This window comes from Argopecten irradians, unplaced genomic scaffold (assembly GCF_041381155.1).
Source record: "Argopecten irradians isolate NY unplaced genomic scaffold, Ai_NY scaffold_0377, whole genome shotgun sequence".
Lineage (NCBI taxonomy): Eukaryota > Metazoa > Mollusca > Bivalvia > Pectinida > Pectinidae > Argopecten > Argopecten irradians.
In genome coordinates, this window is record NW_027187844.1 from 1 (window position 1) to 60,474 (window position 60,474).

The 60,474-nt window shown below is 35.3% G+C and overlaps 2 protein-coding genes, 3 long non-coding RNA genes and 1 pseudogene across 7 annotated transcripts; 3 read left to right on the plus strand and 3 right to left on the minus strand.

The window, feature by feature from the left end:
- Window positions 1-16,144: 16,144 nt before the first annotated feature.
- LOC138312579 (uncharacterized) lies at window positions 16,145-20,047 on the minus strand. Its single transcript, XR_011206983.1, has 2 exons — window positions 18,112-20,047; window positions 16,145-17,867 (listed from the first exon to the last, which is right to left on the minus strand). It is a non-coding gene; the product is annotated as an uncharacterized lncRNA (long non-coding RNA).
- A 2,516-nt stretch (window positions 20,048-22,563) lies between these two features.
- LOC138312582 (uncharacterized) lies at window positions 22,564-26,108 on the minus strand. 2 transcript variants are annotated; one of them, XR_011206984.1, is made up of 2 exons: window positions 25,942-26,108; window positions 22,564-22,702 (listed from the first exon to the last, which is right to left on the minus strand). It is a non-coding gene; the product is annotated as an uncharacterized lncRNA (long non-coding RNA). The 2 variants fall into 2 exon arrangements; XR_011206985.1 differs by lacking the exon at window positions 25,942-26,108 and adding an exon at window positions 23,693-24,239.
- Window positions 26,109-26,400: 292 nt separating this feature from the next.
- Window positions 26,401-29,298, plus strand: LOC138312576 (uncharacterized). The gene is made up of 3 exons (XR_011206982.1): window positions 26,401-26,517; window positions 28,229-28,293; window positions 28,976-29,298. It is a non-coding gene; the product is annotated as an uncharacterized lncRNA (long non-coding RNA).
- A 2,133-nt stretch (window positions 29,299-31,431) lies between these two features.
- On the plus strand, window positions 31,432-34,200 carry LOC138312578 (uncharacterized). The gene has a single exon (XM_069253391.1). The coding sequence runs from the start codon at window positions 32,142-32,144 to the stop codon at window positions 33,288-33,290; it is 1,149 nt and encodes a 382-aa protein (XP_069109492.1). The 5' UTR covers window positions 31,432-32,141; the 3' UTR covers window positions 33,291-34,200.
- Window positions 34,201-36,238: 2,038 nt separating this feature from the next.
- On the plus strand, window positions 36,239-48,346 carry LOC138312577 (uncharacterized). 2 transcript variants are annotated; one of them, XM_069253389.1, is made up of 9 exons: window positions 36,239-37,459; window positions 39,356-39,418; window positions 40,766-40,822; window positions 41,687-41,737; window positions 41,914-41,994; window positions 42,872-43,062; window positions 43,913-44,128; window positions 46,650-46,888; window positions 47,109-48,346. In XM_069253389.1, the coding sequence occupies exons 1-9, from the start codon at window positions 37,340-37,342 to the stop codon at window positions 47,387-47,389; spliced, it is 1,299 nt and encodes a 432-aa protein (XP_069109490.1). In that variant the 5' UTR covers window positions 36,239-37,339; the 3' UTR covers window positions 47,390-48,346. The 2 variants fall into 2 exon arrangements, with proteins under 2 accessions (XP_069109490.1, XP_069109491.1); XM_069253390.1 differs by lacking the exons at window positions 46,650-46,888; window positions 47,109-48,346 and adding an exon at window positions 45,514-45,738.
- Window positions 48,347-48,381: 35 nt separating this feature from the next.
- On the minus strand, window positions 48,382-56,029 carry LOC138312580 (uncharacterized; annotated as a pseudogene).
- Between the last annotated feature and the right edge of the window lie 4,445 nt (window positions 56,030-60,474).

The window sequence follows — 60,474 nt, forward strand, 5'->3', positions numbered from 1 at the left end:
AATCTTTACACAGTATTGAACGTTGCAGACGATGGTCACAAGATTATTTCTTAAATTAAGGTCACCAATATTATGGAGGTCACTTATAAGTTCATAATGTCAGTGCAGCATATTTAATATATCTGTTTTATCTAGTCACACATCAAATTAAATAGTAATTATGTATGCTTTGGTAAACATTAAGATTTGGGAAAATTGATAAACATGGTTATTTTTACAAATTTTTTTGTAAAATATCGTATTTATGTAAGGAAAAGTGATAGTGGGTGTCAAATTTAGTGTCCATTTTTTACACACAGCTATAAAAGAATGTAGGTGATTTCTTCCTATTTAAGACCTTGTTGGTGGTGTCCAATTAAGATCTAAGGGCATGGTTGCAAGTAACAATTCCCTGATTTAAATTATTGAGTATGCAATAAAACATCTTGTAACAAGTTGTTTATCAAGTAGGGTCTAATGTCATGGTGATGTCTTTATGACTTTATGAAAATCAAGAAATCAGGTCAGTGTGAAATCTTAAAATAGTTTATAAATTAAAAACCAAAAAACGATTAAATTTAAGTAAATAAATTCTTTAAGGTCACATGGTAGGTTGGTAAGGTTGGTCATGCTCAAATGCCAATCAATCGGAAAGTTGAAAAATGCAGATGATCATATAAGTCAAACCTACAAGTGTCATGAACCGTCAGAAAATTAGTGAGCTTACAGATTAAAATTGTTTAAATTAGTCTAATTAAGTCAAAGTATTTATTAGTAAAACACTGGTAATGCGCAAATCATTACTTCAATTGTGATAAAGATAGTCTTGTGTGCTTTACCTGTAATTTTTTTTCGGGATAATGTTAATCAAAGTTTGACATTTTTACAAACTTGAAATAAAATTAGTAAGCAAATGTGTAATGTAGGACTGCATGTAAAGTATAGTAACATTTTGTAACTTGTCAAAGATCAAAAACAGTACTTTAAATCATCGATGTGAGACATCTTTAGCTTTTATTTCAGTTTTAATGGAAATAAATGTCAACTTTTTTTCTCAAGACTAGACAGTGTAGGCATAATCCGGGACAGGTAAAGGTCAACGTCAGTGAAACATTAAAGGTGAAGGTCATTTTAGGACACTTATGTAAGGATCTGAAATTTGGTAGTATAAAAAAACATTAGGACTTAAGGTAAGGTATCGTAATTTAGGACTATAAGTATAACAAGGGTTGGTTCGGTCATAAAGCCTCGAATTATACATGGCAAAGTCATAACTTTTTTTGGTAAAGATAACAGTTAGGTCGTTTCAGTTGTGTCTTTTAAAATGGTCTTGCTGTGGCAATCAAGTTTCATGTGATTTTATCAAAGTGAATAAAATTCAAAGTAAAGTCAGACATGTAAATCTGTATTTGGACAATACCATGTATAAATTTTTGAGATAAAAATTAATGATCCCTTATAAATTTTAAGAAATTTTAGTAACAAAATCCAAAGATTAGAAAAATTCAGTGTCATACTTGTTGAATTATCAAAGTGTCACCGAAAATTAAAATGTCAATATGCACACATAGGGCCGTAAAAAAGGTCCAAAGTGGAATTTAAACAGGAAGTTTTTACTTGTTGTAAACAAAATGTGAGAAATAGAACAAGAATTAATTAAATCAAATCGTTAAATTTGGTCCAAGTGAATCCTGTTGAATGCCAATTTCCTGTTCCGATCGGTAGTCAAAATCAAATATACAGTTAACTAGGACCTTTGTAATATAAAGGGACAAAGTGTAAACTTTCAAGCGTAATTGGCATGGTGTAACAATAAAAGTTGTTGACGGAATCGGACTGAGGACAAGGGACTATGGAAAGCCTTAAGTAAAAGCAAACATGAATGCAAGTGTTGAAAAAGTTGCACTGATAAGCAGATTAGTTGATTAGGTCTCTCCTGTAAAACTGTCAGACTAATTAAGGTTTTTAATTTAGTCACCTTGAATTTAAGATTTTGGTAAAGGTTAAAGTAAGTGATTATTGTCAAACCCAAATCATGGAGGATGTATCAAAAGTCTACGAACACATGTTAAAGGTATTCGTCATTAGGGGACTTTAAGGTAAAAATGAAAAAAACAATGTTGTACCAGTACGTGTGGTCATTAAGTTTATCAGTTGTAATCTGTCATAAGTTAAAAAATGAAAGAAGGTCAGTGTATAAAGAAAAAAGTATTTAGTGGTATCTCGTTTTGTGTACTAAACTTAAAAGGGTTTAAGTGTAAGAAAGTTTAAAATGACACAAAAGTAAAATAGATACTGTATCAGGTTCATTTTTGTAACATAGAATTGAAAGAAGTTCAAGTAATTATAATGTAAAACCTCAAGGTACATTCACTGACGGTAAGGTAATGTCAATGTGTAATCCCTAGAGTCCATATATCATAGTTTGTTTATTTAAGATGTAAAGTATCATTAGGGAAAACATGATGAAACTGATGCCATAAAACATAACTGATCCAATAAGGCTGTAAAATTTAAAAGTGATTTCATGAATAAAACCTTTTGGTAAGTAAATTAGAAAAATACACTCTATGATTTAACAAGGGACCAAAGGTCAAATGTAGGAATCATGCAGTTCATAATTAGTCAAAGTAGGAGTCAGCATAAGGTTTTTCAAACAATTTAGGGACAGTACAAGGTAAAGGTCGTTTAAGATTTTAAGCCTGAATTAGGGACCTTGTCAATACAGTTTGAATGAAGGTCAAAAGGCCATTCAAGGTGAATGTCAAAGTGTACAGTAAGGTTAAGGTCAAAGAAATAAGACAAGTCAAGTATCAAGGTCCCCTAGGCCTAATTAATAGACTATCAAAAGTGTAAAGATTTTGCAGTAAAGGTAAAGTAACCAAGTATGAACAGGTATGAAGGTAAGGTCAACATTATGAAGTAAAAAATTGTCATCTTAAGTCAGACTGTAAGGTAAATAAAGGCCCAAATCATGTTTGGACCTGTAAAGGTATTAAGGAAAGTTCAATCGGGACCATATTAATTCAATGTCTGTAGTGATAATTAGGTAAGGAAAATATAAACAATCGGATTTTAAGATTAAAAAGGTGTAAAGTAAACAGTCAAATGTAAAAAGTCATATTAGTAAAGTCAAAGACAGTAATAAAGGTCAAAGTGTAACAGACATAAGGTCTAAATCTGGTATACACAGTTTAGGAGACTCAAATCACGTTAAGGTCAAAATGAATAAAAATAAGGTAAAGATGTCTTTAAAGTTAATTAATGTAATGGATCAAAGGTACAAGTTACAAAAATATCAGGGACAGTATACAGGGTAAAGTCAAAGTGCAAATTTTTCTAAGTTAACCGATGACATTTCCATAAGGTAAATAAGTTTGACTATGACGATTTATAAGTAAAAACAAATATAGTATGAGTTGACAAGAATTCTAGAAATTAAAAGTCAAAGTTTTTGGTGGTATATTTCCTAAAGAAGTAATAAGGCAAAGTGTAGGGACTAGAAGGTAAAGAAAAAGCCAGGGTAAATATTTACAGGTAAAGTATGTGTAGTATAAAGTAAAGGTCAAATTGTACATGTAATAAAGGTAGTCAAGTAAGGTCAAATCAAAGTGTAGCTGACTACAATCAAAAAAGAGTCATAATGTAGGTACAAGTAAAGGTCAAGCTGGTACTTACAATCTTATGTACAATAAGAAAGTAAGGTATAAACCAGTATGTGGTGGTATAAGTGTAGGAAAGTAAGGTAAGCTTATCAAAGTGTAGGGAAAGGTACGTCAAAGTAGGTAAAGTGTAATGCCTTAAAAGTGTAAAGTGTAAGGTGAAAGTCAAAGTGTAGGGGACAGTAAGGTTAGGTCAAATGTAGAAATTTTAATGTAAAGGTCAAATAATGTCAGGAAAGTGTAAGGTAAAGGTAAAGTGTAGGGCACTGAAAAGTAAAGGTCAAAGTGTAGGAAAGACTGGTAAATGTCAAAAGTAGGAAAGCGTCAAGTAAAGGTCAAAGTGTAGGTGACAATCAATCATATTGTAATCATCTTATCAAACATCATATGAAATTGAATCCTACTTTTAACATGATGTTAGTTTCAAGACCAATCAGATAAGCTTTGAAAAAACTTTCTATTTCTACATTACTGCTCATAAAAGCTTATAAATAATCACCTTTTGAACAACTGAACTTGATTATTAATAAGACCTGACCTATATCCTTCTAGAAGCAAACTTCCTTAAAATACATAAGAAATGACACATTAATATCAATCATTTCATATTTTGATTACTAATTTTTTAAAAGAAAAAACTCCTGAAACAAGATATTTCATTTTCATTTAGAATAGAAGTGTCTTTTGTATAACACTTTGACTTGAATATGATATTGGATAACAGATATCCTAAATCTAAGATTGTGTGTTCACTTATCGCTAGATAATTTTTTACTCTCATTACAGGATGTTATGGTGATCGTGAAAATTTGGTGATCATGATGACATGCTGACCAGACCTTCTTCAATGACAAAGGCACTGCAACCAGAGACATCAGTAGAGGTAACTGATGTTGAAGGTACTTTATAATATGGTAAATTTGAGATATGTTTGTTTGTTGGTCACTGCCAGGTTAATATCTTACTCAGGCCAGATGCATTAATTTATTGATAGTTATTTATACTAGTTTTTTGAACTATTGTCACTCAAAGACACCTAGTTAAAGGCCCACTACCTTACCAAAATGGCTTTTGATTTTAAAATGGAAATGTAAAATGAGATTGATACTTTTGTAGACTTGCACAATACTACACATATCACCACCTTCTGAACAATTTGATTAAAATAAATAAAAATATTAAGTTTAATAATGCGGGTCGTTTATGTTTCCCGCCGTCATCCTAAATACGGCGCGGTAGTTGACTATCACTGCGCCGGACGGGCAAAACAGCGAAATGACTCTCTACTGTTATCATATATTACGGAGGAAATCTTGCATATGTTTGGTATTGTAAGCTCATCTAAGGCCATCGGCATATATTTTATGGATGTTATTAATTGTTTCTATAAGAGAGCGTTTATGTTGTTACTCAGGAAGCTAGTGGGCCTTTAATAAATTATTGGATTTTTTGGAAATTTTGCTATGTTTCGACCATATACACAAGAGATTTTTAAATCATAATTTCTTTATGAGGTGTTTTGTTAATGTTTGGATTCATTGTTTGCAGTATTTATTTTCAGTGGTCGTCTTTAAAAATATACCAGTTATAATTAATTAGATAATCATATTTTCAGAATTAGAGAATGGTTGCTTTTTTAGGACCAAAGATTTTCTCTTGGCAACTTGCCTAATATATTGATTGATTTTAGTTTAAATTCGGTTTAATCCGGAACTAATCTTATTTTGTCCTTGTACCAGGCGCAAATTTGATTTAGTTCTGATGACATGCGGTTGTGCGTAGATAGTGAAGTGATTATTTCCTTGGTGTTATAATAAATAGGACAAAAGTAGGATACAATATCCTTGCTGGGATTGATATATAGCTGGGAGTCCTGGTCCTGTCACTCCTCCATTTGTGGCTCGTGCTTTATTTGGGAATCTCGTATTATGGATTGTTTAACTCTGCCAATATTGTGATGGGTATCCATATTTACATTCATTGAACATCTGATGTATTGTGTATTACTAGGAAGGTATTTATATATATTCATTGGTTTCATTTATTTTACTCAACCTTGTAAAGCATTAGACTTTTACATTTGTTTGAGATTGCTCTAATTGATGGGTCATATAATGATTGGCTTTGGTACTCTACTATATGTATAAAGGGGGAAACCAAATTTACATGTATTGGTTAGGTTGGTAATAAACTTGAGGATTTCCTGAATCACATATGTTTCTTGTTGAGTAAAATGTATTCTTCGGACATTGTGTATGTAATTTAACATAATTCTTATAAGGAGTAGATGTGATAACTGTTAATGTTTAATTCTCATTTCTTTTTTTCATTTTTATTTGTATTTTTTTTCAGTTTCATTACTTTGGTGGATGTAACATCGGGAAAGTCACTTGACACACTAGCCGATGTTATTAGATCACATCCGCACAGACAGCCGATGTTATAGGCCATATTTTCTGAGAAAAGCCTAAGTGTGAAGCTTCAAGATAGGTATGGATTATATCTTCAACTCATTTGAATGACAAAAAACATTGGAAAGTCATGCATTACAGAACACTGAGATCGCAATCTGGTAAAACTTGTTATGCCTGAATGTATATATTTCATACCATGGAATTTCCGATTAATTTGGGAAAGGGCTTGCATGATTATAATAGGCATAGCCCTAGACCGGATGTCCAAATCCATACTGATGTACAATTTGTGTATGTAAAAACTAATAAAATCTTCTTGAAATTGAAATAGCATGTTGTCAAACCACTAGGTAAACAAAGCTTTATCTGTACCTATTAATCATGGAATATCAGAAATAGTGTCTTGCTTTCATCAAAAAGAATTTTGCTATATTAGTGAAACTTATTATTTTTATTTTGAAGTTTTAACTCAAAATATTTCAGACAACAGGAAGGATAGCGATAGTAGATGCTCGGGGGGGGTGGGAAAGATTACATCACCATTTAGTTTACTGAGCTACATTCTGGGTCCTGCCCATTTGGTAAATAACTTAAATTGTTATTGAATGTATATATAGTTGAAAATAATTTTGTTACTTAAAATCCCCGTGCAACTCCAAATGGGTTAGCGTCTATACTGGAAATCATTTTACTTCCACTGGATGTATGTCTTTCCACTGCTAGATGTTCTGTTATTATCTGCAAAATTTAGATGTCCTGACAACCTCCATGAACATGTACCCAAACTCTTGAATGAAGGCTTTCACAGTACATGTTGCGGGGTACCATGTGTATGATATGCAAGAACACTTTTGTTTTTCCAAATAAATTGATTGCCTAATGTTACCGGTCAATATACAACAGGTTTTGTAATATACTGTGAAATCATTAAATTTTTGTAGGGGGTTTGAAATTTTAACTATTGTATACCAATGTCATGGTACGTTTATGCTTTCATGCAATTGTAGGAGGATAAGTTACTTACCTCACTACAGTTAAAGTCACATTCAGATAGATGCCTGACAAAGTTCAAAGGATGAAAAGCACTTTCTTCAAAACATAAGGAACTGTTTTCAAAATTCCCCGGTAGGACTTTTATCTTCATGTACCAATAGTATAACATTATTTAGTATATTCTTGAATCCAATCTCATTTGACCACAATAATGTGTTTATGATGAAAACAGCCTGTAAAAATAATGGTTGTTGTACGCGAATCTCTGCATTGTGATTGGAATTATGCTTGGGCGATCAAACGTTACAGGATGTCAATGGCGACTGTGTACTTTTATGGTAAATGTGTGAGGTTTTCTCCACGAATTTTCAGTGAGCCAACAAATAGTAAAAATTTAGAATCAAAATATAATAATTGAGCCCAACAAAATAAAGAATTTCACAAGTAGACAATACATCTTAGACTAATTGAATCATATCTTGATCAATCCAGGGTAGTCAAATAATGTAACACATGCATATGGAGTGCTTATTAATTGTCACACGTCACATGGTATAATAAAATCATTGTTTAATAATTAACATTGGTTACCTTTGGAAACTATATATCTACATATACCACTAAATACAATTCATCAATATATAAATGAGGCGAAAATGCTCGTGATTTATATATAAAATATAAAAAGGGTTTTGTGTGCTTATTCAAGTCACTATTGGTTAAAAAAATTTTGAAATTAAAACTTTTTCTTTTTGTCCACCAATGGGTTATTCTCTATGTATATTTTCTTTATTTATTTATTTCTAGCATGCAAATTTGACGTTCTCCTGAAGAAACATTACAAGATTCCCAAGACTGACCCACTTACTCTTTTATGCTGAATTTGAAAATTTTGTTTCAGGAGCCGTCTCAACAGGGTGATCAAATGGCGGCGGTCAATTTAAGAAGGATTGTGGCTCAAGGATGTTCCGGAAGGATTCCATTGACGAATAGGAAAATCAGCAACATTTTGGTCTTTTCTTCTCAAAATATATAGATTTATAATTTATGTAACGTTATAAAACCGCAAATACAAATATAAATTACTGCACACATAGTCACTTCATTCACCCAGGACAGACAATCACATTTGGTAAATTTCAGTAAATTAATATCACATTAACAAATTTACTTAAAAAATCAAAGACAGTAGGTTAAAAAAGTAGTAATTAACCGAAGCGTAAATACTAATATTTCTGTAGAAATTTGTTTGTTTACAATGGAGAAGCCCTGAGTGGATAATGTTACTGTTATTTTGAACAAGATATCATGATAGAATAGCTACAGAGCATTGAAAGAAAGAAATTTTTTACATTAGTATTTAGGTTTATTTTCTTTGTCAACTGAACATGTCTCAGCTACGATGGCCAACAGCGGCCGGCAAAAAAAAACTCCTACAAAACGTTTTTCGTACTTTAAATAGTCATTGATATTTAAGTACAACTTTTATTTTCTAAAAATATATTTTTTTGTCATGAAAAATAATTATGTACAAAAAATATTTTCTAAAAATTTTTTTTCGTGATGGAATTTTTATCACCTTTATGTAAAAAAAAAAAAATACCAGTGGTCTGATGCTAACCCTGTATTTAAATGGAATCTTCCTATTTCAGGTGGTACAATTAATCTTTCAGATAAGGAATTCAACAATGAATGTTCCATTTGGCTTGCTTAAAACATAGCATGACTGTGTTTAGACAATTTTAAAAAAATTTACAGACAAAGCAAAGTGGATGACAATTCGAATTTATCTATATTCCTTTTAAAGAAATCATTAAAGTCTATGACATCTTCAAAATGTAAGTTGTTTTAAAACATGTCGGTGGTCATAATCATATTCTGTTGGTTTCCTGAAAAAATTATTATCACTCACCTTATTTTTATCAAATATCTTTTTTTATAACAAAATAATTATATTATCTCATAGACTCAAGTTTTGTATATTGTATTTTAAGATTTGGACTATTAACAACAAAATGGGCCAACTAATTGGTTTAGCCACGACAATACAATATATATAATCGTAAAATCAATTATAAGGTGGTTGTACACCCGAAATATTTGTTTTTATTTCATCAAATACAAAATAATCATTTTTTGACAACTATATGTGGTTTTTTTCAATATTTAGATATTTAAACATCATTAATTTTCTTTTCCATTCGATGTGTGGTATAAGTGCATATACAGTCTTTCAATTTATCAAATAATAGGTACATATAAACCTTTTTTAGTTATTATATTTATTTAGTCTGAGTATAAATTCCCATGATATAGTTATACATGTATTCCAAGTTGACCATTTTGGGTAACATGTTCTATTTAGTATTGCAATTGCACATTACCTATCTGTCTTTTCCTAAGTGACGGTGGACGAGGGGTGTATTCACACCTTATTTAATCATTCTTCAGTCCATGCATAACTTAATTTGTACAATTATTATTATTATGTTGTTGAATAAACTATAATTAAACTTATTATCAAAGTCTTTGTATGTTTTTGTATAAGTATTACTGCACTACATTTACATAAACAGAGTAAGCTCCCTTGCGGGAAGGTATTTCTTGTTATGTCATTATTTAAGTATAACAGAACGCTTGCAAACATATTATGATATCACAACCAATACCTACCCACAAGTCAGATAACTCTGTAATATGCAAATAGAGAATGCAACGGTTATAACAAACCTTTGGGGACCACCTGATTCACTTCGTTATACACATAGATTGTTATACACATATTACAGATAACTAAAAGGAACCTTGAAACGAAAATTACTATAACATGGAAACATAGACACATGAATTCACTGTAAGCAAGTTCATTATTAACGTTTTTACACTGAATAGCTAACCTTTATGCATCCAAACTTCTTGAGGTTATATTCAGGAACAAAGATAGATCAAATTTTTACAGTCCTTCTGCGGTGTCTAAACTCATTTTAACTTCAGAATTTACGTGGCTTATTATTGTAACGTCCTATTAAAACCAGAGTCTTGTAAGGATATGCAAGGTTTGATTGGTGGAGGTAGGCCCGGAGTTAGTAAAAACTAGATAAAACACACCCGTCCTCAGTAGTACGTTGTGTTGGTTAAACTCACACCTTACCTATAGACTCAAATACTGACAGTAATCATTTGGATGACAAGTCAGTTTTAGTGACAAGATCGTTGTGGGTGGTATATAACACTTTTTTAAGATCAAAAATACTGACGTTTGTTAATGTAGGGTATTTATGTCGATGTTGGTTGTATTCAACAGCTTATTATGATCAAAAAATCAAACGTTATCCACTGTTGGTGGACAAGTCGATGTGATGGTATTCATACCCTTATTTATATTACATACAGTCATTATCAGGTGAGAAAAAAGACGATATTGTTAGGTAGTTATTACATACACAATTATTAAGATCTAAAAACAAGTCGTGTTGTAATTGTGGTGACATGTCGATGTGGTGGTTAATACACAACCCTTAGTATTACCAAAATACTGGACGTTTTCCATGTGGGTGGACAGTCGATCTAATGGTCTATGACTTTCCTGTCATTGTGAAGAAAATAAGTAGATGTTATTGGTGTATGGTCACCACCTTTTTCCAATCATATTGGGTAAGGACGTCATATCCTGGGTAATATAGTCGTAGTGGAAATACAGCTCATTATCAACCTTGTTGGTGACAATTAGATGTGGTGTGGTATGTACATTTACGTATTAAGAATCAATATCAAATAATGACTTTGCCTTGTGGGGTGAACCAGTCGATGTGGTAGTGAACATTCACCTTTTTCACGTATCGCAAAATACTGAAGTTAATTATGTCTCAGGTGGACAAAGTCGATGTGGTAGTATAGATACCCTTATTAAGACTCAATTACAGAAGTCTGTCATGTGGTGACAAGTCGATGTGGTGTGGTATACACAGCCTTATTAAGAACAGAATACTGACGTTATCATGTGGTGACAAGTCGATGTGGTGGTATACACACCTTATTAAGATCAAATACAGACATTATCATGTGGTGACAAGTCGATGTGGTGGTATACATACCTTAATTAAGATCAAATACTGACGTTATCATGTGGTGACCAGTCGATGTTGGTGGTATACCACACCTTATAAGATCAATACTGACGTTATCATGTGGTGAACAAGTCGATGTGGTGGTATACACACCTTATTAAGATCAAATACAGACGTTAATCATGTGGTGAACAAGTCGATGTGGTGGCATACACACTTTATTAAGATCCAAATACAGAGTAGTTTGTCATGTGGTTTGAACATGTATCTATATGTGGTGTATACATTTCAAAATACAGACGTTATCATTGTGGTGACAAGTCGATGTGGTGGTATACACACCTTATTAAGATCAAATACTGACGTTATCATGTGGTGACAAGTCCGATGTGGTGGTATACACACCTTATTAAGATCAAATACAGGACGTTATCATGTGGTGACAAGTCGATGTGGTGGTATAACACACCTTATTAAGATCAAATACAGACGTTATCATGTGGTGACAAGTCGATGTGGTGGTATACACACCTTATTAAGATCAAATACAGACGTTATCATGTGTGACAAGTCGATGTGGTGGTATACACACCTTATTTAGATCAAATACTGACGTTATCATGTGGTGACAAGTCGATGTGGTGGTATACACACCTTATTAACATCAAATACAGACGTTATCATGTGGTGACAAGTCGATGTGGTGGTATACACACCTTATTAAGATCAAATACAGACGTTATCATGTGGTGACAAGTCGATGTGGTGGTATACACACCTTATTAAGATCAAATACAGACGTTATCATGTGGTGACAAGTCGATGTGGTGGTATACACACCTTATTAAGATCAAATACAGACGTTATCATGTGGTGACAAGTCGATGTGGTGGTATACACACCTTATTAAGATCAAATACAGACGTTATCATGTGGTGACAAGTCGATGTGGTGTGGTATACACACCTTATAAGATCAAATACAGACGTTATCATGTGGTGACAAGTCGATGTGGTGGTATACACACCTTATTAAGATCAAATACAGACGTTATCATGTGGTGACAAGTCGATGTGGTGGTATACATACACACCTTATTAAGTATCAAATACAGACGTTATCATGTGGTGACAAGTCGATGTGGTGGTATACACACTTATTAAGATCAAATACAGACGTTATCATGTGGTGACAAGTCGATGTGGTGGTATACACACCTTATTAAGATCAAATACAGACGTTTTCATGTGGTGACAAGTCGATGTGGTGGTATACATACCTTATTAAGATCAAAAACAGACGTTGTCATGTTGTGACAAGTCGATGTGGTGGTATACACACCTTATTAAGATCAAATACAGACGTTATCATGTGGTGACAAGTCGATGTGGTGGTATACACACCTTATTAAGATCAAATACAGACGTTATCATGTGGTGACAAGTCGATGTGGTGGTATACACACCTTATTAAGATCAAATACAGACGTTATCATGTGGTGACAAGTCGATGTGGTGGTATACACACCTTATTAAGATCAAATACAGACGTTATCATGTGGTGACAAGTCGATGTGGTGGTATACACACCTTATTAAGATCAAATACAGACGTTATCATGTGGTGACAAGTCGATGTGGTGGTATACACACCTTATTAAGATCAAATACAGACGTTATCATGTGGTGACAAGTCGATGTGGTGGTATACACACCTTATTAAGATCAAATACAGACGTTATCATGTGGTGACAAGTCGATGTGGTGGTATACACACCTTATTAAGATCAAATACTGACGTTATATCATGTGGTGACAAGTCGATGTGGTGGTATACACACCTTATTAAGATCAAATACAGACATTATCTTGTGGTGACAAGTCGATGTGGTGGTATACACACCTTATTAACATCAAATACAGACGTTATCATGTGGTGACAAGTCGATGTGGTGGTATACACACCTTATTAAGATCAAATACTGACGTTATCATGTGGTGACAAGTCGATGTGGTGGTATACACACCTTATTAAGATCAAATACAGACGTTATCATGTGGTGACAAGTCGATGTGGTGGTATACACACCTTATTAAGATCAAATACAGACGTTATCATGTGGTGACAAGTCGATGTGGTGGTATACATATCAAATACAGACGTTATCATGTGGTGACAAGTCGTTGTGTTGGTATACACGCCTTATAGACATCAAATACAGACGTTATCATGTGGTGACAAGCCAACGTGGTGGCATACACACTTTATTAAGATCAAATACAGGTGTTGTCATGTGGTGACAAGTCGATGTGGTGGTATACACACCTTATTAAGATCAAATACAGACGTTTGTCATGTGGTGACAAGTCGATGTGGTGGTATACACACCTTATTAGATCAAATACAGACGTTATCATGTGGTGACAAGTCGATGTGTGGTATACAGATCGAGTGGTGGTATACATTTCAAATACAGACGTTATCATGTGGTGACAAGTCGATGTGGTGGTATACACACCTTATAGACATCAAATACAGACGTTATCATGTGGTGACAAGTCGATGTGGTGGTATACACACCTTATAGACACATCAAATACAGACGTTATCATGTGGTGACAAGTCGATGTGGTGGTATACACACCTTATTAAGATCAAATACAGACGTTATCATGTGGTGACAAGTCGATGTGGTGGTATACACACCTTATTAAGATCAAATACAGACGTTATCATGTGGTGACAAGTCGATGTGGTGGTATAGATACCCTTATTTAGATCGAATGACATTCAGGTGGACAAGTCGATGTGGTGGTATACACACCTTATAATACAATAGCGTTATATCATGTGGTGACAACTCGATGTGGTGGTATACACACCTTAGTAAGATCAAATACAGACGTTTATCATGTGGTGACAAGTCGATGTGGTGGTATACATACCTTATTAAGATCAAATACAGACGTTATCATGTGGTGACAAGTCGATGTGGTGGTATACATACCTTATTAAGATCAAATACAGACGTTATCATGTGGTGACAAGTCGATGTGGTGGTATACACACCTTATTAAGATCAAATACAGACGTTATCATGTGGTGACAAGTCGATGTGGTGGTATACACCTTATTAAGATCAAATACAGACGTTATCATGTGGTGACAAGTCGATGTGGTGGTATACACACCTTATTAAGATCAAATACTGACGTTATCATGTGATGACAAGTCGATGTGTGGTATACACGCCTTATTAGATCAAATACAGACGTTATCATGCGGGGACAAGTCGTGCGTGGTATACACACCAAATACAGACGTTTATGTGATGCATCAGATATGATGTGTTAGTGTTATAGTACCCAGATATGTATGGTGCTAGTGTTTTCAGTACCAGATATGTATGGTTCTAGTGTTATAGTATACAGATATGTATGGTGTTAGTGTCATAGTACCCAGATATGTATGGTGTTAGTGTTATAGTACCCAGATAGTATGTGGTTTTAACAGTGTATAGTATACCCAGATATGTATGGTGCTAGTGTTATATACCCAGATATGTATGGTTTTTGTATTTCAGTACCAGATATGTATGGTGCTTGTGTTATAGTACCAGATATGTGTGGTGCTAGTGTTATAGTACCCAGATATGTGTGGTGCTAGTGTTATAGTACCCAGATATGTATGGTGCTAGTGTCATAGTACCCAGATATGTGTGGTGCTAGTGTTATAGAACCCAGATATGTGTGGTGCTAGTGTTATAGTACCCAGATATGTGTGGTGCTAGTGTGTCATAGTACCCAGATATGTGTGGTGTTAGTGTCATAGAACCTAGATATGTATTGTGTTAGTGTTATAGTATCCAGATATGTGTGGTGCTAGTGTTATAGTACCCAGATATGTGTGGTGCTAGTGTTATAGTACCCAGATATGTGTGGTGCTAGTGTCATAGAACCTAGATATGTATGGTGCTTGTGTTATAGTATCCAGATATGTATATCATTAGACTTCTGGTTCTCAGATATGGTTGGTACAGTACCTGTGTTCTCCTTATTAAATGTTTAATGTATTGCCAATATTAGATTTATGAAGTGTCACAGTTGTCTTAGCCTTTTAGTCAAGTGTTGCAGTAAATATTTATAGGAATTAGAGGTTTATAAATAAAGTTTTATGTTGGATGGCAATTTTATTTCTTTTATATCAGTTTTGTGAATATAGCATATATTGACATGAAAACTCACTATCATTCACCATCTTTTTCATTGTCAGTTGTTTTTATTTATCCAATTGCAATCTTATCTTGATAATACAAAATTCTAATACCTTGTTACACATTTATGCTGAATCACTATGGCAAAAACACACACCACAATATACATACACAACCAACACATACACCCTCATACACACAGACATACATGTACACATATAGACATATCATACAAATATAGACAGAAAGACAAGCACGCACAGCGGTAGATAAACATAGAAACAAAAAGATAGACAGAAATTTGTATAGATATGGAGGAGAAAAAATACACATGTAAGTTTTCTGTGATATTTCAAAAGCTTCGATTTCTGACTAGGTCTGGCACAAAGGTGTACTTGTAAAATTACAATCATATGGCCATGGTATTTCAGGAAATTTCTTGTTATGGTTGGAAAATCATCTTAGTAATCGAAAACAAAAAGTATTTATCAATAATTCATTTTCTGAAATAGGTAGGATTAATGCTGGAGTCCCTCAAGGCTCAATACTCAGTCCTCTTCTTTTTGTTATCTTTCTGAACGATATTACTGATGAGCTTTTAATTGAATGTTCTACATGTCTTTTTGTGGACAATACAGCTATTAAAATTCTCATCTTCATGCAGAGAAATTGAATATGCTCTTACCAGTAAAAGCGATTAGAAAAGATAAATAGGTAGGAAAAAGCATTGATGAAGATTTAGATTTGATTTTTTGATGACATTATCAACATTTGAGTTGACATGCCACACTATACAGTACAGATAACTTGAAAACAGTTTAAAACAACTATATCATTTATTTGTATTTGTGAATAAATTCCATAACATTTAACATCTTGCAAGATTTCACATGATTCTAGGATAAATTGAAGTTAATTGATAAGAAGCACTATGTGTTTAACAAAAACAACAGGCCCATGGGTCATCTGACTGTTGGCACATTATACAACACCTCAAAGAATAAAGCAGTAGCAAACAATTAAGGCAATACAAAGACATCTTTTTATAGGAAAAGTTCAGGTTCTGATATATTTTATTAATTAGACCATGAATTAAAGTCCCTTGATCCCCACCATTCTACAAGTTTAATATCCAGTCTCTAGGACTCTTAGTTATTTACAAGAATTCGTTTAAAGATTTTAGCCTATTAGACCCCTATGACCTTAAATGAAGGTCAAGTTAAATCATTTGAAAAAACTTGATTTTAGCCTTTTTGACCCCTGTTACTTTGAATGAAGGTTAAAGTCATTCATTTGAATAAACTTTGTAGCCTTTCATCCCAGCACGTCACAGGCCCAAAATCAGGTTCCTAGGTCTCATAGTTATTCAAAAGAAGTCATTTAAAGATTTTAGCCTACTTGGGTCAGATGACTTAAAAATAGGAACTACTTCATATCAATTTCACAAATGTCATCTGATCACACATATTACTCTTCTTTGTAAAATAAATACAACAACTATTATATATAAGTTACAAATGTCCACAGAATACCTATAACAATAAACTTTCAATAGAAATAACAACTGAATTATATGGAATGCATTTTATGCCAAGCTGGTCTCCATAATTAATATTTATTCTATAAAATTAATTGAAAATAAATACTACTTCAATAAAAATAAGTATTGTAGTCATATTCATGAATGACATTTTATGTTAAATATAACTTGAACTCTATAAATTCATGTTTTATGAAAAACTTCAAACTGATTCTGTCACCTTAAAGTCATAAAGATGTTGACTTAATAAAAATACAATAGCAACTATTTTCAAATGATTAACAAACATCTCAACTAAACATTTCATCTTCTTAAATAAACATAGCTGACTAGCTGCAAATGACACCAAATATTCATATATCTTTTTTCATTCTGAAAAAAATATCAACTGTTTCTTAAACTATTAAAATGACAAACACAACTTAATAAATACATACCAACTGTTCATGATCAAGTCATATACATGTAAGAACACATCACATATCATTTCATATGAACAAATCATAGTACAAGTTAAATTCAAGCACTAATTATTCTCTCAATTCCATTTGGAAATCTGAAGATTAGTGATACATATTATATTTCCTTGTTGCTGTGTTTGTCAGCTTCAGGATCTCCTGGATAGGTTAAAAGGTACAGCAAAGTCATCAGTGTGATGAGATTACACATTTTCCCCATACTGGCCCATTACCAGGAACCAATCTAGGAAGTTCAGAATTCAAGTGTAATCAGTCAGTTCATCCTCTAGTTTGGTTCATTGATTGATTAATGAGGCTTAACCACCTTAATGTCCTTGTTACAGTTATAACGGAGCCCAGGACACTCTCTAGTTTGGGAAAGTCCTCCTGGGAACTTCCTGGCAATGGCCATCACATCTATTGGTGTGTCATCTGATCTTGTAGCAGGGTTAAGGTAACTCAACTTGCCGACGACTGTACCCTCAAATGGAAATTTCTTGATCATCTTGTCGACAACAGTGCAATAGAATTTCCTGACAGACCTTTAGAATAAAAAGAAAACAATTACCTGGTAGTGTCAAGCTTTTCTTTGGTAGGTTATCACAAATGTAATTATTATTGATAATAAATTATAACAAACTTCTATCATTGTATTATCCTCCTAGAAATGCATTTAATTCATATTATTGCAGAATTTGAAATGTCCTTGATTAATCATTTAAAAATGTTTTACAAGTTATTTATAATACATATTCATGATTTATACACTTATATTGTTTAACTTACCCAAAAATTTTTATTGATCAAGGATGGGGAAATGCTGTCTTCATTGTCGACTACATATGCCTCAGGCACAATGGTCCAATGTCCAAAAATTGTTGTGTAAAATAATTAAGAATTATCAATGATTAAAACATAAGGGTGTGACATTCATATAAAAATATAGACTTTATATTAACAAGAACTACAATCATACAAATGATCATATACAAATTGAAATATTCTGTCATACTTCTTTTTCTTCAAAATAATTGCTACTTTTCATATATATTAGAATTATAGTAATACACGAAAAGTTGTGTTAAACCATTTGAGTGGCTCTAGGATGAAAGCCAGAAACAAGTAGTACATTCTCATCTTGGGAGATGATAGTTGAGCATCAATTAACCTCTTGATTCGGCCAGACTTCGTCACCACATCATGAGAATTGAAGTACCTGTAGCTCTGGAGGGCTGGCCAGTGATCTAGCAGGCACTTCACTTCACACACTTCTCAAGGCTCAACCAATGGGTAGAACAATGTTCAGTATCTTGGTTGGCTCTACACCCCAAAACTTTGTAAATTCTTTGTACTTCTCTTTCCTGCTTGAGCTTAAAATTTATAATTTGACATATTTCTCTGTTAAATAATTGAATGATTAAGGATCCTTCTGGCCAGCCCTAATAAATTGTTCATGTCCCCTTTATCTACCCATACCTGTCAGTGTGTGATAGGTAGGTAGATAATTTATTCTTTTTATGATAAGACATCAAATACCTCATATTATTAGTTTTCTTTCTAAAACTGAAGTTGTAATAGTATAGAATTTTGATCAATTACCTCAAGCAGTATGTATAATTTATATGAACCTGTAATAGAAATGGAAGTAGGTGTCCACCAACAGATCGTCAATGGGCATAGGCAGGGTCTTGACAGCTGCTAGAATGCACAGGTTGGCCAGGTGGCAGTTACATCCAACATAAAAAACATGTGGTTGTTTTTGTTTGATGTGGGTCATCACAAAGTTGTTCGTAACGGAGCAGTTGTTTGAGGCAAAGGAAACAACGTTCTTCCAACAAATATCATGATCTCTGCAAAAAAAAAAAAAAAAAAAAAAATCAAAATCACACTAGTCTTAACTAAATATGTACTAGCCAGTTAAGCTCAGCAATATTTATTGAATCTATAGGAAATTTATCATTTGAAATGAAAAATAACATATCTGGATATAAGTTTCTAATTTTTGATAATTCACCGTAATTTCCTGCGAATTGGCCATGGGGTATACAATTTTTTTTTTTTACATCAGAAGATGCCTAATGCGACTATCTGCCAATATGGGCTATCTGTGAATGCTATTACCAAATTTGAAAAATATGCGGGCTTTATGTTGGAAATAGCTCAAGTTACCCTCTTACTATTCTAGAATATTATCTCATTAGCTTTTATTTCTTGCATTTAAAACCTATTTCCAAAGAAAAAATATGCTATTGATAGCTTAATTTACATATCTTCGAATAAACCTATACCCCTTTTCTATATACCGCTGGTGCTAAACCTGTAGTGTCCATATACCTCTGGTGCTAAACCTGTAGTGTCTATATACCTCTGGTGCTAAACCTATAGTGTCTATATACCTCTGGTGCTAAACCTGTATATATAATGTTCTGGTGTTAGACCTGATGTGTAAGTATACATCTGGTGCTAAAGCTGTAGTGTCTATATAACATATACCTCTGGTGCTATACCTGTAGTGTCTATATTCCTCTGGTGCAAAACCTATAGTGTCTATATACCTCTGGTGCTAAACCTGTATATATAATGTTCTGGTGTTAGACCTGATGTGTAAGTATACATCTGGTGCTAGAGCTGTAGTGTCTATATAACATATACCTGTGGTGCTAGACCTGTGATGTCTATATACCCTTGTTTTAGACCTGTAGTGTCTGTATTTACCATGGTGTTTGACCTGTAGTGTCTATATACCGGTTAAGCCTGGTGCTAGATCTGCAGTGTCTTATTACTATATACCTGTGTGGTGCTATACCCTGGTGTTGATAGTGTCTATATACCCTGGTTTAGACCTGTAGTGTCTTATCTGGTGTTGACTGTAGTGTCTATATACCCTGGTGTTAGAGCTGTAGTGTCTATATATAACCCTGGTGCTAGACCTGTAGTGTCTATATAACCCTGGTGTTAGAGCTGTAGTGTCTATATAACCCTGGTGTTAGACCTGTAGTGTCTATATACCCTGGTGTTAGACCTGTAGTGTCTATATAACCCTGGTGTTAGATCTGTAGTGTCTATATAACCCTGGTGTTAGACCTGTAGTGTCTATATAACCCTGGTGTTAGAGCTGTAGTGTCTATATACCCTGGTGTTAGACCTGTAGTGTCTATATACCCTGGTGTTAGACCTGTAGTGTCTATATACCCTGGTGTTAGAGCTGTAGTGTCTATATACCCTGGTGTTAGAGCTGTAGTGTCTATATACCCTGGTGTTAGAGCTGTAGTGTCTATATAACCCTGGTGTTAGACCTGTAGTGTCTATATAACCCTGGTGTTAGACCTGTAGTGTCTATATAACCCTGGTGTTAGACCTGTAGTGTCTATATAACCCTGGTGTTAGACCTGTAGTGTCTATATAACCCTGGTGTTAGACCTGTAGTGTGTCTATATAACCCTGGTGTTAGACCTGTAGTGTCTATATACCCTGGTGAGACCTGTAGTGTCTATATAACCCTGGTGTTAGACTGTAGTGTTATATACCCTGGTGTTAGACCTGTAGTGTCTATATAACCCTGGTGTTAGAGCTGTAGTGTCTATATAACCCTGGTGTTAGACCTGTAGTGTCTATATAAAACCTGGTGTTAGACCTGTAGTGTCTATATAACCCTGGTGTTAGAGCTGTAGTGTCTATATAACCCTGGTGTTAGGGCTGTAGTGTCTATATAACCCTGGTGTTAGGGCTGTAGTGTCTATATAACCCTGGTGTTAGACCTGTAGTGTCTATATACCCTGGTGTTAGACCTGTAGTGTCTATATACCCTGGTGTTAGGGCTGTAGTGTCTATATAACCCTGGTGTTAGGGCTGTAGTGTCTATATAACCCTGGTGTTAGACCTGTAGTGTCTATATACCCTGGTGTTAGACCTGTAGTGTCTATATAACCCTGGTGTTAGACCTGTAGTGTCTATATACCCTGGTGTTAGGGCTGTAGTGTCTATATAACCCTGGTGTTAGAGCTGTAGTGTCTATATACCCTGGTGTTAGACCTGTAGTGTCTATATACCCTGGTGTTAGGGCTGTAGTGTCTATATAACCCTGGTGTTAGACCTGTAGTGTCTATATAACCCTGGTGTTAGGGCTGTAGTGTCTATATAACCCTGGTGTTAGACCTGTAGTGTCTATATAACCCTGGTGTTAGACCTGTAGTAGTACCCTGGTGTTAGGGCTGTAGTGTCTATATAACCCTGGTGTTAGACCTGTAGTGTCTATATAACCCTGGTGTTAGACCTGTAGTTTCTATATAACCCTGGTGTTAGACCTGTAGTTTCTATATAACCCTGGTGCTAGAGCTGTAGTGTCTATATATCCCTGGTGCTAGAGTTGTTGTGTCTATATACCCTGGTGTTAGGGCTGTAGTGTCTATATACCCTGGTTTTAGAGTTGTGGTGTCTATATACCCTGGTGTTAGGGCTGTAGTGTCTATATATCCTGGTGTTTGGACTGTAGTGTCTATATAACCCTGGTGCTAGAGCTGTAGTGTCTATATAACCCTGGTGTTAGAGCTGTAGTGTCTATATAACCCTGGTGTTAGGACTGTAGTGTCTATATAACCCTGGTGTTAGGACTGTAGTGTCTATATAACCCTGGTGTTAGGACTGTAGTGTCTATATAACCCTGACCCTAGAGCTGTTGTGTCTATATAACCCTGGTGCTAGAGCTGTAGTGTCTATATAACCCTGGTGCTAGAGCTGTAGTGTCTATATAACCCTGGTTTTAGGACTGTAGTGTCTATATAACCCTGGTGCTAGAGCTGTTGTGTCTATATAACCCTGGTGTTAGGACTGTAGTGTCTATATAACCCTGGTGTTAGAGCTGTAGTGTCTATATAACCCTGGTGTTAGGACTGTAGTGTCTATATAACCCTGGTGTTAGGACTGTAGTGTCTATATAACCCTGGTGTTAGAGCTGTAGTGTCTATATAACCCTGGTGTTAGGACTGTAGTGTCTATATAACCCTGACCCTAGAGCTGTTGTGTCTATATAACCCTGGTGCTAGAGCTGTAGTGTCTATATAACCCTGATGTTAGACCCGTAGTGTCTATATACCCTGGTGTTAGGGCTGTAGTGTCTATATAACCCTGGTGTAATGTGTATATACCCCTGGTTCTGGATTTAGTGTCGACATAAACATGGTGTTATACATATAGTGGTCTTAAAATGCCTTTGAAGGCAAAGACTTTGAAAAGGGAGGGAGGAATGCAGTGGGAATGGACTGGGTTGATCCGCGTTGACCAGGTAGTTCAGCGGTGGAGCATTATTCGGCTAGTGTTTGAGGGTCCTGGGTTTGAATCCCTGTCTGGCTGCTACATTTGCTCCTCTCCTGTACTGCATCTGGAAAAATATGGATCAGATGACGTTATAAATATAGCCACTGAAGTGTGTATTACTTAACTGTTTCAGGTATAAATGACAAAAAAGTTAAAAAGTGATTGGATGAGTTCTACAAAAAAATCTTTGCTCCACTAGCACATGACAGGGTAAAGCGGTAATGATTTAAAGGGTGGTACTGCATATTGTTTCATAAAGCTACATATATGTCTTAGAAAGAAGGAATTCATACCATGCTCATGATCAGTTGCTCATGGAGCCATTTTGTTACTTGTTATCTCATGATCAATATGAATGCATCAAATAATGTACATGTAATATTTATCTGTAACTACACGTGTCACCGAGATTTTCTATCGGTATATAAGCTTACAATGGTGCAGTGTAAGCTTACATCTAGCTACAAGCCTTCTGTGATCTAGAATACCATAATGACAGCTTCACGTAGTTGAAGATGTTATTTTATGAAAGTGAATAATGCTGAATATATATTTTGCCTACATTATATCTTCAATGTAGTTCTCTTGATTATTTGTACACATAATCTTTATAATTTACGTTGCATTTTTATGCCTACCTTTAACACAGTTTCACCCATATTGGATCCATGTAATAGTAGTACAGGTACCGATCTTCGGACCAGTCTAAGCACGAGTGCTATTGCACTTGAGCAAGAATCAGATGAATTGAATGACATTGTAAAGATGAGGGTTTAGTGGGTTTCTTTTGGTGAACTGATGCCAACATGCAATGAGCAAATAGTTGACCTGTACATCTATTATTTCCGGATTTCCGGATCTCGGAAAGGGATCTAAACTGTCCCTATAAAATATTAAACTTACACTAATTTATACACAATTGAATGTATCCAAAGTGATTAAACACACACACACACTTACAGAACTCTTATTGCATCTGATTCTTGCGCAAGAGCAGTAGGGCTGGTGCTTAGACTGATGTGAAGATTGGTACATGTACTTTATATTTTTATACCTCGATAAATTGCCATGACCTAGTCTTTCATTCAAGGTCCAAGGGGTCAAATAAGGCTAAACTCTCTAACTGACATCTTGTAACAGTCCTAGAGATCTGATATTGTGCCTGTAGCATGCTGGAATAAAAAGGCTAAAACCTTTAAATAACTGAGAGCCCTAGAGACTTGCTAATGGGCATGTAGCATGATTGGATAAAGAGCTACCAAGTACATGTATGTTCAAATGAATGACCTTGATCTTTATTCAAAGGTCACAGGGGTCAAATAAACTATTATCTTAAATGTACTTCTACAATTTTATACTATATGTTGTATTGCTGTGATGGACATCTTTGATTACTGATCAACTTAAAAAAAGAAAAACACTCGGTAGGAACCATATCAGGATAATTTCAAGTAAGTTTCAGCTAAATTGCACTGGTAGAACTTTAAAAGTTCAAAATAGGATTTCAATATGGCAACTGTGTCAGCCATCTTAGACTTTTGATAGACCCCAAAAATAAGAACGCTTGGTCGAGACCATGTCAGGATCATTTCTTGCAAGTTTCAGCTAAATCGCACTAACTTGAGAAGAAATTAAAAATGTGAAAAGTTTACCCACAGCATATGAGGACGAACGAAATATGCATTTTGTGTCCGATGACCTAATTAACAAATAACCAAGGTAACACTTTTATCTGTAAAATGTCATTTTCCAATTGGAAATATGGGTCACATTTCAAATGTGCAATTTAAAAAAAAATATCATTAAAAAATCTTCTTCGAGATCCAGAAGGCCCAGAGACCTAATATTAGGTCTGTAGCATGCTGACATAAATGACTACTAAGTTTGTTTATATGAATGACCTTGACTTTCATTCAAGGTCACATGGGCCAAAATCCTAAAACTTCCAATGACTTTTTGTGAAGTTCTAGAATGCCTAGGAACCGAATATTAAGCCAGTGAGTAGCATGCTGACAAAATTAGCTACCATGTTTGTTAATATGAAGGACCTTGACCTTTATTTGAGGTCACATGGGCTAAAAAACTTGAAACCTTCCAATGACTTCTTGTTAAGTTCTAGAAAGTCTAGGAACTTAATATTAGGCCTGTAGCATGTTGCAATAAATGACTACCATGTTTTTTGATATGAATGACATTGACCATCATTCAAGGTCAAATGGGTTAAAAACTCATAAAATCTTCAAATGACTTCTGATGAAGTTCTAGAAAGCCTAGGAACCTAATATTAATCCAATAGCATGCTGACATAATTGGCTACCATGTTTATTAATATGAACGACCTTGACCTTTATTCGAGGTCACATGGGCCAAAAAACCTGAAACCTCCCAATGACTTCTTGTGAAGTTCTAGAAAGCCTAGGAACCTAATATCAAGCCTAGGCCTGTAGCATGTTGACATAAATGACTACCATGTTTGTTGATATGAATGTCATTGACCATCATTCAAGGTCAAATGGGTTAAAAACTCATAAAATCTTCAAATGACTTCTTATGAAGTTCTAGAAAGCCTAGGAACCTAATATTAAGCCAGTAGCATGCTGACATAATTGGCTACCGTGTTTGTTAATATGAACGGCCTTGACCTTTATTCGAGGTCACATGGGCCAAAAAACCTGAAACCTTCAAATGACTTTTTGTGAAGTTCTAGAATGCCTAGGAACCAAATATTAGGCCTGTAGCATGTTGCAATAAATACATGTAACTACCATGTTTTTTGATATGAATGACATTGACCATCATTCAAGGTCAAATGGGTTAAAAACTCATAATATCTTCAAATGACTCCTTATAAAGTTCTAGAAGGCCTAGAGACCTTATATTAGGCATATTGCATGCTGACATCAATAATTATCAAGCTTGTTAAAATGATTGACCTTGAACTATATCCGGGATCACAGGGGCCAAAATTCCTAAAATCTTTGAACTACTTCTTGTCAAGATCTGAAAGGCCTACTGTAGGTAGATACTTGAAACTGGACCGGTAGCATGTTGAAATAATTCTTTCTGTTTTTTATTAATCTGGTCAATATATTGGTCGATAATAGATCTAACTTAAGTATGCTTTAGTCACACGTTAAGTGGTTCATCGAAGTATCCCATTTTGTAGTGTAAAACTTCACATTCCTTCTCAAGGTTCATATGCTAATGCTAAAATAATCATCCTTTATTTATGATTTAAATGATCATTTACCGTACAGTATAAATTCTATTAAACAGACTAAAACATATTCTGTAGACGCTTACCTTTATCTTCGACAGCTTTTTCCCACAATTCATCCCATATGCAGACGCATCAGCATTTTTATCTTCTAACGCAAAAGATTCCACACTCTTACATAGTACATGGGGTTACTATTTAAGAGGACCATGTCAACAGTCAATAGTTGACTATTTAGTATGGAGCATGCGTTGGAAAATAAGGCGCATGCTTTAAATAGCGAGGCCTCATTTGGGGTATACACGTGTTTCGCCAGTAATATCGGATCTGTAAGATAGATTGTCTAAGACATAGATAAGATATTAAATACAGATTCACCTTAATTCATGCTATTTCCTCGCCAGTTTGGATCACAAGTGAACCCAACAGTTCTTGCAAAAATAATATCACGAATAAAACATGACATTGTAATAGCCAGAGAAACTGATGATTTTTCTTATATTGATCGTTTAGTCATTCATTAAAATCAAGTATTTGACATTCACAGATAACTCCGTCTGAAATTTTAAAAATGACGGACGAAGATTTCGTCGCCCTTGGTCTCACAAGCATTGGGGATAGAGTGCGTCTCAGGGAAAGGTGTCGAGACACTTTATCAAAAGGTTTGTATAAATAATGAAAAGGCAAATTATCAATCGCTGTTTGTTTCAGCTGTTACTGTACAGGTTTAAATGTTGGTGCTGATGTAGGCTATTGTTTTTAGTGCGAGTGTACTCGTACTATTATTTTCCTTGTCGTGTGTAGAGTCTGTGTACATCCGCTATGCGCAGATTCCAACTGCGCACGCGATACCGGAAGTCAGTGTCTAATAGCGTTTAATAGATTTCGCCATGATTTAGTTCAAAAACATATATTAAGATATACTTGTCAGCGATAATCTAATGACTATACTCAGTGCTAAACGCATTTATTCTGTGTAAACTTCAAGCGGCGTATCATACAAACTCTTGCATCGGTCACGATATTCTAAGCATCTGATCGACTTTGGAAACTTCCGGAACATTACAATGCAATTCAAGTTGAAACGGATAATTTATAGTACCGGCCACATATTTAATTTATTTCACATTATCCTAGGTCCTAGGTGTACGTTGCACTATCGCTTAATAAGCTCTGTGGCAATAGACCGCACTTGCTTCTTATTAATATTTATAAAATTACACAGCTTTGCGTTAGAGAAACAGAATAAAAAACACATTATGAAATATCAGTCTGAATGTCTGAGCTCTAGATCTTATGTACACCAGAAAGTCACCACGTGCACAGAGACTGGACGGTGTTCTAGCGGACAACTATTTTGAACAGCGAAACAAGTTTATCGTATCAATATCAAAATTATAATAAACACACTTTTATGTAACAAAGAACTTCAAAGTAATTTCACATTTAAAGTTCTGATGAAGTAAAGGACAGAATTTATTACAATGCACAAAGGGCGTAAACCATCTCCTTGCAATAATCCCAAGGATAAAGTGCTACGTATACGTACACCTGTTGCAGAGGATGATTTCATAGCGGAAATTAAGGTTAGGAAGTATTTAGCGAGCACTGAATGTCTAACAGACATATTTCTAGTTTTCAATTTGCCATGACAATAAAATCAAGGCACCACGGAACGGACTGCTGATTTTCAGAATTTATATATTGAATATATTTTCAATCACTCTTGATACAAAGGTGTCATATACAGATCAAAATTAAGATATTTACAGATTTGGATAAAATTTATGTAGTAACTATAGGTTTTGTCCACAAGGAAGACACCAATGCTATTGTCGGGCTACCTACCAATTTATTCATATAAATACCAATTATTTATTTAGTTAATTTCCTATGCGTCTGCAATTAGTTCATCTAAATATCCATGATGCCGCTTGGCCGTCCAAACCCCAAGTGACCAGTACCCCAAATAAACTACCAAACATTCACTCACGACGTAGACAATAGACCAATACCATATAAGGATACAAATATGATTGGCATACAAGTTACGTCACATTCACATAACTCATCGCTCTCACTCACACGTGCCTTTTCCGCGCGCGCGCCAACGATCTTGTCGCATTGCGTATCTACGACCCGCGAATATCGCTATACGGACCACACGCGAACGCGTACTAAAGTATAACATATAGAAAATAAAAATAGTAAAATTACACTACTACATTTATCCGAATGATGGCATTTTTAGTTACGCTTTATGTTGAAAACCTGTATATGGCATGCGAACAGAATCAATTCAAAACTTAATTTCGTTTTACTTGTTAAATACCACAATTGCTTCCAATAAGATTTTGTTGAATCAAATTTCAGAAACAGACTCTCCCATAGTAAAACGGTTCAAGGAGTTTCAAAGCAAGAGGGGAAAGAGACAAACGGTTGGTAAATTGCATCGTTTTCAATGCTCAATTTTAGCTCATTCCTTTGAATGTTGTGCGTTCAGAAACCACTTTACAATATCGTCTGTATGTTTCCATTAGAACCTCCTTAAATTACTATAATATATATATATATATATAGAAAAAACAAAACTTAAACAAATCTACCATCGATCTCTACCGTTTTCCCAGCTGCCGCTTCAGGAGATGTTATATATATATATATAGGTGTTCTTCAGGAAATGTTTATATATATATAATAATATATGTAATAATATCTGGTTTAGGTGCCAGAGATTTGCATATAATACACTGTACATTTATAATACATCTCAGCACAAAATTCCAGTTTCTATACCAAAGAAAATTATGAAAAAGTTTGAGATTTTCAAAACTCATGAAGAAATTTATCAAATTAAAACTGAAGCCTTTTCTATAATTTCATGCCACGGTGTCTTTTGAGCATATAAATACCACCCAATGATTAGAGTAATAACACAGATCATTTAATATATATTATTACCTTAATGTATATTATTACACAAATGCAATGTGTAATATGATTGAAACTAACTGTTGTTTCGTTATATTTTTAAAACGAAAGTAATTATAAGGTCTTGCTTACAAATTTATTCACTTCAAAGAAATAGTTACCTTCTTGGGTTATTTTATTTCTTTTTAGGGACTGATGTCGACAAAAAGAGGCAAAAAAGATACTAGACGTATACAATTCGGCTGGAAACATTTCCACAAAAAAATATATAAATTAGTGCAAGGAAATAGGGGAGGAGGGAAACTTGAGATAGATGTGACCAGATCTGCTACTTTAGCCGATGTGACCGATATGGCCGCACGAAGATATTTTCCTGGTGGACATAATGCATCATCAAATCTTTCCCTAAATCATTTAGAATACTTCCTTGCGACGTTCACAGGTAAAAGAGTAGAAGAAGGTATGAAGTCAGGTGAACATTCTTTCGGAGCGTTCATTGACGACCTAAAAACGAACCCTATACGTCTTTACCTGCATTCAAAAGAAAAGGTTTGTACAATTTTATTTACCAGTTACAATTCTTGCAAAAATGTGTCAAATGGATTGTATCAGTTGCAACGCACGAATTGAAAGAATCAAAGTCATGTTGCATGATATGTACAATTTTCTATGGAATATCAAAAGAGATTTACATATTAGTACCTTAATCTAACAGAGTTTTACATATTAGTACCTTAATCTAACAGAGTTTTACATATTAGTACCTTAATCTAACAGAGTTTTACATATTAGTACCTTAATCTAACAGAGTTTTACATATTAGTACCTTAATCTAACAGAGTTTTACATATTAGTACCTTAATCCAACAGATATTTACATATTAGTACCTTAATCTAACAGAGTTTTACATATTAGTACCTTAATCTAACAGAGTTTTACATATTAGTACCTTAATCTAACAGAGTTTTACATATTAGTACCTTAATCTAACAGAGATTTACATATTAGTACCTTAATCTAACAGAGTTTTGCATATTACTACCTTAATCCAACAGATATTTACATATTAGTACCTTAATCTAACAGAGTTTTACATATTTTTACCTTAATCTAACAGAAATTTACATATTAGTACCTTAATCTAACAGAGTTTTACATATTAGTACCTTAATCCAACAGATATTTACATATTAGTACCTTAATCTAACAGAGTTTTACATATTAGTACCTTAATCTAACAGAGTTTTACATATTAGTACCTTAATCTAACAGAGTTTTACATATTAGTACCTTAATCTAACAGAGTTTTACATATAAGTACCTTAATCTAACAGAGATTTACATATTTTTACCTTAATCTAACAGATATTTACATATTAGTACCTTAATCTAACAGAGTTTTGCATATTACTACCTTAATCTAACAGAGTTTTGCATATTACTACCTTAATCCAACAGATATTTACATATTAGTACCTTAATCTAACAGATATTTACATATTAGTACCTTAATCTAACAGAGTTTTGCATATTACTACCTTAATCCAACAGATATTTACATATTAGTACCTTAATCCAACAGATATTTACATATTAGTACCTTAATCTAACAGAGATTTACATATTAGTACCTTAATCTAACAGAGATTTACATATTAGTGCCTTAATCCAACAGATATTTATACATATTAGTACCTTAATCTAACAGAGTTTTACATATTTTTACCTTAATCTAACAGATATTTACATATTAGTACCTTAATCTAACAGAGTTTTGCATATTACTACCTTAATCCAACAGATATTTACATATTAGTACCTTAATCTAACAGATATTTACATATTAGTACCTTAATCTAACAGAGTTTTGCATATTACTACCTTAATCCAACAGATATTTACATATTAGTACCTTAATCCAACAGATATTTACATATTAGTACCTTAATCTAACAGAGATTTACATATTAGTACCTTAATCTAACAGAGATTTACATATTAGTGCCTTAATCCAACAGATATTTACATATTAGTACCTTAATCTAACAGAGTTTTACATATTTTTACCTTAATCTAACAGATATTTACATATTAGTACCTTAATCTAACAGAGTTTTGCATATTACTACCTTAATCCAACAGATATTTACATATTAGTACCTTAATCTAACAGAGTTTTACATATTTTTACCTTAATCTAACAGAGATTTACATATTAGTACCTTAATCTAACAGAGTTTTACATATTAGTACCTTAATCTAACAGAGATTTACATATTAGTACCTTAATCTAACAGAGAGTTTTACATTTATTAGTACCTTAATCTAACAGAGTTTTACATATTAGTACCTTAATCTAACAGAGTTTTACATATTAGTACCTTAATCCAACAGATATTTACATATTAGTACCTTAATCTAACAGAGTTTTACATATTTTTACCTTAATCTAACAGAGATTTACATATTAGTACCTTAATCTAACAGAGTTTTACATATTAGTACCTTAATAGCACTTATGGCAATAAACCATATAGTGCGGTTATCGGAGGGCACCTGCTGATTTGGTAGCGTGTTACCTAAACACAAATTATGTCAGAATTGCTGGAGAGTTATCCCCCCTTTTTAATTTGAAGACATTTTGGTACAAGGACAGCTTTGAAAGAGGCTAAGTTTATGTGAAAAAATAATTGGGTTTGAACACTCAATTTCTTCAAGTTTTCGATGCATTTCTTTTGTTTGATACCTGATGTATGTTTTTGATCTGATTTCGGATTATTTTCTCAAACATATTCCGTTAGATGGGAATGGATTTATTTCCCTGTCACTGACTTCATATTCCGGCATGGCGCCGGCATTGTCGATAGTTTGGCCAAGTTAAAGTATATTTAAAAGTAAAGGCATTAATTGTTTTTTTGTTTTTTTTTTTGTTTTTGTGATACATAATGAATGCATCGAAATACTTTCATTATTTTGAATTCGTTTCATTATAGAATCTATCTTATGATATTCGACTCGGAATATTTTTGACGAGGCCGAACTTGGGTCGAGTTCTACTTTCTTGTCGATATCGCATATAAACATAGGCTAGCATTAATTTTGTATATAATGTGATCGGCTCACTTTAGACATTGAACATATAATTTTAATCGTTAATCTTGCACCTCTTTGGAGACGATTGCGATCGTATTGATTCACTTTACTCACTCGGGGCGAGATTCCCTGTTGGGACGAGTTTACCTAAGCGGTCATGACCTATATATTTCGGTCAAGTCGACGTCCCAATGTGAACCGTTTTCTGTACACGTACAGGAACGTTACGGTAAAATTTAACATTACTTGTAAATTTGTAATATGAGAGATTTTTTTTTTTTTGATTTCACAATTACGAAGCAAAAACAGTATTTTAGTACTTGTACAACATTATTACCTTATAATTATGGAAAATATTTTAAAGGTGTTCTACTCACACGTTTCGTTTTTTTCTTTATGCATGAATGCATACTTAGTAAGCCGTCCACTCCTATAGCTATCATGTATACTAGAGCGAAGAGACGAAAGAGGGCAGGAGGAGCAACAGTGCCTGTAGAAGCTGAGTCGGCGATGCCTAACCATAGGACAAATCCTGTAGAAGCTGAGTCGGCGATGCCTAACCATAGGACAAATACAGGACCTGCAGCCGGGAGTGGAACCGACCAATCTAGATCTACGCCACCTGAGCTACCGGTAGCAGCCCCACCTCCTGTATTACAAGACCAGGGTATGTCCTTTGGTGTAATGCCAACCCCTATTGCAAGCGTGAATAATATTTTAGGCTTGCATGTATCCGCTTCAGTGAAACTAAAGATTACTAATGGAGAGTATGTTGAACTCTCACAATTGTTGTCCAACTCAATGGGAGATTCACATCAGGCTCATAGAATATCTCTTGTTGATGGGGAGCTTCTTATCAAACCAAAAAACCAATACCCTAAGATTTCGGACATCAGTAAATGGACAGATGCATTTATTATATATATCAGCATCTATACAGCAGTACATCCAGAACAGTTGCATGGCTTGTTAAAATATATGCAGGTTGTTCGCCTGGGGGCTCTGAGATGTGGTGGCATGGACTGGATAAAATATGACGAGCAATACAGGTTAAGGAAAGCTCTCAATCCCCAAGGGGCATGGGGCATAATTGACAATGAATTATACCTGTTATATATGCAGCCACAGCGGGTCTCCCTATCTCAGACACAAACTCAAAATTCGAACACCTTAAAATGTTTTGACTTCAATTATAAAGGAAATTGTACACGCCCTAACTGCAGCTACACTCATAAATGTAACAAGTGTAGTGGGGGGCATGCTAGTATGAATTGTTTCAAAGGGAATTCCAACAACCCATACTCTTTTCGAAAAACAAACAATACAAAACACCAAAGACAGGGAAACAAGCAAGGATTGCAAACAGGTGTGGACATTGGGAAAGACACCAATAAAAATCACCACTCTTAGTCACTGGGTGGCTAAGTACCCACAGGCAGCAGTAGGGACACAGCTTCTCGAGGGTTTTATAAACGGTTTTAGAATTCAATATCTAGGCCCTAGGATCCCTAGAGAATCCAGAAATTTGAAATCAGCCTCCTTATATCCAACACAAACTTACCAGAAAATAATGCAGGAAGTTGAATTAGGTAGAGTAGCAGGCCCTTTTGCAGAAAAAACCAATGGCACAGTGGATGGGGTCCCCTATAGGCTTAGTTCCCAAAAAAGATGGAAAATGGCGGTTAATTACTCACCTGTCATGGCCTTCAGGTAATAGTATAAATAGTAATATTGATCCCGATACAGTTTCTGTCAAGTATTCGTCATTTGATAAAGTAGTTCAGATGATAGCAGAGTTGGGAAAAGGGACTTTGTTGGGTAAAATGGATATTAAATCTGCATTCCGTCTCCTTCCAATCCATCCGGCGGATTTTCCATTACTAGGATTTAAGTTTCAAGACATGTACTTTGTTGATAAGTGTTTACCTATGGGGTGCTCAGTTTCATGTAGTCTATTTGAAAAGTTTTCAACATTTATTGAATGGGTAGTCAAGGAGAAGTCTGGTGAGCAAAGTCTAGATCATTATTTGGATGATTTTATATTTGCTGGAAAGGAAAAATGTGATACTTGTGCTAGGCTCATGTCTGTTTTTCGAGAAACTTGCAATGAAATGGGTATACCCATAGCTGAGGAAAAATCCGAAGGTCCAACTACAGTTTTGGTGTTTTTGGGTCTTGAAATTGACACTATTAAAATGGTAGTCAGGGTACCTCGGGAGAAAGTTGTATTACTCAGGTCAGAAATTTTGAAAGTGTTGGATAAGGGTAAGAAAGTAAAATTACAGGAATTACAGTCTCTTGCTGGGATTATGTCTTTTTGTGCAAATGCTATATACCAATAGCTAGGGCCTTTTACACGGCGTGTGTTTGATGCAATGGCAGGCATACAAAAACCTTTTTATAAAGTAAGAATATCCGAGGAAATTAGAGCAGACTTAGAAATGTGGTTGTTATTTTTAAAAGATTTCAACGGGTCCTGTTACTTTGTGGAGAGTTCTTGGAGCAGTAGTGTGGATTTAGGTCTGTATACAGATAGTGCAGGGAACTGGGAATTAGGTTGTGGTGCCTGTTGGGGAAGTAATTGGATAGCTTTTAGGTGGCCAAGTGGTTGGCAGGGAAAATCCATCATGAGAGACATAACCTTTTTAGAATTGGTGCCAATATAGTTTTTTTTTTTTTTTGGCAGTTCAAGTTTGGTCTTCTGAGTTCAGGTCTAAGAAAATTAATTTTTATGTAGACAATATTAGCTTAGTAACTATATTAAACAACAAAACATCAAAGTCACAAAGGGTTATGTCTTTGTTGAGACCATTTTTAATTCACTGTATGCACAACAGCATTCATTTTATGGCCACTCATGTTAGCAGGGGCACGTAACTCTGCAGCAGATTCATTGTCTCGTTTTCAGTTTTCAAGGTTTCGAGAAATCCGGCCTTGGGCAAATCGGGAGCCAGCAAGGGTACCGGAAGGGTTCATGTCGACACTCTTGACAGTGAGGTCAACAGATTAATTCAGCTATCGGTTTCGAAAAACACATCTGGGTCATACACAGTGGCCATGAACAGTTTTCGACAGTTTCAGGAAGATTTGTCCTTAGATTTATCCTGGCCCCTCCCACACAACAAGTAATGAGATATATTGCCTATATGTCTGTTAAAGGCTACTCACACTCTACAGTGAAAACCTATTTGGCTGGTTTGAGTTTTAATTTCAAGCTAGGTGGTCATGAGGATCCTACTCAACAATTTATTGTTAAAAAACTGTTAGAGGGAATTAGGAGAGACAGCGATGAGGGTGGTGACACCAGATTACCCATAACAGTAGACCTTTTAGCTAGTATTATTAAGGTACTCCCCAGAATTTGTAGCTCTCAGTATGAGGTTGCATTGTTTAGTTGTGCATATTCATTAGCATTTTTATGGTTTTTTCCGGGTAGGTGAAATCACAGTCAGTAGTAAAGACATGGCGTTCAGGGTTATCACATTTTCACAAGTGACACTTCAAGAAAATGCTGCTACAATACACCTATCTTCTTCAAAGACTGACCAATATAGCAAAGGTACTATCATCGAGCTGCCAAGTAACGATACCATTTATTGTCCAGTTGGTAACCTTCGCAGATATATGGCAGTTCGACCTAGGGTTCAGGGTCCATTACTATGTCATTTTGGTGGTAGAGTTTTAACAAGATATCAATTTTCTAGTATCCTTACAAAAGCATGCACTCTTTTAGGCTACAACAGTAGGTACTACAAAGCACATTCCTTCAGAATTGGTGCAACCACAACTGCATCCCTATGTAACATGTCTACTGAAGCTATTATGGAATGTGGCAGGTGGAAATCAAGTGCTTATAAGAGTTACATAAGAATACCGACTCGTAGATTAATTTCCAAACGCTAATTTGCGTTTTAAGAATTGTAGGTACACCTGGAAATGTTTGGATCCTAGGATCATCCATCATTAAACATGCCTTCATACACAGTCGAACATGCCCAGGAGGGGTTCACCTTGGGCTGTCTCGTATAGGATTGTCATTATGGTGGCAATTCAAAGGAGGTATGGTCATATCAGATGTCAGAAGGAAACTTAGACACATCAGAACTTTTGAAGATGACCCCCCTTCAATGCTAGTAATACACTGTGGGGGTAATGACATAGGTACCACAGGGGTAGGCCATATCCGGATTCAATTGAGGAATCTAATGGATTTTCTAATGTTGGAGTTCCCAGGGACATTGATAGTTTGGTCACATATTCTGCCCAGAAGAATTTGGAGGGGGGAGCAAAACCATGTCTCACTGGAAAAAGTTAGGAAGAGATGGAATAGTGCAATTTCCATGTCATATAATTCGACATGGGGGAGCAGTTGTACATTACCCTGACTTGAAACTTGAAGAACAATTTTTTAATCAGGATGGCGTTCACCTCTCTCCTTTGGGGAATGATATGTTTCTCAACACCTTGCAAGGTGCATTGGAAAGCTTCCGAACGTCAAGTAATAAATTCTTTCCAAATAATTAAGTCAACTATGCTATGAATGATGAAGGATTTCTTGGTCACAGCATTGTACCGTGAAATGTTCGCCGTCTCAATTGGGTTTTCGTATGGCTGTGAACATGCCACCTTTGGTGCATGTTCTTTTGGCAGATTTCACGGTACAAACTATTGATTTATATTGACTGATTGATATCATATTGATTATATATGCTGTTTATATTGACGACTGACGTGAATCAGTTGATATCTGTTTCCCAGTATCACTGATCATTATTGTCATCTGATTGATTGATTGATTGATTGATTGAATTTATTGTTTAATTGATTGAGAAGGGTTTCCCAGAATCAATCAATTTATTTGATTGATGGCTTGCCATTATGGTCTATTGATGGACCGGCGGCCATCTTAATTGATGGATTACTGTTTCCCAGAATCTATCAATTAATTTGTGTTGAAATTTTGATTGAATTTGTTTGATGGCGTGCCATTATGGTCTATTGACAGACCGTGCCGCCAAATGTAGATATTAATTAAAGCTGTGACCAGAAATCCAAAAAATTTGAATTCTTTGTTGTCTGTGCATCTACTGATAATAGCACTTATGGCAATAAACCATATAGTGCGGTTATCGGAGGGCACCTGCTGATTTGGTAGCGTGTTACCTAAAAACAAATTATGTCAGAATTGCTGGAGAGTTATCCCCCCTTTTTAATTGAAGACATTTTGGTACAAGGACAGCTTTGAAAGAGGCTAAGTTTATGTGAAAAAAATAATTGGGTTTGAACACTCAATTTCTTCACCCTCCCTAAAATCCCTCCCATTGTTTGTTTTCTGCTGTTGGTTTGTTTCTTTGTATTTCAGCCAGGATCGTCACAGCTCCTGGACCTTGCCAATGGTACAAGTCAAGTTTTAACGAAAGACTTTTCCATAACTGATTGGACTTTGTTTGAGTGGCAGAATGTTTTCTGCATTTTCCAATGGTTCAAGTCAAGTTTTAACGAAAGACTTTTCCACAACTCTTTGGACTTTGTTTGAGTGGCAGAATGTTCCTGCATTTTCTGACGTTGCAGATTTCACGGTACAAACTATTGATTTATATTGACTGATTGATATCATATTGATTATATATGCTGTTTATATTGACGACTGACGTGAATCAGTTGATATCTGTTTCCCAGTATCACTGATCATTATTGTCATCTGATTGATTGATTGATTGATTGAATTTATTGTTTAATTGATTGAGAAGGGTTTCCCAGAATCAATCAATTTATTTGATTGATGGCTTGCCATTATGGTCTATTGATGGACCGGCGGCCATGTTAATTGGTGGATTACTGTTTCCCAGAATCTATCAATTAATTTGTGTTGAAATTTTGATTGAATTTGTTTGATGGCGTGCCATTATGGTCTATTGACAGACCGTGCCGCCAAATGTAGATATTAATTAAAGCTGTGACCAGAAATCCAAAAAATTTGAATTCTTTGTTGTCTGTGCATCTACTGATAATCCAACATATATTTACATATTAGTACCTTAATCTAACAGAGTTTTACATATTTTTACCTGAATCTAACAGAGATTTACATATTAGTACCTTAATCTAACAGAGATTTACATATTAGTACCTTAATCTAACAGAGATTTACATATTAGTACCTTAATATAACAGAGTTTTACATATTAGTACCTTAATCTAACAGAGTTTTACATATTAGTACCTTAATCTAACAGAGTTTTACATATTAGTACCTTAATCTAACAGAGTTTTACATATTAGTACCTTAATCCAACAGATATTTACATATCAGTACTTAATCAAACAGTACCTTATCTAACAGAGTTTTACATATTAGTACCTTAATCTAACAGAGTTTTACATATTAGTACCTTAATCTAACAGAGTTTTACATATTAGTACCTTAATCTAACAGAGTTTTACATATTAGTACCTTAATCTAACAGAGTTTTACATATTAGTACCTTAATCTAACAGAGTTTTACATATTAGTACCTTAATCTAACAGAGTTTTACATATTAGTACCTTAATCTAACAGAGATTTACATATTAGTACCTTAATCTAACAGAGATTTACATATTAGTACCTTAATCTAACAGAGATTTACATATTAGTACCTTAATCTAACAGAGTTTTACATATTAGTACCTTAATCTAACAGAGTTTTACATATTAGTACCTTAATCTAACAGAGTTTTACATATTAGTACCTTAATCTAACAGAGTTTTACATATTAGTACCTTAATCCAACATATATTTACATATTAGTACCTTAATCTAACAGAGTTTTACATATTTAGTACCTTAATCTAACAGAGTTTTACATATTAGTACCTTAATCTAACAGAGTTTTACATATTAGTACCTTAATCCAACAGATATTTACATATTAGTACCTTAATCTAACAGAGTTTTACATATTTTTACCTTAATCTAACAGAGATTTACATATTAGTACCTTAATCTAACAGAGTTTTACATATTAGTACCTTAATCTAACAGAGTTTTACATATTTTTACCTTAATCTAACAGAGTTTTACATATTAGTACCTTAATCTAACAGAGTTTTACATATTAGTACCTTAATCCAACAGATATTTACATATTAGTACCTTAATCTAACAGAGTTTTACATATTTTTACCTTAATCTAACAGAGATTTACATATTAGTACCTTAATCTAACAGAGTTTTACATATTAGTACCTTAATCCAACAGATATTTACATATTAGTACCTTAATCTAACAGAGTTTTACATATTTTTACCTTAATCTAACAGAGATTTACATATTAGTACCTTAATCTAACAGAGATTTACATATTAGTACCTTAATCTAACAGAGATTTACATATTAGTACCTTAATCTAACAGAGATTTACATATTAGTACCTTAATCTAACAGAGATTTACATAGTTGTAGCTAATTTCTAATACTTATAATATTCTAGAGCGATGGTAGCGACCAGGAGAATATCGATCAGAACATCGAAGAAAGTGATCATGAACAAACGGTAAGATGTTATATTTTGTACTAGAAATAATGAATCAAAATACTCAAAGTACTATTCCAAGAAAACAGATACTGTATGTCCTGGAAAATTAAGCTTAATTGAAGGCTTTGCATATCTATCGATCAGCTGTCTAATGTCTGGTGACCGACTTTGATAACAATATATTAATATCAAGATTATTCAACTAATGTGTATGTTTTGTTTGACATTCTTCTTAATTAAAATTCCTACTTAAATTAAACAACTTCAAAATAAAGAAAGTATTAAAGTCTTATATTCATTAAAAATGAGTTTATGTCCTACACTCTTGACTCTTGTGTTGCACAGTTATGTATGTATAGTGAAACAATGCACACATGAGGGCAGCCGTATCAATAATCATTTTAAAACATTACTACACAGAAAAAAACTCTAAATAGTTTACTTTTAACTCTGAGGTCTATAAGCCTTAGAAAGTAACTCCAATTTGTATTGTATTGTCATCCCTACATAAAATAAACAATTTTGAAATAAAGAAAACATTTAAGTCTATTATTCAATAAAAAGAAGGAACTTTTGTCCTACACCCTTGACTCATGCTGGACACTTATGTATGTAAAACCATGCACACATAAGGGCAGCCTTATCAATAATAATTTTAAAGCATTATTATAATGTACACAGAAAGTAGCTCTGAACTGTTTACTTTTTAACTCTGAGGTCTATAAGTCTTATATAGTAATTCCAATTTGTATTATCATTAATAGTTTATGTACGTTAGACAAAGGCGTCACAACCAGATGTAGATTGTATGTACGTATACATGTATACACATGTAGACACTGTGCAGTCAGGGAGTATGTGTGTGTATATTCTACAGAGGCTGTGTGAATTCCACCAATCATAAGGCAAGCATCCCATGACTGCATACTGCAGAAAAGGGAATGCAACGTTTTGATAGGTCAAAAGGAATATTATTCTATAATTAGGGATTTTATGAATGGAAGTTTATAAATGGAATGGTTTAAGAGGTCACCACTAGATGTCATTGTAGAGCAAGTCCTACAAAGTCCTACACATCATGGTAAACCGGATAGCAGTAATACAAACGCGTTGTATTAAAAACTATTGTTTACCTTTCATTGACAAACCAAGACAATTAATGTTGAAACGAGAATATGATAAAAATTAATGACAAAGTAACTGTTCTCGTATACCACATAAGCAGTCTGCACAAACATTGTAATATTTCTGTGGGCTAAGATGTTTTGTTATCATTTCATAACATTAGCACTCGACGGCATTTGCTTTGTTGGTTTTATTGGCTAATAATTATTTAATTTCGATATCATTTTATCTTCTACCAAGGCAAATCCCGAGGAAGTCGAAGAAACCGACACCCCATCTATCGTATTTCGTCGTGTGGTAAGACTCCACCAATTCAATATAGTGAAACGAGTAATGAATTGTACTATTATTGTGATACTATGGCTCAACAATCATGTCGCAAGAATTGATATCATTTCAAATGTTTTGTTTTGACTAATTTTAAGGTATACTGATCACATCTTTATGGAACAAACCCTGCACCTCTTTTACTCTCCTAATCCTTTGTGACTAAGCATAGACATGAATTGTCATTTGTCACTACAAGAAATTTACATCAATAGTATTAGATGGGGTTGTGTAGGCAAAACATTTGAAAAAAAATTGGTAAGGTAATACAAAGGTGGATTTAAGTATGTATTATGGTGGCTGATATCGGCCATGTTGCACTGTCGCATTGGCGACTCCACCAAGCAAAGAGCGACAGCGCGATCATGCGACAATATTACGCGACAGGGCGACAACAAATTCTGTCGCATTGGCGGGGTAATTTTGTCGCATTGGTGGGGTGATTTTGTCGCACTGTCGCTCCGTCTCTTGTAAGTTACTGTTGACATGCGCAGCTTGATACCATTTGATGGACCGTCATTTTCTGAAGAGAGGTGAATATAGAGTCTAGGTATTATAAATGTATTTTGTAGGTTCCATACCACTTCCACGGCTTATTGTGGTTTACCCGACTAATTGTTTATAAATTGCGAAAAATATTTATAAGTGAACTTCAACATTTATAAGTGAATTTATGAAGCGTAGTTTGATGGCCAATAGTTTAATGAGGAAAGTGTCAATTTGTTTGTTTTTAGAATAATTATATTGTAACCATGGATGGAATTCTCGATAGTCTAGGATTGTCATCCGTGAAGGAAAAAATTCAATTTGGCATGTGTAAACCATTTTTGTCAGGTAAATGATGAAACAGGACATGCCGAGGAAGACATGCCAATTGAGGAACAGGTAATTAATAAATAAAAAAAATATTATTTTGATACAGACAATACTGAGTCAAATATTGCTATTTTATTGAGATTTTGCAATATATTTTTGTGCATTTTAAAATTTAATACGATTGGTGTGTCAAACTTGATTAATTGAAATATACTTGTTGTAAAACATGTTTATTGCTTTAAAAGTCCAGACCACAGGAATCTGATGACTTTGTTGAAACTGACACACCGACTATCTGCTTTAGACGACAGCCTCACGTTCCTCGGGTGAGATTTTACGTATTTTCCATTTACTTTTGCGAAATGATTTCAATGAGTGTTTTGTATGAAAAAACATCAATTTTCTATCTGAATAATATCGATAAGATAGACTAAGTATCTCTTACCACTTGGTAGTAAGTATTCAGTATATAATTCATGGTCATCTATCACCCTCGCATAAAAGGTACAGCTCTTCCAAAAAAAATGTCAATAAAAAACAATATTGTAACGGTTTTTAAAATTACATTTGATCAGAATCATGTTGTGGGTTGAACTTTTGTCTGTACCGTGCGGTAGATTAGATGTTGATTAAGCATGTTCATCCTTGGTTTATAGAGTTAATTAATGTTATAGCACAAATATGTGTATACCATTTTCTTTCATACCTACGGGTGTAATACTGGCTGGTCTAGGGCAATAAACTCATGTCGCCTGAGGTTGTATTGCATGGCTAGATGTACCCATGCAATAAAGCCTCGTGACGTCACGGCATCAACAAAATCTCTTTTTCCTCGGCAAAATTTTAACATTTTTTCGCAAGTATGACTGGATTAACTATAAAAGATGCAAACAACAGAATTTGTGTTGAAAAATATCGCGTAATTTTTCTTTCATGTATGGAAAATTGACTTCCAGTCGCGGATTTCTTCGAATTTATTTCAAAATGGCGGGATATTATAGTAGTAAAATTGCAATAAAACGTCGAGGTATGAAAGAAAAATACTCTTTCATAAGTGGATATGAAGGATAGGGATATTCTACCCTTGGGATCACAAAATGTTGCAAAACCCTCGGCAAGCCTCGGGTTTTACTACATTTTGTGACCCTCGGGTAGAATATCCCTATCCTTCATATCTACATATGAAAGAGTCTTATAATACAGAATAGGCTGACATTACAACGTCGTCGACTGCCGCCAATAGAAGGAACATCTACAGACACGGAAGAATTGCAACGTCGTCGACTGCCGCCGATAGAAGGAACATCTACAGACATGGAAGAATTACCAGACCTAGAACTACAAAACGTAGCTGATCCGGTTACATTAAATACAGACCAGACAGATGTAGGGCCGTAAGTAATTCTTATGAAGTATCAAGTTAAAGCTATGATGAAATAAATCAAATTAATTTAATGCATTTGATATTGTTTTCACGAGTGTGTGATTGGTTAGTTAAAATCATAACTTATACTGTTGGTAGAGTAAGGGTGCGTTATTTCGCACACCTGACATTTTTTTCGATTTTCAAAATGGCAGAAAGATGCATTTCATTTTTTTTCATTTTTTCATTTGTATTTCAGATGTAACATTTCGTGATAAGTTTCTTCTGAACAACGATATCGGAATTATACGGCCTTAGTTAAGACGATTATTCGAAAATAAAACTTTTGATTTAAAATCATTCTTGATGTTAAATAGCTGACTGATGTACAAGTATGTGGAGAAATCATCCCTTTCTGGGAATATAAATAAAACCGTATGGATATCCGTCAAGTAAAGCTGAAACTAGATATTTTCTGCTAACACTCTTTGATGTCATTTCTACGATCGGCAGATGTACCTCTGTATGTGCTTAGGGGTTTTAAATATACTCTTAAATAGTTAAATACAGGAGAATAACTTTGATATGTTACAAAAGTTCAGTAATGCTAAGATGGCCTGAGTACAATCCTCTATAATTACACCGACTTTGGTTGAAATCCGTTAATATGTGAGATCAGAAAGAAATTCAAAAAAAAAAATATAAATACATAGAATATATAGGGCAAAAATAACAATTACGAATACTTTAGCACCTAGCTGTATCTCGACCGACTAACGACTGTGATTCATTCATCGGTGAGGTATAATGGTAAGTGATATATCATCATTTAAATTATATGTTAATATTCTAAATATTTAATACTTTGTTTTCAATTTTAGGGAAGAATTGACCTTGACCGGTATTCTTAAGTGGTGGGTCAATAAAACAATTATACCCGGAGAGGAATCAATGATACTTGTCTCCAGAGAAAACATACTAAAGTCTACCCTTCGTTTTGTCCGGAGAGATAATTTCAATTTTTGCAGAAAATTCAAAGTCGCATTCAGTGGAGAGGAAGGGAAAGATTTAGGAGGTCCGAAACGAGAGTTTTTACGGTAATTGCTTTTTTTGATCAAACTCAAAATATATAGCGATATTAGAACTTTTGTTAATATATCCTTTGCAGATGGATAAGTTGTTAAAGGTAGGTTTCGCCCAATGAAATATAAAGTTTACGAAATTATCCTGTTCATAGATATAATCTTCAGATCATTTTCGATGCATACAGCGAACAATATGGGTGGTCAATTGCTTAGCTTGACCACGAAAATACTCCTCTAAAAATAGAGCGAAGTCAAGCTTTACATAAACAATGACGTATTTTTTTCCCAAAACGAAGCCACATTCACAAACCGAACCATGCAAAAAAAGTGACAGTCTTGCCACGGCATGTTCAGTTAAAAAACAACAACAACAAATCGGAGTACGTTGGATTGTTTATACCCTACATGTCATATAATCTATAAACACTTCAAGTTACTGACATACGCTCGCTAGCTTAGTACATCAAACGTATGTGCGCTGGCATGTGTGTTGAAATTTAACTCACCACGTGCAACACGACCCAACAGAATTCGGGCGAGTTCCGCTTGAGATGCAGCTTCTGTTTCTTCTATTGCTACATGCCATCTTTGCGCTTCATTCCCTAGAGATATCCTAGGATGCTATCGATTCCATTCTAATATCCTACTCTTTGATGCCGATTCTGATACATGTTTTTTCTCACACGCTTTCGTTCAGCCATTTTGTTTACTTTTAGGGCGTAACAATGCGCATGCGCGAAACTTCGACAACACAATCCATCGCAGCTTCATTTGCATACAATCCTGTCAGCCTGACGATCGTAATAAATCAAGGATTTCCTTCAATTTTGTATTCAAGACACATTTGTTCAATCTCATACGCATTAAGAAATTAAATTGAGGTATTTTTAATATGTTTTTTTCACCTTTTCTTCCGTTTATCGGATTTTACAAAAAAAATACATATTTGGTTGGGCAAACCTACCTTTAAAGAGAACAACCAACTAAATAATTTTACATAGACCACAGTGTTAAAGTTTGTTAAAGTTTTGTAATGCATTATTAAAACAAAGGAATATTCCTAAAATCCTGAAATTCTAATGTTTTTACTTATTCATTATCAAAATTGATATTTTGGACCTCAATCTCCATCTGAATTTCCAAATTCATATCATGGTTATCTAGGAATAATTACCTGTTGGAAAACATTTTTACTTTTGAAATTCATAATTATCCAGCCAATCAGCGGTCGGATTAAAATTCTATCTTGGGTTCAATCTTGTCTACACAGGGGCCATTTCGAAGGTCTTTTTGCATTAAGTTGGTTGTTCCCTTAAAGGAGAGTCGAAACCGTAGTAATCATAAGTATATTGAAACTTAGGGATACTCATTTATTATGGACATATTTGTATTTGTAGACTCCTAATGAAAGACGTCGTCAACGACTGTTTTCATGGTCATGGCGAAAATATGTTTTTTTCAACACGACCTTGACAAACTATCCAAGAATAGCTTTGAAATAGCTGGTAGTCTGGTGGCGTTTAGCCTATTACATGGAGGGCCGGGAATCCCCGTCCTAAATGAACCCCTTTTCAATCTTCTCGTCACTGGTGACTGTGAAAACCTTCCAAAAGTTGACGAGTGTATACTTGATGCCGATCAGAGGCAGAATATCCAGACGGTAAACAATGATACACTGAGAACTTGCTGTATTATAATCATATGTCACACTTATGATCATGACAAATGGTTGTGTATATTTTTGGTGGTTTTGTTTTTTCTCTACACAATAGCATTAGAAGCTATGTTTTTAGACAACCATTTACAACAAAACACATAACACATTGTAATTAACATTCGTAAGTTAAATTATTCATATTTGCTTAAAGTTTAAACAAATAACAGGTACACTATCGTTTTTATACTGTAAATTAAGGCGAATGTTGTGACAGTTATATCAATGGATACTCATCTCCTTTGACAACATTTAAGAAATTTGATTGTAATCATTTTATTTTTACTAATTAGAAGTTGATGTGCTTTCCTGTAATTAAACACACATCCTCATGAACACATTCTGGTTACGTGATGAAGGATCATCCATTGAAAACACTGCTTTCGTGTAATTGTGGTTCTTTAAATGCACAGGCATAATACTTATTTTTTTTTCTTTAATTAAAATAGATGTTATATAAGTGTAAAAACAAACGCTTTATTATCAATAAAGTTTCTTTTCTCAGATAATGCAGGCTTCTGATCAGGCGACATATTCAGAAGCGATTGGAAAGATTTCCGAATGGGCAGTGGAGAATGGTCTATCAGTGCACAACTTTAGGAGTTTCGAAGATAAGACGCGCCTGATAGAAATCTTGATAAAAAATGAGATATTCTACAAGTACGTTCCTTCGCATTCTTAAAAACATTTTGGTCAGTTTCAGCGAAAATGTCAATAGCATTTGTTACATGCGTTTCCCTTCATATCCGAGATATGTATTACACATTATTACGATATTCATAAATACTCATCTAGATTTATAACATTTATATTTTTCAGTGTCAACAGTGAAATGGAACAGTTTAAAAGAGGACTGAATAAAGTTGGATTGTTCCTTACAACTGTACAGATGGCACCAGAGACGTTGAAAAGTCTCTTCGTCTTTGCAGAAGAACCGCTGTCATTTGTCAAACTAAGACAGATGTACAGAATAAATTACAGTCCAGAAGGCTCCAATGACCGCAGACAAGAGAACACTGCAGTCTATTGTTTGGAGGCATTCCTTGCTGATACCGAAGGTAAAACCTACACACATACTTCATACTTGGCAATATCATTCATATTATTTGACTGCAAGAAATACAGGTACAATGTAAGATGTAACAGATTTGACATGTTCTCTGTAAAATACATATATGTGGGGAATCAACGTTATTGTATGCAAATGTACTCTAGACAGAGAACTTTGTTTTATTACAAGTGTTATGCTCCATATTTTTCTCGCATTTTCTTCTCAAGGAGGAACCACTGGAGTAACCTTTCAAGACATTCTATCCTTCTGGACAGGAGCAATAGCACCACCGCCTCTGGGATTAACCAAGAAACTGGAAGTTGATTTTGGTCCTATAAAACGGTTGCCATTGGCACACACCTGTGGTCTTATCCTTAACCTGTGGAGAGGATACTCAGATCCTGATGACTTTGCTCGGGATATGGTCAAGTCGGTGACCTGGGGGGTGGGTTTCATTTGGTTTAGAAGCAAATACGACATTGTATGCGATACACAGTGGCACGATTGATGTCATATAGTCAATATCAGGATCGTTTACATATAGTATTACATGTAGGAATGTTTTTACATTGTCAACCATACCGAATGTACCTTTCATTATTTACCAAGATTTGCGTATGCATTTACAGGTACTTAAGGGTGTTTTCCCCGAATTTGTTTTACTACGAAAAGCTCACACTTGTTAGATTTATATTTTCAATTGTCCGTTTTTGGAGGTTTTGTTCATCGTTGTACGACACATCATATAGCTTTATGCACATGGTATCCAACGAACGTCCAAACAGATGTTTATCCTAGTCTACCATACAAAATATACCATTTTATCATGAGGATATGTGCTATATTATAATAATTTAGTTCTGGAGATATAGAAATATCCCCTTGTCATCTTCAGCATTTGCTTTCTTAATTGATGGTAGGTTTCCATTAATGATATGAATCTTTTTAGTTACGACAACCTGATTCAACAATATCATACATTTCTTTTCTATTGAAGATGTTCGTCGTGTTGACCATTGTAAGGAATATGTTATTCCATGTGATCTATATTTTAACGATGCATGTCAACTTATCTTAATTCTATGGATGCACAGGTAATCACCTAGCAGTGCACGATGCATGTTATTACATGTTTACGTTAATATACGATTGTATTTCTCGTCAATAAATCCTGGAAAGTATTCAGGTGCAGTGAGCATATTAGAACGTTACATTTACATTCAGATCATGTTCAATTTACAAGATAATACATACTAGAACCTATACCCTTCGGGGTACAAACTAATTTCTGGTCATTGTGCATTTATTCTGCTAAAGAAAATTTTATTCACTAGTTGGAATGACCATTTTCCTCTTTAGTTTCTCTTTAAACGGCTTTAAAATATGTCACCTGATTTTACAAAATGGCAAAGTGACAAATTTGATATTAATTTCACGAGACAATAAAAAATCAACAAAGCCAAAATAGATTAGTTTCTTTTTTAATCCAAGATTCACATTTTTTGTTTCTCTGCTCTTAAAAATGACCTGCTAACTTTTCAAACAAGCTCAATGCTTCCTCAATGGTTGAAGGACGACGAAGGTTCATGTCGGACATGTGGGTGGATAACAACCTATGTACATCTTCCCGGCAGCCCAGAGAGAAGGGAACCTGGCATTGCTGTTGAATAGCCTCTATGTCAGTTTGGTCGACGCTCATTTTGTAGTCGAATGTACCTTTAAAGAATACAGAAATGAAAAGTACTATTTTATCACTAAAATAGATGATCAGAGGTTCTTGACAGATATTTTTGACCACAGTATACAAATTTCATTAGCTATCCGACATTGTCATCTTTATTTCCACTCTTCATATTCGTTACATCATATCCCAGCAAATAAAGAATGACGTTTTAGTCCAGTTAATGCCAATACAATAGAACACCACAGTGAATATACACGACGTTTAATTGGTTCTGTATTGCATAAATAATAATAAACTCCAGTTTGATAAACATGATAATCAACAGTCATATGTTGGGGAACATCTATATCCCTTAAACAAAAATAGTTGTAACAAGTATGTTTTACAGATGAAAAGACAAAACACCACGCAAAAAAAATTAATTCGAACTGATTATTTTATGGTGTTGGACTAAAAGGTCGAACAATATACTCGTATCGTTGTTAGATATAATTTATTCCTAAAGCTGATCAAAATACTGAATATATTAGGCCTGAGTTGCAACGATGATTATTACCGTACAAACTTGGCATATAAAACATTATGTCCGGTTTGCCACATGGAACACTAATGTTGTCGTTTCGGCTGATCTGGTGTTGATTCCATTCCATCCTGACCCTATCTAGTTCTTTCTGTAGAATATCCATAAAACAAAACCGCGCACATTCCCTGTAAATTCAAAACAAAGATAATGAAGGAATGGAACACTGGTCGTACTTATCAGACGGTAGCATTACAAACCGAAACATAAGCAATGTCCTTTATACCGTGGCATTATACTGGTGCTTTTAATTGTTTAGCTTAAGTATCACCTTTTATTTTGTTAAGGTAATGAAAATATTGTTTTCTGTATGAACACATTGATTTAATGCATTTAAGATAAAAATGTAGAGCGACAGACTTACAAGTGGAGCTCGTTGCTTGTTGACAGATGACCGGTCATCTCCAGATTTAAGAACAAGTCCATCCAGTACTGACATCCACCCTGCCTAGCCCATCGCCACCATCTCTCTATCCGCTAAAATTCACAATCATTTCATCGTCGATCATTTCAACCCAAACTCGAACCTAACATACTATGTCCACTAAATCAAGGGAAATAAACAGATGGAAAATGCTACATTTATTGATCCATTACAAAGGGATTTGGTCGAATTCATATACAGATTAATAGTATCCCTATTAAAACTTACTTGGTTAGAATAAGAAGAGCCGATAATTACACTTTTCTCAGCAGACATGTCATCTGCGTCCTCCCAACGAAACGACTTTTGGATGTCCTCAATAACTACATTTTCTGTGCCAGCATCCATTCTGACACACCTCGGAACTCCTGTAATTCGTAACACGTATAATGTAGCCTTAGTGTTTCCCACAGGAAAAAAAAGGGCATGGTGCTTGGTTTTGAAAAAGGCACCTTGACCGCGATAAATAACCATCAGAGGGGCACAAAGGTTATATTGACAACTTCCAATACAATGGGAAATCTTTAAAAACTGTCTTGTTGTTTATTTAATTCTGGTTCTGTTGCTAAGTAATATCAGGACATCTATTTAATTATTCTGAGTGAAAAAAATGATTTTGAAAATTGTAATCTGCAGATCATATGATCATGACTATAATTGATTCACAATAAAGATCTAAATTTCATTTATATTAATTAAAAGAATGGGAAAATTCAAAATGTATTCCTTTATTTCAATCCAATTACCTTTATTTTAATATATATCTTTATTTAAATATTAAAAATACTGTATTGATTTGAATAAGATAACATGTTTCATAATAATGGACAATTAATTAAAATAATGTTCTAAATTTACAAGCACTAAATTAAGAAAATACAGATAAGTGTTAGAGTAGTATGCAAAATATTTCAATTTAATCTGATAGAGAAAAAAGTTGATTTCTTTTTAATTTGATTTATTTTAATTACTTTGCTATTAATAATTTTATTATTATTAAGATATCTTTTCTAAAAATAAATTCACACCGAAATTCTAAAAAAAAATAATACCGTTTTCATTTTTAAAAACGTGAATATTAGTAAAATCCTGAAATTCAATACCTCCGGATCTACTATTACAATACACCCAAAATGGCGGCCATTACGATTGCAAATCTTGTGACATCCATCCGATATAGATAGGCCTATTAAACATTAAAAACGTGAGTAAATCATTTACAGTTGTAAGCAGTATTTGTTTTTGAAGTAATGCTCACTAGCTGTAGTCATAAAACTTATTGAAAGGCCAGCTGATTGTTTTCTAGGCTGCCGATCGGCTGCTTGACTTCAGCTTACGTAATACACAGACCTGAAAGTGACACCACAAGCCAAGGTGGAAATAGCCCAAGGCTGCTAATTAGGGCCACTGGGGTGTTGGTCAGAGGGTCAGGGAGTGGTCGCACTTCTTTTGTTTACTTAATTATCAAGCCACTACCTGGTATTTTGGTAGTTTAGTAGAAGTGTACTGGGGACAAACAGGGCACGGCGTTATGTCATAGGGGCATGGCGTCAGGTAAAAAGGGCACGGCGCGGCGCCATGCTAATCGGGGCTGTGGGAAACACTAAGCCTTATATTACATTTACAGATGTGTGACATTTTATAAAACAAGAGACTGATGTGGTAGGTTTTGTACGTGTTTTAAACGTCGGTCGACTCAGGACTCGAAAGTCTTGTATTCAAATCTAAATATGAGAAATAAAAGCAGAACATGTGTAAGGAAATGGTGAATTTTCTAAAAAATATGCACATTAAAAAGGCTCCGATGGCCTTACGACCGATGTGCAGCTGTTTATGGAAACAATAGTCATCAAACAGGTACGTTTATTAAATTTGTACACACATCATGATATCACTAGCAACATAGACTGAAACATATATCGAGGGACATACCTTAATTTTAATTCACCCACAAGTCTGATGTTCATGGCACTAAGTTTGCAAACATATTGTACAGTTTCGGACCAAACTGCGATGTATTTCATTATTACTCATCAAAATAGATTTACGAAGCAAAACCAAAAATGATGAAAGCGCGCCGGGTTTTCAAAACTAAAGTGAACTTGTAATGCGGCTATGAATCTAATAGCCAAGTGTATAAATTGTACTGTAGTACGTTTTGTGAAGTTGGCAACTTCATAACTCCTCGCCATTTTTAGTGTGTTCTACTAACGTTTGCATTTTGCTGATCATATTAAGTAGAGTTTTATGTAAGTCCGTTTTATCTTGATATGGTAAACGTAAATTTGTAAATTTACCTTTTATTTCTTTCATATAATCCAGGAAATAAGAAGCAACAACTTGTGGATTATTGTTTGTTCTTGCGACCATAAGCCAAAGGACTCGACGTGAATATCTGAAAAAATATACGAATATGAATTATTGAAATTCCCCCAATAATATTTCATTACAATAAATGAAATTAATTCATCATTGTTTTTTTTACGTTGCATTCTTATTGAATGGTAAATACATCACTTTCAATTTGCCTGTGTCAGATTGCTTTGAATGTGATTTTCCATCGTTGACTAACGCTAATTTGATTATGGCTATACATCTTACTATCGTATCTGCAATCTGTAAAAAATAACACCCTCTTCCCGAATACAAGTAATTAGTTTGGTTGTCTATTATGCACACGGTTACTGTTTTGTTTTGGGTAGGTATATTAAGTAAAGGTAAAAGGAAGTCTCTCAATGACCTTTAGTTAGTAACCTTCGTTTTATTGGAGTGTCAAAATTAAGCAAACCAAGATGGAGAAATAGCTTTCAAATCTGTAAAACTAAAACATGCATTAATATTAAATGTAGTTACTGTTACATTTGCAATGGTACATTAAACTTTATATTCAAAATAGACGAAAATTGCTGAATCTTTTTGTATCGTGCAATAACAACACGTTTGAACGGATATAAAAGGTATGCATTTTACTTACCCACACATTGCCCCATGGATAGCAAATCCGAATCGTTTGAGTTTGTCATATCCATCGACATGTATAAGAAAATTTGGACCTTTACTAGTATATATTCTCCTTGTAAGATTTTGTGTCGCCGTCGTCTTTCAACTCCCTCTGAATCAAGCATTCTCAAGAGATTACAGACAACAGACCTAAAACACGAAGCAAGCACATCATATTTAGAATGATGATGATACCACAATTCACACAAGAAAAAAATTCATAATTTATAATTTGACCAGGCGTCTTATTGTACTTTCCTAGTATGATTTATTTTCCTGATCTCGCCTTATATGGTGTATGTATATATACAAATAATCATACGCTCTCCATGAAAGCTGGGTCCACGTCCCGAGACTGGGTGCACTGGTCTCTCGCGTATGCACACCACTTTTGGGGGTGTGATGTGCGTCCGCGTGATATCAGTGTAGCTGAAGGCTTTCACAGTAGCTCCAATTTGAGCCAACCTGTTTGCCGTGGGTTGCATCTCGTATCCGGGGGAAGAAGGTCCTGGTGGTTGAATAGGTTTTGCTCTTTTTTCTTCCTTTTTTTACTGCTACACACTACTTTGGCTTCAGACTCCGGTTAGACGAGAGGTAATATGGGCCCTGTATTATCAATCGGCTGGTCATGCCGAGCCCTTGGTTTGTAGATTTCCAAGAAGGCGGTGGCTTAGGGTCAATCGTGAGTTTAATTTGGATTGTCTTGATTCTGATCGAGCTTGTGGGTGTACAATCTTACGAGCGTGCTGTCGCAAGCTTGATTTGAATTATGTTCGTTCGAAATATCCTTCCGAGTATACTATCTGTGTAACCCTGGCACTTTGACACTGGATATCCATGTCATCATGAGTGTCCCCCTGTTGGGCTCCGAGGTGGGTGGGGGCACAGCTAGCGAATAGTATAAACTCTTAAAGATGGCTTCCCAAAACAAACAAAATGAACTACATCAAAAAACTCCCCAAAAGGAATCAACCACAAATCAACAAACAAAAAGCGGTACAACAAACACATTCCTACAGTTTCTGGTCATGTCCTCTACACAGAGCGGCAAGACCACTGCAGGTTTATCACCCTTAATATTGCGAAAGGGCATCAAAGGCATTGCCGGCGATGTCAAATCTGTTAAGCCTTTGGGATCGGGTGATCTCCTAATAGAGGTTTTTCCGAAAGCAACAAGCGGAGAACCTCCTTGGAACCACCAGTTTTGCCGGCCTCACTGTGTGTGTAAAACTACACTCATCATTGAATTGCAGCAAGGGGGTAATCAGGTGCCCAGCCTTGCGCAATGACAATGAGGCTGACATACTGTCATACTTCCAAGAGGAGTGCATTCCGGTCACGTACGTGAAAAGAATCATGACCAGAAAGAGTGGGAACTTGGTCCCAACACACACTTTCATATTGACGTTCGCAACACCAACGTTACCGCAGAGCGTAACTGTTGGTTACCAGCGTTATGCTATTACCGTCTACATTCCTAATCCATTGAGGTGCCGTAACCGCCAGAGGTACGGGCCATCATGAGAACAATTGTAGACGGAAAATGGTGTGTCAGTACTGTGGCCGTGAAGGTCACGATGAAAAAGACGAATGTGACATTGTCAACCGTCACTGCGTCAATTGCGGGGGTGGCCATGCTGCGTCTGCTCGCACCTGTCCTGCCTGGCCTCGGGAGAGGGAGATATTACGGGTCAAATATACCCAAGGTGTCTCTTTCCCCGAGGCTAGGAGGATAGTCGAGCGTTCAGACCTGAATGTGGCAACCTATGCTCAGATCACCCGCGCAAAGACGCCTGTTGACAGTGTCACCGTCAAACATGCGTCGGTCCAGGCCTTGGTTGACAAGCCTAACTGGGACAATGATGTCCCAGATATGGCTGATGCTAAGACCTGCAAAATAATCATGGGGGACCCGAACAGGTTCAAGTCTGGTCCACAACACAAACCACAACAAAAACCACAACAAAAACCACCTGGAGCTAAAACGCCAATCCCACCGGCGTCTCCAGGACTTACACAACACCAAACACACGAACATTAGAAAAAAAAGTTACCGCCGCTCGTCATAGACGTGCTATATCTTCACCGTCTATTGACGTAAAAAAAACTCCCTGAGAAAGCCCAAGCGACCAGCAAATACACCCACAAGAAAAAAAATTCATAATTTATAATTTGACCAGGCGTCTTATTGTACTTTCCTAGTATGATTTATTTTCCTGATCTCGCCTATATATGGTGTATGTATATATACAAATAATCATACGCTCTCCATGAAAGCTGGGTCCACGTCCCGAGACTGGGTGCACTGGTCTCTCGCGTATGCACACCACTTTTGGGGGTGTGATGTGCGTCCGCGTGATATCAGTGTAGCTGAAGGCTTTCACAGTAGCTCCAATTTGAGCCAACCTGTTTGCCGTGGGTGTTGCATCTCGTATCCGGGGGAAGAAGGTCCTGGTGGTTGAATAGGTTTTGCTCTTTTTTCTTCCTTTTTTTACTGCTACACACTACTTTGGCTTCAGACTCCGGTTAGACGAGAGGTAATATGGGCCCTGTATTATCAATCGGCTGGTCATGCCGAGCCCTTGGTTTCGTAGATTTCCAAGAAGGCGGTGGCTTAGGGTCAATCGTGAGTTTAATTTGGATTGTCTTGATTCTGATCGAGCTTGGGGTGTACAATCTTACGAGCGTGCTGTCGCAAGCTTGATTTGAATTATGTTCGTTCGAAATATCCTTCCGAGTATACTATCTGTGTAACCCTGGCACTTTGACACTGGATATCCATGTCATCATGAGTGTCCCCCTGTTGGGCTCCGAGGTGGGTGGGGGCACAGCTAGCGAATAGTATAAACTCTTAAAGATGGCTTCCCAAAACAAACAAAATGAACTACATCAAAAAACTCCCCAAAAGGAATCAACCACAAATCAACAAACAAAAAGCGGTACAACAAACACATTCCTACAGTTTCTGGTCATGTCCTCTACACAGAGCGGCAAGACCACTGCAGGTTTATCACCCTTAATATTGCGAAAGGGCATCAAAGGCATTGCCGGCGATGTCAAATCTGTTAAGCCTTTGGGATCGGGTGATCTCCTAATAGAGGTTTTCCGAAAGCAACAAGCGGAGAACCTCCTTGGAACCACCAGTTTTGCCGGCCTCACTGTGTGTGTAAAACTACACTCATCATTGAATTGCAGCAAGGGGGTAATCAGGTGCCCAGCCTTGCGCAATGACAATGAGGCCGACATACTGTCATACTTCCAAGAGGAGTGCATTCCGGTCACGTACGTGAAAAGAATCATGACCAGAAAGAGTGGGAACTTGGTCCCAACACACACTTTCATATTGACGTTCGCAACACCAACGTTACCGCAGAGCGTAACTGTTGGTTACCAGCGTTATGCTATTACCGTCTACATTCCTAATCCATTGAGGTGCCGTAACCGCCAGAGGTACGGCCATCATGAGAACAATTGTAGACGGAAAATGGTTGTGTCAGTACTGTGGCCGTGAAGGTCACGATGAAAAAGACGAATGTGACATTGTCAACCGTCACTGCGTCAATTGCGGGGGTGGCCATGCTGCGTCTGCTCGCACCTGTCCTGCCTGGCCTCGGGAGAGGGAGATATTACGGGTCAAATATACCCAAGGTGTCTCTTTCCCCGAGGCTAGGAGGATAGTCGAGCGTTCAGACCTGAATGTGGCAACCTATGCTCAGATCACCCGCGCAAAGACGCCTGTTGGACAGTGTCACCGTCAAAACATGCGTCGGTCCAGGCCTTGGTTGACAAGCCTAACTGGGACAATGATGTCCCAGATATGGCTGATGCTAAGACCTGCAAAATAATCATGGGGGACCCGAACAGGTTCAAGTCTGGTCCACAACACAAACCACAACAAAAACCACAACAAAAACCACCTGAGCTAAAACGCCAATCCCACCGGCGTCTCCAGGACTTACACACAACACCAAACACCGAACATTAGAAAAAAGTTACCGCCGCTCGTCATAGACGTGCTATATCTTCACCGTCTATTGACGTAAAAAAAAACTCCCTGAGAAAGCCAAGCGACCAGCAAATACACCACCGCAGGAGCAACGCCAGAACAAAAACCACCAAGGTAAAGCTGGCGAGGCTCCCTGCACTAAACAACAAACCCAGTAAGGGATCAGATGACCCTATCCTTGGACGGAACATCTATGATGTTCTATCGGACGACAGCGAGTTTGTGACAACACATTTATCGCCACCAAACAACCTACTTCAAGTAGTCCTGTCGGTCCGACAAACTATCCTCAGGGACCAACATATAGAGACAAACACTATCATACAATGGAACATACGTGGATTAAAAAGCGAACATAGAAGACGAATTTAAAACATCTTATACAAACAAAAAACCCATCCATATTCTGCCATTTTTGGCCAAATACATATGGCAGATGTGAAGAATGGGTGGTGGCGGTGGTTGTGGAGCCAGTTTAGAAAACACCTCACAGACACATTCAGCTTGAAAATGAAAGGCTCAATGACCCCAACTTTACAGAAACGAATAGAAAATTTTTGCAAAAAACTAAAAAAAAAAAACTACTGTACAGAATTTCGTTCACCACAACAAACATAATTCAGCCTCAGTCATAAAAAATCTCAACAGTCTGCATCGTTAAATTATCAAATATTTACAGGAACTAAATCCTCCAGTGTTATCAACGCCCATTTAAATTACGTTAGTGTGATGAAGATGAGTACAGACATCATTAAGATCCAAACACCATGAACAATTTACCAGCAGATGAACTTGCCCATTATATGAATACTGGCATTTATCAATTACTGATTGGGTGATTATTACATTTAATGAATATTTCACAATGGTAATAGATGCCTCTGGGGCTCCCCAGGCACTGACAATAAAGGTAGACCATGCAATTAAGATATTTTGCGAAATTAATTCCAGAACTTTTTAAACGGTTCTTAAAATTTTCTGAACTATAAAAACCAAAAGACAATTATCATAGTGGGGAATCTGTTTGACTTCCTGGCTTTCTCGCTTACCCACATTGATTTACAATTTCTCCCCATTTCTTTCTTCCAAGGATTTCGATTAGGCCGCTTATAAAACTCCCGGAAATTAATTTATCTCTGGAATCTTGTCTGGTGTGGCATTAAAAATTGAATGAACAATTGTAACCAATTCCATAGAAGATGCTTTCAGATACAAAAAGATCTGTAAACTTTTAATACGGATTACATTCAAAGCGCTTCAATTCCCAGTCTTGAGCCATTCAAAATCACCGATTAAAGGCAACAAAGGATGGCGCCAACCGATACAATCAACGGGAACTGTTTTGGGTCACCTACATCCCAATAATCCTAAAACCCTGAGGACCGCTATTTATTGAATACCGTTACGGCAATTCGTCTCAAATAAAGAAACAGTAAATCCAAAAAACTCGGAACATGGGGTTTCTGGGTTTTTCAAACAATCTATTAATAAAAATTCATGACGGATCCTCTAACATGCAATGCTACATTTGAGCTCAATGGCCGATCAGGATGATTTTAAATTTTTATTATTTTGAACACCTCTGAAATTAGGACTAATCATAAAAAATTTTTCCAAAAATGACAATTAATTTTTTCAATGCCGCTGAATAAGGCTCACTTCTAATCGTAATTAATTAATTATCCATAAGAAAACAAAAATCAAATACGTTTGCCACATTTAATGGTTTTATTACACGTTTCCAAATTCATCGTTTAACAAAAGATTAGTTTTGCCTCATAAGTGAAAATTTTAGCCGTTTTTTTTTAAAGGCAATAGATTCTGGTTAGAAATTTAACGCCAAACTCTGAGACTGTAGTCAAACGAATGGACATATTTCGCCTTCCTGAACTTTTATCCTGATTATAAATACATTTTTAAAAATAATGGCCACACAAATCCGACAACAAAAAGCTCTATAATAAAATGGGTCTATTCAAAATATTTACCAAACAAACCAAACAGAAGATACACTTTTACGATGAATTTGAAAGTTTGAGTTGTCGAAAAATCGGCTCCTATTCTGTCCTACCTAACAAATTTCTTCAAGTAGTCCACATCTTCACGAAGAAGAAAAAATACCCAACTGAATCATTGATTCTGAACACCCCAAACTTTGGAAACAAAAAAAACAGGGGGCTAAATCGTGGGAGTGGCGGTGCAAAGAAAATCAGTATCGAGGGACCAAATCCAACCATCCGCATCTCCTTCAACCTCATGTAACTTGCTGAATAGGAAGATATTATTCGCTTCAAATTGACGCTTTACGCTGCCAAAATCCAAAATAGCTGACCGCCAACTAATATTTTGTAATTGCCACTTTGGCAACGTAAAACTGTTCACCAAGAAATTTCAGGGCCTAAATACCAATCAACAGAACAATTCATCCATAAAAAATCCATTCACCAAATCGGACAACTTTTACATTAAAATTTATAAAAAAGAGCAGGAAGAATTTAGTTATAACGTCTGCGAAATTTTTCAAAATCCTCCAACCAGTGAATGTTCAATCTTCGCTTCGTAGGCCTTTCGAGTTACCCAGGAACTTGCTAATATAGTCCGTCGCACTTGATTCGACTTGTCAAATCGATCAGAAAGGATTAACTCGGCAGCTGTGGAAACAAAACGAAATTTCCATCTATGGGTGATTTCACAGGCTTAAAACAATTTAAACGAAGACTAAATGGATCATATAATTTTTATCGTATTTTTAATGCAACATTTGCGATAAAATCAAGTTTAAACTCCAATTTCTGGTATTGCAAATTGGGCAAAATTCCCGATTTGAATAGGTCTTCCCAAATCTAATAATTTCATCTAAGAAGGTCCCTTCGGATTGCACAAAGATACCAAATATTTAGTACCTACAAAGTCATTTACCGGGACAACTTTGATTAAAAATCAATGCTGAGAGCAATATGCTAGTGAATTACCAATAATGTTAATCCGTCCAAAATTTCAATTGACGACTCCAAAGTGATGTATTTGTTAAATCATAGAAATCGAAATGATAAATACCAGATTAGTTTTGCATTCCAATTGGATCAACCAAACAGAAGGTTTGAATGTAAAAAATTTCAATTTTTAAACTTCTATCGGGGTTTGGCTGAAAGTACAATCTTATAGACAAGAAACCCGGTGAGGAAAGTTTAACGGTCTCAAAAATTAATTCCATTTAGTTTGCGAAGAAATTTTGATTGGAAAAATCTCAGGTAGAACTACTAAAACATTTTTCTAACGAGAAGCATTTAACACGAAAAACAGTCCAACATCCGTAAATAGCCTGTACTAAGCTTTGGATTTTATGAAAAGGCATTTACGACATGGCACGTAACTTCCAAATTCAAAAATTTTATCAAAATGGAATTCCATGGACTCATAATTTTAAATCAACCTCAGCTGAATCGGTTACAATAACCAAGAAACAACCATGAATTTCGAGTCCCTTGAAATCAAAGTTTACTTTCACTTCAAAATTACACGCCATTTTATGTCTTGGATTCAACCAATTCACAAATCACTAAAATGTTTTTAAACCGAGGCATTTTCAAAGTCTGTACTCTTCCGCAAACTTTCACCATACTTTAATCATTAGAAAACAGAAAACCCGCAGAGCGAAGCCCCCGGTCCCTAAGATGCTACTGCTCGGGCCGTTATTTAACATGGCGTCCTAATTAACCCTCATACCGTTGGACGATTTTCCCACTCTATGTTGTAAAAACTCTAGAACGTATGAACAAATACCAGTTAAATTTGTATTATTTTAAAATCGGTTAACAGATAAGCAACTACTGTCTTGTCTCCGCCATGAGACAACTCTAACCATGCCGGAGACTAAATCATTCTCTATTTGCATTGTG

Bases quoted from the DNA above. Each gene is read 5' to 3' on its own strand.
- LOC138312578 (XM_069253391.1), top strand. From the start codon at position 32,142: ATGAGAGATTTTTTTTTTTTTGATTTCACAATTACGAAGCAAAAACAG.
- LOC138312577 (XM_069253389.1), top strand. From the start codon at position 37,340: ATGTTTTCTGCATTTTCCAATGGTTCAAGTCAAGTTTTAACGAAAGAC. The intron at 37,460-39,355 runs GTACAAACTATT...ATAATATTCTAG, and splicing joins CTGACGTTGCAGATTTCACG to AGCGATGGTAGCGACCAGGA. The intron at 43,063-43,912 runs GTAAGTAATTCT...TTTCAATTTTAG, and splicing joins GACCAGACAGATGTAGGGCC to GGAAGAATTGACCTTGACCG.